A 72089-nucleotide genomic window follows, 5' to 3' on the forward strand; every position below is an offset into this window, starting at 1 on the left:
ATTTCCTGCCTCAACCAGCAGCGTAGCAAGATCATGTTGCCAGGTCTTAAGCCTCAAATGTTTTGAGTGTATCTCCGATACAATCATAAATGTAAGCCTGTTAAGATCATTAAGAAAATGAATATATGTGAATGTGTTTCAGTGTTTATAAAATAACAGACCGTCAGTTTACTGGGATGGGGTTCAACTCCCTGCAGTGTCCTGCTGACTTTCTTACATGAAAGTTAACAGAACAGTATTGTCATTTGCTTTTACTTTAACACTTTAATTTAACACTGTTTTCATTTTAAGCTCTTCTATAACTTTAGATTGTAGTGTGAAGCATTCATTGTAACATTTAACATGATTTTCGTTTAGAAGCTCTGGACAGATCATTTATACATATGCCCACTGACATGGTTTGAGAACCACTGTTGTCTAACTTTTGCTCTCCAAGCATCTTAGTTTGCACATGTTTAGATCAGAGAAGTCTTTTTCTCATGGTGTACCCATGAACCCTTTAAATAAATTCAGTGTTGGGGCTGCTGTAATTAAAGAATCCTGCTTACTTCTGTGGTTGCCAGTAGGTGGTGCTATGACTATGAGTTAATATTGGCATGCAAAAGTCCTAAAATCATGACGGTAATCAAGCATGTCAAGTTTGGGACAGTTTTGTCAAAGCACAGTTGAGTTACAACAGCTTGGTGGATGATGGCGAACCATGTCAAATGGCCGCTACACCAAGTCCATGTTGTTTGATGAAACCTCAAGCTTTTAGTAACTTTTAATCGCTACGGTCTTTAGATTGTTCTGACCAAATTCTAAGTTGATCGGATTAATTCCCTAGAAGGAGTTCGTAGTACAGCTCATGGAAATGGAAAAAAACAGGAGAAATTCATACAAAATTCAAAATGGCTGACTTCCGGTTGGGTTTAGAGCATGAACCCCTAAGACTTTTTGTTAAGTCTACATGTGATACATCTGCTTACCAAATTTTATACAGCTAGGTGAAACGTACTGCGAGGGCTGCATCGTCAAAAAATTGTAGGGGGCGCTATCGAGCCAACTTGCCACTCTGAAGCATTAAAATCACATCAGATAACTACATTCGGGATTTTAAATGTGTGTGACAAGTTTGATTTGGTTTTGAGTATTTTTAGCCCCTCAAAAACACCTTTGTTTTTCGTGGCGAAGAATGCGTCGCCACGGCAACGGCCTTTCACGAAACAACAAGCTTTGAGTAACTTTTCATCACAAACATCTTTAGATTGTACTGACCAAATTTGAAGTCGATCTGATTAATTCCCTAGGAGGAGTTCGTTAAAGTAGAGCCCCTGGAAATGTCTAAAACGACACTAGAAATTCATACAAATTTCAAAATGGCTGACTTCCGGTTGGGTTTAGGGCATGGCCCCAAGAGACTTTTATTTAAGTCCACATGTGATACATGTGCCTACCAAATTTTGTTAATCTATGTGAAACGTACTGCGAGGGCTGCTTCGTCGAAATTTTGTAGGGGGCGCTATTGAGCCGATTTAACACTCTGATTGAATAAAATCATATTATAGAACTACATTTTGGCCTTGTGATCTGTCTGTCAAGTTTGCTTGTGTTTCGAGCTTTTTTAACCTCTCCAAATGACCATCGTTTTTCACGGCGAAGACTGCGTTACCACGGCAACGGCGTTCAACGAAACATCAAAAACTTAGAGAACTGGCATTATGAACTTCTTACATTTGTGTGGAACAAATTTGATGTTGATCTGATTTTCCAACTTAGAGAAACAAGCCAAAGTATAAAGACTTTAACTTACTGTTGCCAGTAGGTGGCGCTATGACTATGATTCAAAATTGGCTTGCAGATGTGTTCAGGCCTGGAGTTTAATCAAACATGTGAAATCTGGTAAAGATCTGATGATGCGGAGTCGAGTTACATCAGTTTATTCGTTCATGGCGAAGGATCGAAATTCGCAGAGCCGCCACGTCGCCATGCTTCTACAACTTCCTGCAATTTTCACAATGAAGCATTATCAAGGTCTTAAGGCTTTTGTGACAGAATTTGAGAGGGATCCGATTAATCTGTGAGCAGTAAGGTGTCAAAGTACACAACCTATGACTTCCTGTTGCCACTAGGTGGCGCTATTACTATGATTCTAAATTGTCATATACATGTGTTCAGGGTCAGGATGTTATGACATATGAGAAATTTGGAGCAGATTAGGCAATGTACAGCCGAGTTACAACAACTTCCTGTTTCATGGCGAATGGTGTTTTTTTGCCGCCACGCCACGGACACATAGTTCGATAACTTTTTGATATTTGAGTATTGTTTCACTGCCAAGGTCTCAAGAGCATACTGACCAAATCTGAAGGCAATCGGGTTTAATCTCTAGGAGGAGTTCGTTAAAGTACGGCGCCTTGAAACGGTCCAAAAACGTCATAAAATTCAAAATGGCCGACTTCCTGTTTGGTTTAGGATATACCTCCTTTTGACTTTTTTGTGCGTCCCATCACGTTCCACATACCTACCAAATTTCATACAGCTAGGTGAAACCCAAAGTTGGGGCTACTCTGTAGGGGGCGCTATCGAGCCAAAATGTCATGCCGCAGCTGGACACCCCAATAATACTGGAATTTTCACCACGATTGAATTTTGTGCCAAATTTCAAAAGATTCCCAGTATCCCAAGCACCTCCTTTTTGCGATGAAACTGGTACGATAATAATAATAATAATAATAATAATAATAAAAAACATTAGAATAACAATAGGTCCTCCGCTCCGACTACGTCGGTGCTCGGGCCCTAATAATAATAATTAAAGCTGCAAGCAGCATTGATCGGGCCCTCGCAACGTCACATACGTCGAGGGTACTGGCAGGACTCTGGTTGATGCGGCAATGCATTTCTGTGACCATCATACACTGCATGCACAAGTTAGATGATATTTCTTGCGTCGACCAGCAGCATAGCAAGACCATGTTGCCAGGTCTTAAGCCTCAAATGTTTTGAGTGTACCTCCGATACAATCATAAATGTAAGCCTGTTAAGATCATTAAGAAAATGAACGTGTGAATGTGTTTCAGTGTTTATAAAATAACAGACCGTCAGTTTACTGGGATGGGGTTCAACTCCCTTCAGTGTCCTGCTGATTGTATTTGAACTTACATGAAAGTTAACAGAACAGTATTGTCATTTGCTTTTACTTTAACACTTTAATTTAACACTGTTTTCATTTTAAGCTCTTCTATAACTTTAGATTGTAGTGTGAAGCATTCATAGTAACATTTAACGTGATTTTCATGTAGAAGCTCTGGACAGATCATTTATACTAATGCCCACTGACATGGTTTGAGAACCACTTTTGTCTAACTTTTGCTCTCCATGCATCTTAGTTTGCACATATTTAGATCAGAGAAGTCTTTTTCTCATGGTGTGCCCACAAACCCTGTTTGGGCCGCTGTTATTATAGAATTCTGTTTACGTCCGTGGTTGCCAGTCGGTGGCGCTATGACTATGAGTTAATATTGGCATGCAGAATTCCTAAAATCACGACAGCAATCAAGCATGTCAAGTTTGGGGCAGTTTTGACAAAGTAAGGTTGAGTTACAAAAGCTTGATGGATGATGGCGAATCATGTAAAATTGCCGCGACACCAAGTCCATGTTATCCGATGAAACATCAAGCTTTTAGTAACTTTTAATCGTTAAGGTCTTTAGGTTGTTCTGACCAAATTCAAAGCTGATCGGATTTTTTCCCTAGGAGGAGTTTGTAGTGCAGCACCTGGAAAAGGAAATAAAACCACAAGAAATTCATACAAAATTCAAATTGGCTGACTTCCGGTTGGGTTTAGAGCATGGACCCCGAAGACTTTTTTTTAAATCCACATGTAATACATCTGCTTACCAAATGTTATACATCTAGGTGAAACGTACTGCGAGGGCTGCATCGTCGAAATATTGTAGGGGGCGCTATCGAGCCGAGTTGCCACTCTGAAGCATTAAAATCACATCAGATAACTACATTCAGGATTTTAAATGTGTGTGACAAGTTTGATTTTGTTTTGAGTATTTTTAGCCCCTCAAAAACACTTTTGTTTTTCATGGCGAGGAATGCATCGCCACGGCAACGGCATTTCACGAAACAACAAGCTTTGAGTAACTTTTAATCACAAAGGTCTTTAGATTGTTCTGACCAAATTGTAAGTTGATCTGATTAGGTCCCTAGGAAGAGTTTGTTAAAGTAGAGCGCCTGGAAATTGAAAAAAAGACACTAGAAATTCAGACTAAATTCAAAATGGCTGACTTCCGGTTGGGTTTAGGGCATGGCCCCAAGAGACTTTTATTTAAGTCCACATGTGATACATGTGCCTACCAAATTTTGTTAATCTATGTGAAACGTACTGCGAGGGCTGCTTCGTCGAAATTTTGTAGGGGGCGCTATTGAGCCGATTTAACACTCTGATTGAATAAAATCATATTATAGAACTACATTTTGGCCTTGTGATCTGTGTGTCAAGTTTGCTTGTGTTTCGAGCTTTTTTAACCTCTCTAAATGACCATCGTTTTTCACGGCGAAGACTGCGTTACCACGGCAACGGCGTTCGACGAAACATCAAAAGCTTAGAGAACTGGCATTATGAACTTCTTACATTTGTGTGGAACAAATTTGATGTTGATCTGATTTTCCAACTAAGAGAAACAAGCCAAAGTATAAAGACTTTAACTTACTGTTGCCAGTAGGTGGCGCTATGACTATGATTCAAAATTGGCTTGCAGATGTCTTCAGGCCTGGAGTTTAATCAAACATGTGAAATCTGGTAAAGATCTGATGATGCGGAGTCGAGTTACATCAGTTTATTCGTTCATGGCGAAGGATCGAAATTCGCAGAGCCGCCACGTCGCCACGCTTCGACAACTTCCTACAATTTTCACAATGAAGCATTATCAACGTCTTATGGCTTCTGTGACTAAATTTGAGAGGGATCCGATTAATCTGTGAGCAGTAAGGTGTCAAAGTACACAACCTATGACTTCCTTTTGCCACTAGGTGGCGCTTTTACTATGATTCTAAATTGTCATATACATGTGTTCAGGGTCAGGATGTTATGACATATGAGAAATTTGGAGCAGATTAGGCAATGTACAGCCGAGTTACAACAACTTCCTGTTTCATGGCGAATGGTGTTTTTTTGCCGCCACGCCACAGACACATAGTTCGATAACTTTTTGATCTTTGAGTATCGTTTCACTACCAAGGTCTCAAGAGCATACTGACCAAATCTGAAGGCAATCGGGTTTAATCTCTAGGAGGAGTTCGTTAAATTACGGCGCCTTGAAACGGTCCAAAAACGTCATAAAATTCAAAATGTCCGACTTCCTGTTTGGTTTAGGATATACCTCTTTTTGACTTTTTTGTACGTCCCATCACGTTCCACATACCTACCAAATTTCATACAGCTAGGTGAAACCCAAAGTTGGGGCTACTCTGTAGGGGGCGCTATCGAGCCAAAATGTCATGCCGCAGCTGGACACCCCGATAATACTGGAATTTTCACCACGATTGAATTTTGTGCCAAATTTCAAAAGATTCCCAGTATCCCAAGCACCTCCTTTTTGCGATGAAACTGGTACGATAATAATAATAATAATAATAATAATAATAATAATAATAATAAAAAACATTAGAATAACAATAGGTCCTCCGCTCCGACTACATCGGTGCTCGGGCCCTAATAAAAAACATTAGAATAACAATAGGTCCTCCGCTCCGACTACGTCGGTGCTCGGGCCCTAATAATAATTAAAGCTGCAAGCAGCGATGAACGGGCCCTCGCCTCCTCCCGCACGTCGGGGGTGCCGGCGGGACTCCAACGTATGCAGCCGAGATCGTCTGCGACAGTCGGACAACGGAGTCCGATGATGTTTTTCTGCTTGGACCGCGTGACGCAGGAAATTATGCTATGCAAATAGTCCACAGCATCCTGTATCCGCTGTGTGGTGTTACAGAGCATGCAAAAACATGTTTTATGTTGCTCTATAACAACTGTAGACAACATTGTGTAAAAGTCATGTAAATCGGATGCCAGTTGTCAAAAAACGCAGAATTACTTTGGCCAGCAGGTGGCGCTGTTAGTATTTGTGAAAATGAGCTTGTAGACATCCTCAGGCCATGAGTGTTATCAAGCATGGGAAGTTTAGGAGCGTTTGGAACAAGTCCGGATGAGTTACATCAGGTTTTTTCATGGGGAGTCACGTAACGTAGCCGCCCGCTACGGCTAAGCCATTCCGTCAAACGTAAAGCTTTTGATAACTTTTAATCACAAAGGTCTTGAGACTGTACCGACCAAATTTCAAGTGGATCCGACAAAGTGCCTAGGAGGAGTTTGTTAAAGTATAACGACTAGAAATGAGCCTAAATCCATTGAAAAATGACACAAAAATCAAAATGGCCGACTTCCGGTACGGTTTAGAGCATGTTCCCAAGAGACTTATTTGTAAGTCTCTCTGAGATACATAATCCTACCAAATTTCATACAGGTACCTCAAACGTAGCGCTGGGGCTGCTCTTTTGAAATATTGTAGGGGGCGCTATGGAGGCAATTTAAAACGGCCAAGTCAAACACCCATATAAAATATGTCCTCCCATTACCTATAACACATGTATAAAGTTCCATGAGTTTTTGAGCGACGCAAGCCACTGATCCATCAGCCTACTGTTTCATGGCGAATGATGCGTTGCCGCGGCAATGGCGTTCAACGAAAAGTCCCAATATTCATGATGGTGCATCATCAACGTGTTAAGACTATATTTACACAATTTCAGACTGATCTGGTGAACTGGCTAGGAGGAGTAAATAAAAGTATAAAATATGACATTTCCTTTTGCCAGTAGGAGGCACTATGAGTTATTGAACATTTTTCAATTGAAATGTGCTAAGAGTTGAAGTAGCATCATGCATAAGAAATTTCGTGCAGATTGAATAATGTACCTTGGAGTTATAACAACTTCTTTCTTCCCGGCCAATGAGGCAAAATGGCCGCCCCGCCACGTCAAGGTTCTTTGATGAAAACTCTAGCTTTTGATAACTTTTCATCACAAAGGTCTTAAGAGCATCCAGACCAAATTTGAAGTCGATCGCATGAATTCTCTAGGAGGAGTACAGAAATACACAGAAAAATGTGTATTTCACAAAATTCAAGATATCGAATTTCAAGTAAATCGGACATACTGGCCGAGGGGCATCGCCGGTCCGACTTGTAGGGGGCGCTAGAGAGCCATTTCTTTTCACACATATATGAAACCTATATCATACCTCTATTTTCACCAGGCCTGACAAGTCTGCAAAATTTGGTGAGTTTTCATGCATGGCAAGTATCCCAAATATGCACCCAAAGTACAAAAATAAAAATCAGAATAATAATAATAATAATAATAATACCCCATATAATTTCAATAGGGCCTTCGCTGGCCCGACGTTGTCGGTGGCTCGGGCCCTAATAATAATACCCCATACAATCTCAATAGGGCCTTCGCTGGCCCGACGTTGTCGGTGGCTCGGGCCCTAATAATACCCCATAGAATTTCAATAGGGCCTTCGCTGGCCCGACGTTGTCGGTTGCTCGGGCCCTAATAATAATAATACCCCATACAATCTCAATAGGGCCTTCGCTGGCCCGACGTTGTCGGTGGCTCGAGCCCTAATAATAATAATACCCCATACAATCTCAATAGGGCCTTCGCTGGCCTGACGTTGTCAGTGGCTCGGGCCCTAATGATAATAATAATACCCCATAGAATTTTAATAGGGCCTTCGCTGGCCCGACGTTGTCGGTGGCTCGGGCCCTAATAATTCCTACAGTTTCAATAGGGACCTCGCGGCCCGACGTTGTCGGTGCTCGGGCCCTAATAATAAACATTTGAAGAACAATAGGTCCTACGCTACCGACTACGTCGGTGCTCGGGCCCTAATAATAAAAAACATCAGAATAACAATAGGTCCTCCGCTCCGACTACGTCGGTGCTCGGGCCCTAATAAGTAAAATCACTCAGTGCGCACAAAAATGGCCCTTATGACTGATATATCACTATACATTGTTATTTAATTGTTTTATTGACACTAATGCATCAATGTATAAATAGCATTTTACCTAGGGTTGGACCTCCAAAAGGTCACAAAATGTATCGAAGGGGTCGTTAGATGATTAGTGGGACATGACAGAACAGAATTTTGTTGATCAACTTTGTAATTGTATTTTTTAGAAAATTGTCTAAATGTTTATTCCTTATGAAATATTGGACCATTTTCCGATTTTAAATGTAAATAACAACATATGGGGGAGTTTAAAGAGGAAATGTATCTTTGGTGGAACAACTGACAACACAGTATAATTTGCATAAAAACGTTCGGGTAAAGTTTAATCTTTGGGTCGATCCGATGTTGACATTCAGCGATGCAGAAATAAAATGATAGCATTGGATGCTGTTTCCATTTACAGCATGCCAGAACATGTTTCACAGAGCTTATCTCTGTTCAACAAAACACAGAGCCCTTCATTTCCATCCACATTCAGATTTGGTCATCAACACGTTAGAATGCTCTTGGCTCTGCTGAACCAGAAGAACAGGAGTATATCTACCTCCTGCATCATGGAGCCCTCCGTCGAAAAGAGCATGTATCCAGCTGTCTATTCTCTATTTTTTATTGTGGACTTTCCGGCCAACTGCCTGACTGTATGTAGCCTGGATGCTGATGAGGAATGGGAACAACATAGCGGTCTACCTCTTCAACCTGTCCATCTCTGACCTGCTCTACACAATTTCTCTACCTGTGTGGATTGATCTGGCTCTGCAGAGGTCTGTGCGTGATCTCTGCAGTTTAATGACTGTGATCATGTACAACAGCTTTTACGTCGGCTCAGGCCTCCTTTGCTGCATTTCTGTTGATTGCTATCTGGCAGTGGTCTATCCTCTCCACTTTCACTGGGTTCGAGAGGTGAGGACAGCTGCCGTTGTGTGTATTGCTGTTTGGAGTTTGGAGATTGCCATCCACATCATCTTGCTTAACCACACGGGGGTGCTGCAAGCTTTCTCCTTGAGAGACTAGTGTGATGAGCAAATTTCCCATGAAGCAAGAAGATGCCAACCTCGCCCTTACACGAGTCACTCTGGGTTTTCTTGGTCCCCATCTTCATCATGACCTTTTGTTTTCAACAGATCATGCGGCCACTCCGAAAGAGCACCTCCATCCTGACAGGGGAGCGCAGGAAGGTGGGACTGCTGTTGTCGTTCCTTCTTATAACCTACATAGTGGCCTTTATGCCCTACCAGATTGTCATGTTGCTCAGGGTCATACTGGAGCCTGGGGCCTGCGTCTGGGCCACGAGGCTCAGAGATCCGTACCTGGTCATAGTTGCCACGACCACCATCAACAGTACTCTGGATCCTATAATATACTGTTTAATCAGTGACAGTGCTCAGAAAGAGATTAAGAAAGCTCTAGAGAATTGTTACAGAGTTTTTGTGAGGAGGAAAGGGCCAGAGAGGTCTAATGGCATTCAGTTAGTTTCCTGAAAACAGATTTATTTATTTGTTTAATTTGTAACCCAGATGAAATAATAAATTGATTTGATCAATTGATGATTGATTAAGTCTGAATTGTCTTTTATGTATACATTGAACGAGCATTTGGTCTTTTTAGTACAAAATTCATTTTTTGTGCGGTTCTCAGCGACGGCAGAGGGATAGTAACACAAAAAGGACATGTGGTACTACTTTGGAAGATTCCTCATTTACTTTGTTGACAGGAGAGAGGGGGAGGGGAGTATATATATATATATATATATGTGTGTGTGTGTGTGTGTGTGCATGTGTTTAGGAGCACGTAGTCTTAACCCTAGTCATAACAACATAACTACGCTATGGAAACAATTAGTCAAACAGATATGTATTCTTTTATCAGACAATAATCAGCGTCACCTTTACCTGAGTCCATGTCTATATTGACACACCAAACATAAAGACATGCAGTCTCATATAGACTTAGTACCCAAATTAAATCTGCTTTGTGGTCCTCTAACACCGGTAGTTTGTTCTGCTATGGCCTGTCACCCAGTAAATGACATATGGTAGTCAGGGTCAACAAGGAGGCAGCTGCTGAATCTTCCTGTTTCTATAAGCTGCTGATTAAGCAGTGAAGACGAGACAACTGAATTAATTCACTCTGCATCTGTTTCAATGTTTTCATTTTGATAATAAATATTTTTATGGACATACTTTGGAGCGGAAAAATAAACTGAATAAAAAGTAAGTAGATCTTCATCTGACTTTATTTTTTTCCTTATAAAATACTTACTGAGTTAAAGCATGTTTATGGTTGATACTTGAACACTTAAAAGGACCATACCTCAGGTTTTTCATGTTTTAGAATGATGTCCTATTTTTTTCATTTCAGCAAGGTGGAAATACTTACATTTCAACTTCAAACTTGCTCTAGATAGATAATCCATCTCATATAACTGATCTGATCAACCATTGCTTTTGTTCGACCATGTTTTTGTCATGTGGTGATGCAGGATGTATTGTGTAAGAACCACCTTCCAAAGAAGTGCCACGTCAGTGGTTTTAGAAACGGCAATAGCAGACCACTCTGAGTAGACAAAAATTAAAGCAGACTAAAGTTACTCCACCCTGCAAGATGATTTTCCAAATTTACTGAAATAAACCATAAGTTTTCTGGAAGGGGGAAAAAAATCAACAGTAAGGTAAGGCAATTTGTGATTAATTTGCTAAAACGAGTGAAACTCACTGAATTCTACACTCCACTCCAGTGATTTAGTATGTCACTTCCATTAAATAGAGGGGATCACATGATACATTGTGTAATATCAAAGCAGCAGAAGCTAAGATATCCTGACTTTTAGTCTCAAGCATTGGCCAAGCTCCAAAATCACAGAATCTTACATTGCCCATGACAAAACACAATGGCATCTTTCAGTAAATTATCTCTGACTCCACACCATTTGTTGTAATCCAGACTTTATTTAATTTAAGTAACCACAGAAGACATTATTTAGGTGTTTTCACAGGCTGAATAGTATTCTCTGAAGGATAAACTGAATTCAAATTAGTTGTGTCTTTCCCTCCTAATGTCCTTCCTCGTTTCTCCATAAGGTGTGAGCATAGGAACGCCACATCTGCAATGGAAAACTTAACCCTGGGCACAAATAATTCAGAATGTTACTCCACTGACAGTTTATCCAGGAGGGGATCGTTTCTCTTTTTCTACCTGGCTATCATCATCACTGCCATCCCTTCCAACACCTTCTTCCTTTATGTGTCCTGGCAGCACATTAGACAGAAGAATGGGCTTGGTGTGTATCTATTCAATTTGGCCCTGAGTGACCTGACATTCACTATCGGCCTTTCCCTATGGCTGGACTTCCTATGGAAAGGAGTTTGGCCACACGGGGGCTACGTTTGTGTGCTATCTGTCTACTCTCTCTTCACTAACTTTTACACCAGTGATGCTCTCCTCTGCTGCATTGCTGTTGACCGCTACTTGGCAGTGGTTCACCCATTAAAGTACACTTTCCTGAGGAAAGTTGGCACTGCAGCAGTGGTCAGCATTGCCATTTGGGTGTTGGTGGTCTCTTTCAACGCCAGCACCATCACATGGGAGGACTCATACCATGAAAACAACAACTTCTCAATGTGCTTTGATATCTTCCTCCCGATGTCAGATCACTTGGCTCGGGCTAATGTAGCACGCTTCATCCTGGGCTTTATTGTTCCCTTTCTCGTTGGGGTGTTTTCCACCTGGGGGATCTGTGAGGCAGTGAAATCCAACCAGGCCACGGAGGAACAGGAACGTAAACGGATTTCAAAGCTGCTGATAGTAGTTCTGCTCTGCCTATTGTTCTGCTTCGGACCTATCCACGTCATGATGCTCCTCCGCACAGTAGTGGATGACTGCAGGAATCTTGCATGGCTCCTTTATCCATACAAGATCAGCATAGCTATCTCAAGCCTCAACTGCCTTGCAGACCCTCTCCTTTACTGCTTCATTACTAGAACGGGGAAGGCAAATGTCAATCAAGTTGTTCTCTTCTTCCAGGTAAAGAAGAGCAGAGATGGTGTAGTTTAGATTTAAATAAAGTAAAGGACTAAATAATGTAACTACCTTGTAATGAACTCAACAAGTTAAGACATTGAACAGTAGAATATGATCCTGAAGTTAACAACACAAATACAGACACTGCTTTAAATGTGAGACAGTTGTCAAATGGAAAGTTGTTAAAGGACAAAGCTTGCAGAGTTTATATGTGTTCTAACTGTCAATAAATCTCATTAAAAGACCAATATCAACAATGAGTTAGTCTGTCTCTCAAAACCTCCATATACCTTGTCGCATTCAGACCCCAACCTCACCAGTGGTGGCAGAAGTATTCAGATCCTTTACTTAAATGAGTACTAATATGACACTGTAAAAACACTCCTCATCAAGTAAGAGTCCTTTATTCAAAATCATACTCAAGTATATGAATGTAAGTATTAACAGCACAAATTATTAACAGTAAAGTATCAAAAGAGTACTCAGTAAAATTGGGCTTGACTATGATGTTTTTGGATTAATATTACTGCTGATTTCAACTACTTTATGAACTGTTTGGTAGATATATACTGCAAAGCATCTCATATCAGATCATCATATGTTTGTAGCATCGCTGTCCTGTCAGAACCACGCATCTCTAAAATGTCTTTTATTTGTGAGTTGAGAACAACAGTCCTCATTTTAGCTTTTTTTTTTTTTTTTTTAGCTTTGACGATGCATTTTCCAGAGGGTTTTTAAACCCCTCAGTTTATCGCAAACATTTTAAATCACCAAATTTGAACATAAGTGGTTTCCACTGGACAGGAAGGGTATGAAAAATAGTAATTTGGAAAGAAACTAAAGCTGTCAGACAAATGCAAAAAAAAAGTATTTGCCATAGTAAAATATTTGCCTCTGAAATGTAGTGGAGTAGAATTGTATTAACTAGTTATTAGTTAGTTAGTTAGTTAGTTAGTTAGTAGATACAGTTATTCCATATTTTGAAGTGAATTTGAAAAAAGCCTTGATATCAAACTCTGGACATTATTTTTTCTACCCCCGTATGTTTATTACATGTGTACTTTGCTTGTACTGTACATCTCTGCTATCAAGGTACTGTAAGCCCTTTATCAGCAGTGACTCATGTGGAACAGCTGTTCCATGGTTTGTCAAACATCACAGTTGTTCTGTTGTGTGAAACCTTCTCTATACAAGGACAAAGAAAATAGAGGTATTATAATTTGACACAATTCATCATTTGATTAAAGTGTGAGGAGGAAAAGAATATTTTTAACGAGCCCTGTGACTTATCAATGCGCTATACGATGACATCTGACTGTGGTTCCTCTTCAGCTTTTTGTGTCTCACTATTTGTATTTTTGATCAGACAAGTGTGATTCAGATGTCAAGGGAAGGGTGTATTTCAATTTAACAGACAAACATGATATCTGCATTTTCTTAAGTGCCATAATCCCATAATAAAATATTTTACATTGGAGGACTATTTTGGGTGATTTTTAGAACATATTATCATCTTAAATGCTGTGAATTAGTAAATAAATAACTCAAGAACCTTTTCAGTAATAACAGTGCATTTTACAAGTGCTTTTAATTGCTGGTCTAATGTGTGGCTGACTGAAAGTGGTTATCTGAAGCTCTCTAGTGGACAATCATGGAAGTGCAGAGAGCTGTTTACACTCTTTACATTTGGAATAGTTGATCATTTCAGATCAGTTAAGATTCTCTTGTTTTATTGCTTAACCTGTAGTGTTTTATTACAGCAATTAAACACAGAAAACGTTTATCTTTAGTTTGATACACAGGATCTGAGAGTTGGTCTGTAGTGTTTCTTTCTGGTATGTGCATATACACAATCCAGCAGCTCATATTCACACACATGCACACACAGACTTTGACCATTGGTCTTTAAAAAAAGATAAGATTAACCTTGAAGGGACCAGCTTTATATCCCCAGATTGGAGGGGAGTCCCAATAATGTGCTCTAAATCTGCAATCTTTATATTTATTTATTTTTATACATAATATAACAACCTCAGAGATGGGCAAACCTGCAAGAGTTTGCATCACACGTTTTTTTCTCAGGTGTGTGACATTTTGCCTTCATAACATCAAAGGCTGGCAAGGACATGTGCAGCTCCATGTGAGTCCTTGTCCTGCTTCTTTCTTCAATCTATCCATCCATGTCAGGTAATATGCTCCACTGTCCTTGGCTCTGAAACAGACCCCCTTCTTTTATATATTTAGATTTAGATTTAGAGATGGAGATAACTGAGGATCAATGGTTTTCTTCAGTGAACCCCGGCCTCACCTGGATGATGGCAGAGTTTCAGCAGTGGCACGTGTGTGTGAGGGTCTGCTCTCTCTCAGGCATGATAAATCAATGGTAATATACACTGGTGATCTGATTGTATGCACACACATGTAATAGAAACTTGATCCTTGTTGGAATAGAAAGGTTGAGTGCAAAGGGAGTTGCACTAATTTAGTTGCTTATTTGTTCAAAGTCAAAGTGTTGTTTCAGGACAAAACATCAAAGGTGAATCGGCATGTTTTGACGATGTTTCCCCAGGTATAATTAAAAAGGTCCACCTATTGCAACAAGGCTTTGGAAATTTGGCTGTAAAAAATATATAGAGATCATTTTGGCCAATCCCAGCCCTGGCAGCTGTCACCGGCACTGGGTGTTGGCAGGCCGGCTGTGGGAGCAGTCTGGGTAATGTACATACACATGCCACGAAGTGAGTTATGTGGTAACAATATCACATAAGCTATTTGTAATGTAAACCAATAATAGAATCAATGAAATTTTATTGTATTTACTACAGTAGTTATATTGTAGTTTATACAACTAGAAACTGGATTTGCAGCAAGCAGCAACAATATCTTAACTGTAATATTTCCTTCCTCATTGACTCATTAGTTTGAATTATTTTTTCTTTCTTTAATGCTGCCACTCATTTTCAAAGTGTTTTGTCTATTTAAATTATGAATTATTCTAATCTCAAACCCCCAATAAATCTGCTTTTCTCAGACATCTCTGCCCAGCTGTCTCCCAATCTATAATCCAGACTTTCACACTGTCCTTCACTTGTTTCTTTCCCACTTGCCAGACGTGCGCAGTCAAATAATAACAGTTATCTTTAGTCATTGGAGAGCAGAGATGCAGAGAGCTCAGTTTCACTGTGACTCATTTCCAAGTATTTGAATTTATAATAGATTATTATTTTATACAACATAATTCAGGAAATGTGAGCATTTTATTTTCCTACAAGGGCATCAAGTCATATTCAAGTCTAAAAGGACATTGATTGCATTGGTTTTCATAGAATAATTTAAATAATTCTTTCTTTTACTACAAACTGGATTATTGAAATACATGTTTCTATTCCCATCAAGAAAAGTCCTGTTGAAGAAATGAATATACTATACACATCAATATGTTCAATCTTAATTAATTAAACATGATATTTCTGGCAGAATTCAAGACCATTGTAAACTCTATGGTGAATGCCTTTTAGTGTTGTGTTGTTTTTGCATTTTTATCCGTTGTCTGATTTTGGGTTGCTTTGTATGCAACTTTTAATGCAGCTGTCTTGTCCAGGTCTCCCTTGCAAAAGATGTTTTCAACCTCAATAGGACGTACCTGATTAAAGCTGGGGTAGGCAGGTTCTTTTTTTTGTTGGGGGGGAACTAAAATATGGGCTTGCAGATCAAATTAACCTAAATTCATAACTGATGCTCACTGTTCAGCTTAAAAAAGTTTAACCACAACTGAAAGATCAGCAGAGTCTGCGATAAATGCGAGATGGAGGCCTTGTTGTGTTTTAGTAGCCTATGATCTAGCTCTGGAGTGATCAGCGAGGTGTATAGAAAATATATATAGTTTGTGTGTGTGTGTGTGTGTGTGTGTGTGTGTGTGTGTGTGTGTGTGTGTGTGTGTGTGTGTGTGTGTGTGTGTGTGTGAGAGAGCTCAACTTTTACTGTGGGGAAAAAAGATCAGCATATGAGGTTTGATTGTAAAAAAAAATGTTTAAGTCAAACCCACTTCACCAACAGGAAGCTGAATGATCTTGAACCTGAACATTTGAAGCACATGTGTTAATTAATTTAAAGCTTTCTTTTGAAATTAAATGAAGAACTTTTTTGTCACTTGCTTATTCCGGCAAGACCATGGTCCAGGTATAACCAGGATCCACGGGAACCTGCGAGGCAAGAAAGCAGAGACTCTGGTGAAGAAGCAAAGTCAGTAATGTGCAATTAATGGTATAGGTAAAATAAAATAGTAATGTGAGTAATAATAAAAGTGATATTAGCAGTGGGAGTCAGCAGGGCCATGGCCGGAGGAAGGACCAGGGTCCAGATATAACCACGATCCGTGGAACCTGTGAGGAGAGAAAGCACAAAGACTCTGGGGAAGAAGCAAAGTCAGTAATGTGCATTAGGTCAATCCCACCTACAGTTGCGGTGAGTCACGCTACGTCAAAGTTCAGCAAAGTAGACCTCTGTAAAAGAAGAATGCTTTAAGATCTCAGTTATACTAACAAGAGGGAGCCATGTCTAATTGCTGTCCAAGAAGAGCTGTGGTTTTGGGTGCATAATTGCCTGTTACTTCAAAGCTTTATGCATGACTAAATATGTGAAAACATAGGAAATGAGTTAACCCCTGCAGAGGCCTTCCTTGTGGCTGATTCATGGCCATTTTGAACACATTTAAAAGTAAGTGGAAGTTGGAAGATTCACTATTACAGTCCCTCTACTTGTTCTATTTGCAACAGTGTGGATTTTTTTCATGTCCTACATACTTAAAAAAAAAAAGAAAAAAGAAATTGAAGTGATTTTTTTATGTTGAAGCTATGGCTGCTTTCACTGCGATTGTCTTTATTTAAGAGCACTTGTAGACTAGGTAAGATAGGTAGGATGTATGCATGCAGGGCCATCCTCTGGGTGAAACACAAAAGCCTTTTTTCTCATACACACTCAAATAATTCTTGATAGATGAATTTGTGATTCTGCAGCAGCCCTCTGGATAAATTGCACAATGGCTTTATAAAAATCAGTAGAGCTACAACACTCTGATAGTTGACATCAGTTAATGTTTCTTTAACGGTCAGTGTGCCAGAAAAATAATTGGAGCCATAAAAGATGCTTTTTGGCATCAGAGAAGTTGTAAGAAAGGAATGTTCAGTTACTCTCAGTCGAGCAAACGGAGATTTATGAAGGCCAGATGGATGAAAATACTTTGTCACAGTCTCAAATGAATAAATGTGTTTTTTTCTGTTGCATACAAATGGCAACTCAACATCTCATAAAATCTGCAATTTAATCTAAACTGCACATAAAATTGCATGTGCCAATGAGACAGATGCAGTCTTTCACACAAGGAAGTTATGGAGGTAATGAATAGAAAACATGCCATCAAGGTCAAACACTTCCTTCTCACTTTTAACCGTGACCAGTTATAAAAGGAGGCCTTTAGCTGCAATCAGTTGTGAGTACAGCCACCTATTACGGTTCCTTTCTCCCCGTACTGGTTGTAAAATAACACAGTTGATATGGAAGGTTCAGCACGAAGCACACACAACGAAAATATATTATGGGAGGAAGCAGAGCGAGAGAATGTGTAGTAAAGTAGTTTTTATTTGTTCAAAAGGAGGCAAGGAAATGAAGGAAGTGAGAAAAAGCTAAGACAGATAAACAGTGAAGGGAAGGAGACCTGTCAGATGAGTGAGAGAAAATTAGGTATGAGAGAAGCAGATGTATGTAATTGTTTATACATGTCTATAAGTACATTGCTTTGTATGACCATAGACTGTATAAAAACATAGACGTAGTGTCTGTGACTTCACCCATGGGTTTCTGAAGAGCCATGGTTAAGCTCAAAGTTAGCGGCTCTGGCCGTTGCCATCTTGGCAGTGACGACTCTCCTGGCTAATCCAGAAATGGGTAAAGAGGTGGATCAGCTACAGGGACGTGCGGTCAGCCTCACCTGTCATCATGAAAAGTAAAAAACAAATAATGATAAAATAAAACAAAAATTAATATGTATCTACTGATCAGTGCTATAAATGTAATTTCTGTATGATTCCAATCATTTCAAGCATTTTTATAATCAAAATTGCTGAATTGGCGCATGTCCTGTTTAAACAGAGGAGACACGTGAGGTGAGGCAGCAACGAGCTGTGCCTCACCTTGGATTGTGCAATCCCTCACAAACTGGGTTGAGAGCATGTCTTTTGCTTTCTCATTGTTTGTCACCACTGTAATATTTGTAGACACTTTAATTATATGTCCTTTCTTTCCGTAGAATATGTACTGTATTTCACGTATGTGTTGAACATTTTTAGTGTTGCTGATCTGACAGAAACCGCAGTTAAAAAGCACAGAGGGGAGGCAAACACTACCTGTGCCTCAAAAAAGAGGGGGCGCGAGAGCCTACGGGTCGGGTTTATGCTTGTGCTGAACAAGCTCTTCTTCTACACTTCTCTTTTTCGTGTTATATTTAGCGTTGACCGCAAACATGGACGAATCTATAGCTAAGCTTAAACGTTTTTCAAAACTGGACTATCATTCGAAACTTGAAGTGATACATGATGGGAGACCAACGCCAGAGCTGAAAGGTTTGCTTCAAACGACGGGACGGAAGATAACTTGCTCTTTTCAAACAGAGTGGTACAGCCGAAAAGACTGGCTGTGTGGCTGTGCTACAAGAAACCGCCTTTACTGCTTTCCCTGTCTTTTGTTCTCAACGTGTGACAATGTCTGGACTAAATCAGGATTTGGTGACTTGAAAAATCTACCAAGAAGCCTCAGCAAGCATGAAAGATCAACTACTCACATTCAAAGCCAAATTGCTTTGAAAACTTTTGGAACCTCAAGAATAGATTTGGCTTTGGCCGAACAGCGGAGACTAAATGTTAGCGTCCACAATACTAAGGTAAAGGAAAACAGAGAGATTTTAAAAGACCTCATTAATGCAACCTGCTTCCTAGCCAAACAGGAACTGGCATTTCGTGGTAACGATGAGAGTTCAACCTCTTCTAATCGTGGCAACTATGTAGAACTGTTACATGCTTTTGCTGAGAAAGATGAAATATTAGCTAGACATTTGGAGACATCCACTGTGTTTTCTGGCATGTCAAACAGAATACAGAATGATTTAATTGAAGCAGTTGGTGAGGTGATTAGAAATGATATCAAAAAGGAGATTAATGCAGCCTCATTTGTTGCTGTAGAAGTAGACGAGACAACAGATGTCACAAGCAAAGCCCAGATCTCTGTCATTTTGCGTTATGTGGCTAAAATTGAGGTGGCCTGTAAAGTGAGGGAGGCGTTTTTGGGATTTGATGATGTGATGACAGACGAGTCCCTGCTATAGCAGAGTATGTCTTCGGAGTGTTGGAGAAATACAAGTGTGTCGAAAAGCTGGTAGCTCAGACTTATGACGGAGCAGCTGTGATCAAAGAAAAGGTGCCTGAGGCCATGTTTACTCACTGCTACGCACACAAATTGAACCTGGTGCTCTTGCATTCAGCAAAATGCGGTGGCTGTCAAAAGCATCGACATGCTTTTTCATTATGGCATATTTTATGCTGCAAAACAAAGTAATGGACATTGGATTTTGTTGTGGACGGATCCGCGACACAATTGGATTTGTGGAACACCAGAGACAGGAGTTTAACAGTTTCTATGCCGACCCCTGTACTACTGTAACGTGTTTATTTCTGCTGTAAAGTTGGGCGTTTCAACATGGGGGTCTGTAAGGATTGTCTTGCTTTTGGAGCCAGCCTCAAGCGGCCATTTGAGGAACTGCAGTGTTTGGCACTTCCTCGTTGGCTTCATTTCTCAGCAATGGAGGTTGCCGCATGTGTTTGACTACAGAGCAACAACAGGGATGTGCGGTCAGGGGAGGCCTCACCTGTCATCATGACAAGTTAAAAACAAATAATGCTAAAATAAAATAAATAGTAATATTTCTCTACTGATCTGTGCTATAAATGTAATTTCTGTATGATTCCAATCATTTCAAGCATTTTTATAATCAAAATCGCTGAATTGGCGCATGCCCTGTTTAAACAGAGGAGACACGTGAGGTGAGGCAGCGACAAGCTCTGCCTCACCTCAGATTGCACAATCCCTCACAAACTAGGTTGAGTGCATGCCTTTTGCTTTCTCATTGTTTGTCACCACTGTAATATTTGTAGACACTTTTATTATATGTCCTTTCTTTACATAGAATAGGTACTGTATTTTATGTATGTGTAGAACATATTTAGTGTTGCTGATCTGACAGAAACCACAGTGAAAAAGCACAGAGGGGAGGCAAACACTACTCTGCCTCAAAGAAGATGGCGTGCGAGAGCCCACGGGTCGGGTTTATGCTTGTTCTGACGTTGCTCTTCTTCTACACTTTTCTTTTTCTTTATATTTTGCTTTGACCACAAAAATGTAAGATTCTATATCCAAGCTTAAAAATGTCTCAAAAAACAAGGAAATATGAACAAATCAACAGCAATTCAAAGTTGGTAACAAAGTAACCTTTTATGTGTTTGTTGTTCTCTTTATACATCCGTGGTTGTTACACAGATTATCGCGGAATCTCACGATTTTCGCGGGTGGTGCCCGTGAGCGCTCCGCTTCTGAAACGCTCTCGGTGGGGCAGGTCGGCGGGGCAGATCGGCGGGGCAGATTGCTGCGCACACGCTCCCGGTGGAATCAAATATGTACCTTACCTATGTGTGTGTAAATAATGCTGATATGAAAAACAACCAGTAGTCAATGTGCAAGCTGCCAATTGAATGGTGATTTAAGTTACTCTATTGGGTTCATGTATTTGTAAATCTGACTTATGTAGTGTCAGTGCCTCACCAGCCACGAACCTCACCGCACGTCACTGAGCAACAATGATGATGTGTCAACTCATCCACTCACTTGAGGCTGCAAATGTTAAATCGTAGTTCATGAACATATACAGAAAAATGTAATTCCTCTTCAGCAATCTTTAGAAATTCATGCACATTTTTGTAATTTTAGTTAATTTGAACTAAAGGTGTCAAGTAATCATAAATCACTTTCACTTTTCTGGCACTGTGCTACATAAGTTTGTGAAAGTGTACTCCTCCTATCCCAAAATGCAACATTATACCCACTTCAGCTCCTTTGAAATCATCAGTAACATCCCAGCATATGATAAAAAAAGACCTTGTGTTGCCAAGGCTTAGAGCAATGATATAAAGTAGATTTACCAGTTAATTAAACACACCTGTGTGATCAAATGCAACAGACTTTTAGTTTTTACTGACACTATTGTTAGTGAGGTGTTGATTCTGTCTATATTTAGTGGCGGTGTTATATGGAATTCCATTATATTGAAAAATGTTTGAAATTCCATTTTCATCCCCATTTACTATAAACACTGTACATGGTGTAGATACTTTAGATGATAATTGTTTTCAGAAACATTTTCATTTAGGTATAATTCTTCAGTTTTAGGTTATATGTAAATATTACTGTCATTGATGTGGTCCAAAACCTACTCAACCAGCCTCTTCTATATGATTCTGATTGACTGTCTTAGGACATGAGTAAATAGACGAATGAACCACACACAAATAGAAAATGTTATATATTTCAATTAATAAAAAACTGTGGTGGATTCATCTTGCGTGGGGAAGAAACAGAGATAAAGAAAAATAATAAGGGACAGACAAGAGAGAGAGAGAGAGAGAGAGAGAGAGAGAGGAGCTGGTCGAGGTCATTTCCACCTTGAAGGGAAAATCTCCACAAACACACACACACACATACATACATACATACATACATACATACATACATACATACATACATACATACACACACGCCCCTTCTATTACATGCAATTTATAGCCCTGCCTCTACTCTCCTGATTAATTTCTTTTGTGGGGCTGTCAGCTGGGTCTTTTTTTTTCTTGGTGCCAAACACACATTATGACACACGTGACTGTGGCACTGAGCTAAGCACGGACGGAGACCTTGGGCTCCAGCATCCTCAGTTACATAATAATGGATTCTGTCGTTTAATTACCCAAACGCTGCATCAAAGCAAATTCATACCATGTTTTTTTTATGGTTAGGCTAAAGTTTTGATATATTGTTTGAATAAACTCAGTAAATCGAGAGCATTTGCCGTGTCTTTGTGTGATATCTATTGTCATTCATTCCTTATATTTTTTGGAATAAGATTTTTTAGAATAGACATGCTAAATATCATGTTTTGGCTGAGGAGTGCTACTTCACGAACACTGTATCAAAAAACAGGTGCTCTTTGAATCCAACATATGGTTCCAGAAAAGAGAATGGTTGGACTTGTACTTAGCTTTGGGATCTATAAGTCATAACCAAACATAATACCAAAGCACATTGCTTTGCAAAAATTACAGATCCATAAAACAAATGGGCTTTGCGTTTGAACTCACAGTCTTTTTCATGGCATATACAAACAAGTGACAGCACAGAGGCTGCTTCAGCTGCAGTCAATTGCAATCAGGATTGCACTGGGTATTTGAGACAGGTGCAATCAAGCAGGTATATGTGTACATGATTAGGTTAATTCTACAAGGCATCAATATCTTTAAGGTTAACAAGCCCAGCATAAATAATCAATAAGATTTGATATTCATTGACATTCATACATAGACAAATAATAGACAAATAATGTGGAGAAATACCTATATTTAAAGAAGAAATATATTACAAGTCATATATACAACATATTGTTGATGATTTGCTTTAATCTATTTGCTCTAGCGTCACAAAGCTTATGTTGTTCTCCAGGTTACTTTTGTTTTTGTTGCAGGAGATCTTGACTCAGTTTCTTAGCTTTAGTATAGGCCTAGCTAATAGTGTTGGTTTTGTAGCCTGTTAGGAAACCTTTTCTGCATTTCTTTTTTCTGGCTCGTGATCACTTATCCTTTTAGAAAAAAAATAAAAGTCTGAAACATTTTGGGTCTTCAAGCTAAGGGCTGAATAAGGAACTGGACACATGTTCCATATCAGTAAATATATTCACGGGGGTATATTTCTATGTATGAATGTCTTTGAATATGTTATTGATTATTTATTTTATTAACCTAATTATTTACGTACCTACCTGCTTGACTGCACCTGTGTAAATTATCCAGGGCTACCCTTGGTCTATCTGTGAGCTGTCACTTGTTATTTACATGCCCTGAAGAGGAGTGGAAACTCTTGTAAGCTCACTTATTATAGACTTTTTATTTTTTGCAAAACTCAATAACATCAGAAATTTCCAGTTAAAGACTGTACATGTTTAACAAGGAAAGATGTTGCGTTTAGGCCCCAAAATAATATTAATACAGCTGAAACAGTTTTATAAATACACGTTTATCTCAAAACTGCTCATTTTATATGTGCGAAATATTTTGTGGATTTGAAAAAAAACTAAAAATAACACAGGCTGGAACCCGTGCCCTCTAAAAGCAGGTTGCATACTGGCCACATACACATTAGTCTCTCTAATTCAACATTTATTCCACCCAGCCAGCAAATATAGCGGTTCCTCTAGGTGTGCGGCTCGACAAAGTTACATGGTTCTTTCTTTGCATTGTGTAGTACAGCCTCTGAGGCTAGTACATTAGCTTCAATGATGATAACGTGTAGCATCTCCTTCGTCCACCACTCAGCAAATCTTTATAAACACGGTTCATGATAGTGATAATCAAATTAATACTGGCTAAATCCCATTTAGTTGCTCCAGTTTAAGGGTCCTGTTACTGTGCATGCTGGTACGCTTATGGCTCACTGGTGAACGAAGCAATCAATAATGATGTTAGTTACACCTGTGCTTTTTCTAGTCTGACACGTTATACTGTCAGCTGTGAAAAAGGCCTATGCTATAATATAATTTTGTAGCAATGGCCTAGAAAAGGCAATACTCTTAATATACCCCGCCAGCGCAATAGCAATTACCACCTTTTTAAATTTCTTTTGTCATGTTTATTATCTGGAAAAAGGCACTCACTACATTTAATGTGATCTGTTCATTAAAAAAAAAACTGTACACAACAAACTTGTCGAGTCATGAAAAGGATATCAGATAAAACAGGTTACAAGTACAACCAGTGTGTGTATAATTCACCTTTAATTTTTAATAATTCTTTAAAAATGTAAAGAAGGCATCGGGTAGTAGTGTCAGGGCCTGTTTGTAAAAAGCAAATAAAGTTGAAATGTGTCAAATATTTCAATGAGTCAACCTCTAGGAACTACAAGAAAACACTTTTCAGTGTGAAGATAATTGAAGCCACAAGGTTTGACCGTGTTTCAGAAAAGAAAAATACCAAAAAAAAAACATTACATGTTTAGTTCATACTTTACAGTTCAATGGAAAATTTAACTTAAGTGCTTGGCTGATATAAAAAGGAGTAAACACGGATGCAAACATGCTTGATGAGTACAAAATTAACAGCATCACATTCATTAATTAAAAAGTCTGAAAATATTTGTAATAAAAGTGAATGTCAATTACAAAAAAGTGTTTTCAACATGACAATCTGTTGGCCAAAGGTGATTAAATGTGTCTGTCAGGTGAAGCTCGGTGTTCATCCACAATGGTGGTAATCATTACTGAAATACATTTTTTTTTTTTACAAAATGTGAAAGAAAGCAGTACATTTAATTTTATTTAAACAAAAACAAACATTATTACTGCTGTCATTTCAAGCTTTCAAGTAAGTCAGTTAACTGCTATGGTTTTGTTTTAATAACCATGCACAATCTAGGTGATAGTTTGTTTTTATGAGCTCTTAGTATGTTGCAGAGTTTATACCCTTAGGCTGCATTTCCAAAGTCACATACCAGGAGTAATTGTATATGTCAGCCAGGTAAGTGTTGGTATTGTCTATTGATCCAGCAGAAACAAAACCTCCCACCCGCCATTCATTTAACATTCTAGTCCATTGGTAGCTGAGCTAAAAATAGCCACCACGGTATGAGTTGACAAAGCGGAGAGCCGTTATGTTTCAGAAGATGGATGAGCTGAAGCCTCTGCATGTCCTAACCACATTGCCAGAAAATAAGATTCAAAATTAACAGACAGCCTTTGCCCAAGTGTCTCTTGAGCGTCAAGAGTCAAGGCTGAAAGACAACGAAGCTAGAAAGATTCTTAAGTTGCCCATCCTACAGTAACATCCTATATGAGGTATTTTAACTACAGCCTTTTCTGTCTCTTCAATTTTTTGGCAACACATTTTCTTTCCATGGCTATGGCATGATGACTGAATTTCCTGGGAGCAGTTCCAATCTAAGCATAGGAAACAGAAAGGCACATTTACTGACATCTCAAAGGTCCATGCACTCTTGTTCTGTGTTTGTCTTTCACACTGTTTCTCTTTCTTTCTCTGAGGCACTCTTCCATTCAATACTTAGTAGTTCGCTATCTTTGGCCTGCAGTGGTGTGAACTCATTCAACTTGCTGCGCTCCATTGAATTTTGTGACAGGTTTGTCAGACTGCTGTTTCCCTCTTTTCTTTCTCCGTTTTCTTCATCTGGCTCCCCATCTTCTTCTTCCGTCCTCTCCTCACCCAGCATGGCACTGCCATTGTTTACACCTACACTAGCCCGTCGCACATCTTCATTAATGTTCCTCCGCAGCTCGCGGTTCTTGTTGCGTCTGGCCAGCTTGGTGAGGGATCCGCAGCGCAGGTTGAAGAGATTTTCCTCAGAGGAAGACGCCGTCTGTGGCGTTTGCTCACTCCCTTGATGGTCGTATGGCTCACAGGCCCCCTTCAGCCTCAGGTTATTGAGCTTGGTGTCAATGCTCTCCTGGGAGGAAGTCTTGAAGCGGCCGGCATCCAAGCTGGCGAACAAGGCCCGCTTCTCTGGAGACAGCATGTCCAGGGAGTGAGCTCGCTGCTCCAGGCCGAGCTGTCGGCGCTCCATGCTGCGGATGGTGGCAGCCCGCTGGAGCTTGTCATGGATCTCAACACTCAGGCGCCGCCGCGTTTCACGGAACTCTGCTCGAACATTTGCCTTCCATTCAGCTGCATGAGCTTTAATCTCCCCAACCTGTGACGGCAGGAGTAAGAGAAGGATGAGGAACAGATCTTGAAAGCACATGGGGTCATAATCTGCAGCTACAAAGACATTTGCTGTGTTTCCAGTCAAGCTAATTTTAAGCAACTTTTTTTTTTTTTTTAAATGTCGCAGAAAAAAGAAATTCAAACCAGGAGCATTTCCATTAACTGGTTTGGAGCGAATTAACTCTGCAAAGGAGTTAGGGTCAGATGATAGCGTAATAGGCTTGCGCGGCTGTCAACTGCCAGTAAACATAATAGAAGAAGTAGGAAACAAGACAAGTCTGCGTGACCATCTACGACAAAAAATGGATGGAGGTCTTTCAGGAATTTGCTTTTAGTGCTAATTTAGTCCTAATTGTTCTTTCATGTCTGCTGGTATTGGTCTTGTTTCATGTTGTCCAGAGACAAAGACAAGCATTCGCAAGTAATGGGAATATCAGTCATGTGAGTTTAATGTTCCATAATTATTTAGTGCGTCAACCCTTTTTCGACAAAGGCAAAAGGTTTTGTTTTTTATTTTTGTCGTTTCCATACAACCTTTCGAACGTGATACTTCAAAATGTGCATAACAATATGTAAATGGCAACACGTCTTGTGTCATTGTTCTTGAAGGCCCTGAAAACCAATATCTCAGTCATCTTCTTAGTATAAGTGATGGGGTCCTAAATAATAATAAAATCTGGGAACAGTTTGGGTTATTTCACATGTTAGATTTCTGATTTTCTCACTGGTTTGAAGTGGCCAGGGATCAGTTTGATAAAGGTGACATCACATACTTGTATGCACCATGCAGTCTTTAGCAACATTTGAATCAAAGTCCATCAAATGTGATCAAAACACAGCCACACAGTCCTCATGGACAAAAGCCAAACGTTAACTTTGATTGGTGCTTATTTGATCCTGAATATATGATGCTAAAAAGAAATACTAAACCAAGTTTTCAGGGACTTATGCGATTGAAGCTTTTGACAAAGGCTATCTTGTTTATGCGAGCCCTGCACATATTTTCCTCTTCTGTGTCTTCTGTCTAGAAACAGAACATTTTGGCAAAATGTAAGCAGCAATTAATAGCCAAATAAGACAGCAGACACAGAGGAGGAAGTAACTCAGGGACCTTCAATTTTCTGCCACTCTAATTTAATACTGAGCAGTGTAATTGAAGGAACTTCACCTCTTCTTTGGTCTTTTTAGACAGTACTCGAAGCCAGTCTCCAATCATGCTGAGGACAGCCGCAAAGTACGCCAAACCCACCAAGATCCAGAACCATACCAGAGGCTTGTACCACTTCATATAGTCGATCCTGCTATCACCACCTGCAGGGGACGGAAAAGTACCAAAGATAAGTCAAGATAGTTCGACAAAACAATAATCTACATCATGACAGAAACACCAGTCCCTTGCATAGATCTACCTGCCACATAGTCTCCTATTCCCACTGTGGAGAGTGTTATCACAACAAAGTAGATGGCCTCCAGTGCGGTCCAGCCCTCAATGTGTTTAAAGATGACAGCAGGGATGGTGACAAAAACAATGCAGCCAGCCAGAATGAACAGGATGGTGGACGTCACTCTGATCTTAGTCTGGCTGATCTGTTTGTGTTTTTGCTGAGAAAATGAAACAGGAGATGATATTAGAACAATGCAAGCAACGGTTTAAAAAAAAAAGATCTAAGAGGGATAGTGTGCCCAAAGGAACTAATACCAGACTCTCAATGAAACAAATCTGAAAGGGCTAAACATACCATTGAAAAAAAGGCAAATATGAATAAAAGAGAATTAGAAACTAGCTTAGACTTGCAACTCACCCTGAACATCTTCTCAACCCTCAAGATGCTTTTCACAAAGATGGTGCCCAGCTGGTCCCCAATCCCCGCCAACAAGAAGCCAAAGAGAGGGATGCCAAATATGGCATAAAGGATGCAGAAGATTTTTCCGCCCTCCGTGCTTGGAGCTATGTTTCCATAACCTGTCACAAACAAGGAAAACATGAGGAAGAGCAGAGGAAAAAAAAAACTGTGAAGAAACATGGCAGAGAAGATGTGGTGAAGAGGAGGCGGAAGAGGATGAGGAGTGTTAAGAGTAAGATGACAATCAAGACTTTCTTATGCAACATAATCAATTGAAGTCAATATGTTATACTTCTTAGTTGCTGTTGCAGGGGTCTGCAGCAAATAAGCTCCTAGAGAAACAATAATTAGGTTCCCCTTGGAGAAAATTGCATTAATTATGGCCCTACAGTGACAAGGATACAATAAAGAGTCCTTGGAGAAAAAACGGTTATGTAACTTGAAGCCGGAGGTTTTAGTTCATGTTTTCCAGCTTCTGATATCAAAAATAATATCTGAACAGAGAAGTAAATGTAGCCACTTAAAGCATCTGCACCGCAATGTATTAGCAAATGCCATAGTTATTTGAATCTCTGGATTGCACCATAATCATAGGTCAGGGGCATTGTGTTGTTAAACCAGTCACTTAAATGAAGGAACATGCAGCTAATAGAGAGCACATCATTGCCCCTAAATGGAACTAAATCTATTGTAAATGCATAAAGACTTCAAGGCACCCAGAGTCACTTCCCTTTCATTTAAAAATAGTTTTGATCACAAATTGTTTATGACTTGTGTAGGTGACTATTAGCAACTTTCAATTAGTCACCGAGAGGCTAAGTAGGGGAGACTAAACTTGCGGACGCGCTGGCTGTAAATGATATGGATCCAATGGCTGAGTTCTGAGTGTTTATTTGTGGACGACAAACAAACAGCAACGTCAAACTATGTAATGTGAAATTAGCGTGTAAAAAACGGTCGACTAAAATATAAGGCTCCCTGTCTCACCCCCACTCCTTCCATTCCTCCAACTAAACTAACGTTACTGAACAGCTGATATCCCCATTGTGGCTATCCCCAACACCACGTGACTCGTGTACCGGAAGTGTACAAAAAAGGGTATACGAAATGACACAGGCCATACCTGGCTCCTACAACTTGTTTGTCTTGGAAAGGAGAAAAAGTACGAAGACAGACATTGACATAAAGTAAATCGGCATTGTCTATGTCAGCAGTGTCTGTTTTGTCAGCATCCTTGATAATGTTGAACTTCACAGGATGTTAAATTCCACAATATCACAATTAAAATACAAAGTGAAATATTATCCCATAATTTCTATTTCCAGGTCTAATAATTTAGATTTTGAAATAAAAATGTATATAACAAAATAAATAATGATATGCAATTAAACTCTTATTAAAAAATCACAATGATGAAATTGTATTTCATATATATAAGTTGATTTTTAATTATTTCACAAATTGATGGTTCATTTATATCTATTACATGGTTTGTATATTGAATTACTGATATCATAATGTATTTTTGTATTTATTTAAAATTGAACACTTTGGGCTTCCACAGTTTCTGGCCACGTGGGTAATCTTTGTGCAGTTTATGATAATTTACCATTTTCGTGATTTTTGCCATCAACATTAGACTACAGTCTAATGAATCGGTCACACCTCTGTGATAATACCTTATGCAACATACCAAAGAGTGGATTATTTAAAGGTCTACCTATGGTTGTGATGACAGTTCCAGCGAAGAAGAAGGCACTGCCCAGGTCCCAATAACTGGAATTGTATGATGTGTCTCCAATAGGACTCACTCCAGCACTCACAGCATCTATGGCATGCTGGAAAGAGAAACATGTATAAATTACAATATTAATGCGGGAGAGACAAATAAATTTGATTAATCCTACACCTGTGTCACAAAACTAGATTACAAGTAGAGCCAAGTGGATGCGGTCACAATTGATTAGATCTGTCCAATATTATTACATTTTGCATATGCGCACATAGTTTCCACCATATTTCACAGCTCTAGATAACCAGAGTAGTGTTCTCAACCTTTTGGCTTGTGACCCCTTAAAATTAAGTTTCTAGATACATATGTCAGAGGGCAGAGGGTTGTGACCAGTTCAACTATAAATAGATTTTCCTTGCTTTATCTTGTGATTCACGAGAAAAAAGCAAGTTTTGCAGCGGAAATGTGTTTTCTTGCTACCCCTCAGTCCAAACCCACATGTTGGCAACCACTGTCCTCGAGTATGGTCTTTTGTATTTGTTTATGAAAATATCCGCTGTTTGAAATAAAAAATATGTGGAAGAAGTTTTAGTGTTCTGCAATACACCGTCACTGTTTAATTATGCGCACAAACAAATTAACCACTTTAATGTTAACCAAAACATTCCTCCTGTGGACATGCAGTAGGTACAGTATATGCATGAACGAGATGTGTTCACATTATTCAGTGGCTTGCTCTCCACTTGGAGCCGTTTCTCCACTCTGCATTCTTACCCACTTTGCATGTCTTTACAGTTCACGCTGACTAAATCTACATAGACTTTCACTTACAGCAGAAAACCCTTTATCGCACTTTTCCTCTGTGTCAGCCTTTTTCTTTAGTCCGTAAGCTTTTTTTTTTATCCCCAGCTTTTCAAGCGAAAACACTAAGAAGCCGCAATGCTCGTTTACTGCATCATTGTTCTCAATGATCTCCTTCTGAGCTCCATAATGTAGCAATGAAAAGTTAATCTACTATCTTGTGTTCTTGCTGAATTCCCTGTTTATGGGCATTTTATCTTTGTGGAAAAGAATAGTTAGAATTTTACCTCTGGGCTCAAATAAACATCCCTTTTGCTGAAATGAAAGTGAGGGATGCCTTTGGGAAATAGCTTCGGTGCATTTACCAACATTCCTGGTCTTCATCTTCATTCAGGGCAACCCCCCAATCTATCCCTGCAAGCTGTTAGTGAGATGTACGTCCATCTAATAAAATATGTATCAACTCTCGTGACATATATTTCGAAGCAGACAGAGTGGAGGACTACTTCCACACACATCGTTGCACATACTCTTAATCCTGCATGTGCTTACCTCACCTCCATCAGTTCAGCCTCCCTTAACGGAACATATTTTGGTATCTAAAATTAGCCAATTACAGTAATGCTTTTTCACGGGTTTTAGTAGATTCAGCTACTTTGTGGGGTAATATCAAAGCGGTAATTATATCATAAACCCCAAATAGCCTAAATCTGGAGTCAAGGGAGAGCTAAAAATAGCCTCATAATGCATCTGAATACTTCAAACGAAGGTCTATTTCTGTCTCACCTCATTTTCACAGCCAAGTTCACACTGCATTAGAGATGTGGAAAGTCCTCCTCCACAGACACGTTTGAGGCATGGGGATGCTGACTTTGATTTGTGTTTCAGAGTGTTAATTAGGATGACATCTGGTGTTTTCGTTTCACAGGGGCTTTCCTTCATTTTGATTGCACAGAAGAATAAGCACACAGACATTGTTGAAAACACACAATCACCACCAAATGTTGGCTAATGTGTGTTTTCATTTTCGACACTTCAGGATCAATAGAGAGCCAGCTAACTCTCTACCAATCTTCATCCTCTCAGTGTCTTTCTGCCCCACAGCAGGTGACAACAGTGATCCAGCCAGCATGGTGCCAAGCACTCTCCTCTACAGCACACTCACCATCACTAATGCCTGAACCACCTTGAAGCATTAAAGCCGCACAAATGACTGCCAAATAGGACGATTCTGGTCCATCACAGATAAGGCTGATTTGAATTGATCAGAACGGTTTGTGAAGTGAGCAGAAGAAAAACAAAATCAGACTATCCCAGTGGACAAATACTCCATTATACTACATAAAGTCTTACTTAAGGACAAGAAGCACAGAAACATTACCAGAAAACTCACCACATTTTAACTACTTTATACATTGTTAGGGTTTATTTGTATGAAAAACCCATAGTCAAATACATGTAGCGGAGTAAATAAAAGCTCTGAAATGTAGAGGTGGAATGTTACATAGCATAAAATGGAAATCAAGTACTTTAAATTCTCAGTTAAATGAGTAAATGCACTATATTACATTCTACACATGTTGTGGTAAGCCATTTAAAGACATAAGGGTGTATAATGTACACCTGTCCGTACATTTTTAGTGCACATTGTGAAGACCTCTGAGGAGCTGAATCCACATTACTTACCACATTAGGACATTGGTTGCGTGTCCTGACGTGGATTTACTGCAGGTAGCTCAGTGTTTGTAAAAGTATATTTCTAGATAAGTGAGTCATCAATAAATGAGGCTTGACTGGTGTCAATAACAGCGCGGCTTCACATTGCGCCAAAGTGTGAGTCATCCCGGGGGCGCAGGAAAAGCCAATTAGGTCTGCTGCCTTTGTGGGCAAGCAGTGGGTAGGTGGACAGCACAGATACTGAAGCAGACACAAGGAGGTCAACAGACGTGCATGCACCCACATACACATCGTCAACACACGCTGTGTAGCAAAGCTTTACTATATCGTTTTCTGCCACCTCACGCACACACACGTTGTACACACACACGCTTCCCAAACTTGCCTTTTTTTTGTCAACTCCTCCGCTAAACAGTTTGAAAGTGAGTCACCACTGCTGTGTCGCCACAGAGGATCTTTGTCTGAGTGACAGGCTTGACACAGCACGAACAGACCGATAACAGAACATAACAACAAAACAGATCAGACAAACTATTTGATGGACTACTTGTGAAGATGCATGTCCTGAAGGCCTTTTCTTGAGGCCCTTTGTTAGTTTGAGTTTCACACATGGCATGATAATCGTTATATATTTTTTCAAATAGTTTGACATTTTGGGAAATGCACTTTCTTGCAAAGAGTTAACTGAGAATACAACTTTCAAGCTAGTTAGCTTAGCATAGCACAAAGACTGGAAACAGAGGGAAACAGCTAGCCTACCTCGGTAACAAAATATGCCTACCAGCACCTCTAAAGCTTTTAAACTATTGTATATCATTAGTTTAATCTGTACACAAACAGAAATGTAAAAACAACAAGTTGGGGTTTAACAGGAGGTTAAGTCACTGTTCCCGGCTCAAAAATAGTCTGGCACATAAACCACAACCTGTCATTTTCACACTTTGGTTTTTGTAAAAAAAAAAATTATATTCGTACAATTTTTTATAGGTGCCAGTTGGCAGGTTTATTGTGTTTAGACAGGGCCAGGCTAGCTATTTACTTGTGCTTTCAGTCTTGGTAGCTTTACATACTGTATAGACATTAAATTGGCATTGATGCGCTCATCTAACTCTTTGCAGAAAAGTGTATATTGCAACATGACATTTTTAATTATTTATCAGATGAAATATTGTAAATTAGTTCTGGCAAAACGTGGTGAGACAAGCCATGATACGTTATGTCTTGTGTCTGAATCGTATCATTTATGTGGGAGACAGTCTTGTCTATGATTCAGCTGCTGCTACTAGTGCTGCTGCTTCAAGCAGCAGGAGGTCTGTGACTGCTGGCCTGTGCAATGAATAATTGATTCCCTCAGGACCACAGGCACACCATGCTAAAGGTTTTATTTCCGCACGTCTCCTTAGGAAATACTGTCATTGATTTATTTATTTTTTCAAACTCATGATAGCACTTTTGTGGTTCAAAGGTGAGTGCTGCAAGGGAAAAAGAAGAAGAAGAAATGATGCTCCTCTGAGAAAGAATAATGGAACAAACGTGGGTGTGGAGAAGGTGAGAGAGGCAATCCAATATTCACTGGAGTGGTGTTGAAGAAGCTACCGTCGAATGGAGCCATTCTAGCTGAAAGTGGAGCGCACTATGCCATGGGGTCGGTTCTCTTTGGGGTTATTTCAAGCTCAAGATAATAGGAAGGGTCCACTGTGGCACTAATGCGAATCTTGTATTTACTATTCTCAAACTACAAAAACATGGAAAGCACATATTTTAAAAAGGCTTTTTTTGATCTCTTCTTTTCTGCAAGATACTGCTAATTGGGTACTACAGTTGGTAAAAGGGATTTGCCCTTTGATCTGTGTGTCGCAAACCGTTACTTTCCAAAGAAAATAACAGATGTTGTTGCAGAATACTCCTCTCTTTTCTTTAAACATCTTCTGCAAAGGAGTGTTTGACTGATCTCATTCCTGCTGTCTTCTATCACGCATTCCTTCACAAATCAAACTTTCCACTCAACAAACTGCACGCCGGCTGGCACGTCTCAAATTATTTTTCAATCCCGCTTCCAGTTGCACATGTCAGCGCGACGTAGTGACCTTAAATCACCACCTATAATTCTATGTGTGATATCAGAGAGCAGCCGCATTCCCTGTGTGACAAAACAGCTGACACCATAAAAAGACATGCGCAGTAAAGTCATGATGGGATGGGAATGATTTTTTTTTACAATCTGCTTGTTATCTGGTCCAGTTCAGGTATTGGTTGGTATGTTGGTAACATGTGAAACAAAAACAGCATGCTTCAGGTCAGCTTGAATTAATAACCACAGTTTAAGGGTTGTCAGTTATGTTTTTAGCTGAGATCGAAATTAATCATTCTTATTTATAAATGCAATATTTCATTTTTTAGTATCAGGGTCTTTCAGCTGCTAAAATAGTCCTTGGTTTTTCAAACCTCCAAGTTTGACTAAATTTCTTGTAAAAATAGAAGATACAACACACACAGTTATGGTAAAAGACATAAAGAAACTTGTCTTCAAACGTTTCTTACATTAAAGACAACAGTGCTCTTGTGGTAGGGAGCAAGTTTCCTTATTTAAAACATGTGGGTGTTGTTAAAGCCTCCCTATGGAATTCCATGTACCAATACATTTATTATGGAGGGTACAAGGCATTCAGATATAGTTCTCAATAAAGAGACCAATGAAAAACTAAGGGGTTGTTTTGACAGACTGGGATTTGTTTTTTAATAATTGTGGTGGTGATCTTAATTTCCTGAACGATGCAATAACCTTTTATGTTTATTACTGTGAGGACACTGTCTCTCCCACCAAACAAATAACTCTTCATCCAAACAACAATAAATGGATCACCAAGGACATGTAAATCTACCTGATTCAGAAGAAGGAGACAAGCTCATTGTGAAGGAATTAAGAGAGAGTTCAGACTGAAGGCCAAGTTGGCAAAAGACGAGTTGGAGTGGAAACTAATGTCTGGAAATGCAAAGGAGGCATGACAGGGGTGAAACATTAAGATGGGTAGAGCTCCCAACACTGCCCACAAGGCAAAATGTGCGGCAAAGGATTCAAGTCTGACTCTTTTAGGCCATGTCCATACTACTCAGGTTTCTAAAATGATATCCGTCCACACGGCGTTTCAGCCATCGTTTTCAAAATGATCTCCGTCCAGACTACACACCTGAAAACGAATATCAAGTGACTCTTCACATACACTGGGCATGCGCCGATATAAACAGGAAGTAGATTGTCATATTTTTTGTAACTAAGCAACCAGAGTAATAAAGTAGTCTTTAATGATCTTAAGTACATGTTTGATACTTAAGATCTTCTCTAAAATCTACCTCTATAAACTCAAACAGATACAGCTTTGACAGGACAGGCAACAACAGGCGCTTGTAAAAAGTTTTGTAGTTGATTTTAAACACAGGGCTCCCCTTTAGTGTTTTATCCCTTATTCTTTTCTCTGTTTACACTACCAACATCTCCTGCTCCAGTGAAGGAAAGCACACCCATGACATGGCACTACTGGTCCACCCGACCGGCACCAATGCTCTCTCTGAGTACCATCAGGGAGACATTTCAGGAAAGCTCCCTCGAGTGCAACATCACCAAGACAAGGGAGCTGTGCTGTGGGAGCCGAGAGAAACCAGACTCACAACAACAACCTCTTTTCCAACCCCTCTGTATCGAAGGCCAGCTGCTACAACAAATACCATAATTTCAATACCTTGGGACGGAGATAGACACCTCCTTCTCCTTTTCCCAGGACACCGACTCTGTGTACTAGAAAGCCCAGCAGTGTCTCCACCTGCTGAGAAAACTAAGGATTGTGGCAGTAAGATCATTCTAACCCTGGTTTACAGGACACTAATTGAATCCAATCAATCTATCCATCCATCTATCCATCCAAAACAACTGACTATCATGCTATTGTAATACATAATGTAGGTTTGCATATGAATTGAAGACACTATTCTCAACTCTCCAGTCTGCAGTTGTGATACAGCTTAAAGCTCTCGCTGACTGACCTTTTTCTTTAAGGATAAACATCAAGGCAGGTTTTTGCCCTTTCCTTCAATATTACTTTACCGTCCTGTTATGTAACATAAAACCGCATGTGCTAGTATGTACTGTACAGTGTGTTTGCCAACAGATGTGAAGTGACACTGAGAATTATGGGCATCTCTGTGGTGACCCTGAAGGTATTAATGTGCTTCCTGCTGAAGGAGGGTCCTGCCTCTAAGTCTGCTCTTGACATTTACCCATCAACTGTCCTCATCCAGGGTGGGAGAGAGTAGTATCTTATGATGGTGCTTTAGTCACTATACACATACTATATATAATGTCTATAAATCAGCATTATTAGTGCAATGACAACATTCTTTTAGTGAAGAAGTTCACTGTAACCCCTAAAACTAGAAAAAAATTAAGAAGTGCAATCCAGAGTACTGGGAGCTGACAATCATTTCTAAAGTTTGCAACAGACTTGAAAACTGAAGTGAACAGGTACAACCACTCCTCTGTAACAAACAGTTCAGTTCAGTTTTTCACGATTACATAATCTGCAATAATGATGCCTGAAGCCATGAATATACATTTTTGAGAAAAAAACTAGTCACCATCAAGGTTAATTCTTAACCTTTAGGCCTTGGTCTAGACTCAAAGGTTGACTTACTAGCTTTTTCTGAGCTTTCAACTGCATGTCATAATCTTCTTTAATGAATGGAACAGACATAGGTGTCATCATCAGCGCTTATTATCATGTGGCTGACGTTCCACACTACGGTGATATGATGAACCCTGAGCTGTAACTGATTTGTTTTACCACTTGTGGGCAGCGGAAACTCGTTGTGAACACAACATTGACATAGCAGTTAAGGAGCAACATTATTATTCATTTGGACAATTGTTTTCTCATTGATATTTCATAAATTGTTCTTATGAAAATATCAATTAGAGCCAATTCAGGTCAAGACTAGTTTATCATAGATAGAATAGAAATAATCTTTGAAATCAAAACAGTTCTAAATGAGTCCACTAAAGAGTCCCAATGCTTCACTCAGCATTTGTTGTGTATTAAAACAAACTTGACAGATGTTGTTTGCATAGCAGGTTTGATATGGACGTGAGCTATTATTCTGTAAAATTCTGCAGCAGTTGATGAAGGCTTGATTTCCTGAAGGACAATCTGGACATAAAAAGAAGTAGCATTCAAGCTTTTGAAGATCATGTGACAAGCTAATGAAACCAGAATTAATTAGCCTGAGAACCTCTAATTACCCCTGATCACTATCACCAGCTAGAAAACTGCCGCTACAAAAGGTAATTTGTCTGACTTTCTACTTTTTATCTACCAATCAAATTGAATGACACACTTGAATTATTCATCATATCATTTTCATTAATTTCATCTTATCTTCCTATCCTGTTATAAATATATCTGGTCAATGATGAAAAGATTGAACAAATGCAATGTACTATTCCAGGGATGTCTGAGCAGCTGGACAGAGAAAGGTCTGTTGAATGGGAATACCATGGCTCACTTTATCTAAAAACTCCAAAAGCTAATCTCCACCTCCAATCACTCACCTTGATGAGTGCCTCCAGCTCGTCAGGAGTAACACAGTGGTGTCTCTTCAAGAACAAAGCCTTCTCCAGAGTGATACTGTTCTTCTGGTGGCTCTCAAACGGCTGCTCCAGTGCCCTGAATGCCAGACCTCCACAAACCAGGTAGAGAACGACCATGATGAACACCGCCAGCACTGTCTTCCACTTCATCACTGAGTGGAGCGCTGCGGCCACGCCGTCACAGCTGGCGTCCATGCTGGCCACCACGCTGGCAGAGCGGGAGGAGATGGACAGGCGTGGCAGTGGACAATGACCATTGGTCTTAGGGTCACAGCCCATGGGGTTCTGCATGGTGGCCACAGTGGCCTGGACTAGACTCGACTTCGCCATGCCAGACTGGACCTTTTTGGGAGGGACCAAGTTGGTCTGGACCGCCACTAGGAAAGAGTCAGAGGAAAAAGAAAACTAGAATAATTGATGTTTTGTTTAGCTTCATGTTGGAGGATCTTCTGGAGTGATTCTAATGATTTTCAGCAAGTGAAAATTAACAGACCATTCTTGGCTGAAGGCCATGAATCTGTTTCACTAGATATGAAAAATGTGTGAAGACTGATTGAGTGTTGAGAAAAATTGTTCTGAGATGTTGTTTTGTCAGAAGTCTTTGAGGTTTTTTAAGTGAGTCTGAAATTATTACACAATGTTTATTCGTTTACAAAGCCATATATATTTGTCAAATAATTTGTGCAATAACTAGAAAAACGAATGCATGGAATGGGGGCAGAATGGGGGCAGAAAACACTGTAGTTAACTACAGTGTTTTCTGCCCCCATTTAAGCTTTCAGCAAAGGGACATTTGTTAATGAAAGATTAACAACAAAAAAGTACAACTATACAACTTTTCCATGTTACGAACCCAAAGCATCAGGCACTGAGGTATCAAAATTGTATAAATAATTCCTTCTATTACTCTGAGCTAATAAAGGGCTCTTCACAAAGCCAACACTCAAAGCTATCAGTTAAAAGGCCTGTTATCTGGCCAACAGCTGTGTCAATGCTGCCATCTCAACATCTTCACATGCTGACAATTTTTGGGTTCTAGCTATAATTCCTGTTAAATGAAGCCTCATTGTAATGAATTAAAAACCTGAAAAAAACGGAATAAGGGTGAATAATCAAATGACTGTACATATATTACATGCATGTACATGCACAATAAGGCAAAATAAAAAAAAAACAATATTTAAAAAACACACCATTTGAAACAAAACCATTCCAGTATTGCTAGGTAGAGGTGAAAATTGAGTTATCCTTTTACTGAGAAGCAGGATTCAATTGTTCTAATAGACTGTAAGAGAGGAAGGGATAAGAGCCACTTTCAGTCATTGGCTTCTGGATTGGTTTTAAAATAAATGCACAGGTGCTAAAGCAGGTCAACCAAGTGGCAAGCAGCATCGAGGAGGCAGCCAAATCTAGATTCCTTTAATGTGTATAAAGCATTGTATGAGCTATTCAGAGCTTCGGCCTTCACCCATGATGCCCCCTTCTCTCTCAGACTGGAGAGCATGGCGTGCCTCAGAGCCATGGGTGGAGCCTGTTGTTTACCATGATGCAACTCTCGTATAATACAAAATGGATATGTTCTCGAGAGGCTCTTTTTTGTTTATTGGGATAGGATCACTTATGGGATATGCTAAGTAAATTGTATGCACATGTCCCACCCTGATGAGTCAGTGGCATCCAGGAAGTGTTTCACTGTCTGATCCAAGAGCTATGAATCTTGTTAATGCCCGAGTGAGAATCATGAGTGAATTAATAACAGCAAAGTGATGGAAACAGCCCAGGAAGGAGCAAAACTGCCACTTTCAATTCATGGTACATTACTTTAAGTGTGGTGGCTGGCTAATTTTAGAGCATGGGATGAATTTGCAGCAGAAAGAATATAACCCTACATCAATATCACCGTCTGTATTTGGTGCAGTCATGTTGACGGATGCAGTCTACTGATAAATTAATTCCAAATTGAACCAAGTCCATAAGTCTTACTGAGACATTAATTGCCTTTCATCTCATCTTGTGCGTGAGGGAAATTTAATAAATCAGCTCTAGCAGGGCAGCTGCAGATACACACTGTGAGATAGTTCAGAAAGCTGGATTTCATTGACAGATATGTGCAAAAAAACTACAATTCTTACAATCATAAATAAAAGAATATGTGCATATCTAAGTTTCAAACCATAGGTAAAATCAAAATTGTGATCAACATAATTTGCGCTGTATTTCATATTTTTGAGGCTGTGTGGCATTCATTTAAAATCCTTTTCCGACTGCTGAATTTGCTTTATATTGATTTTGGCAAATTAAATAAGGCCTGAGTGGGAAGCAGCTCTCTCTCTCTCTCTCTCTCTCTCTCTCTCTCTCTCTCTCTCTCTCTCTCTCTCTCTCTCCCCCCCCCCCCCCCATGTGCCACCAGAGACTCAGGTCCATAACAGAATGGAAACCAAATATGTGGATGCTAATGAGTATTTAGATGACGGTAATAAAGTGTTGCATTAAGCATTTACGACACTGTTAAGTGGTGGTGTACTGGAAACACTCAGTTTGTCAACATTTCAGCATGTCCGCTGCATATTGTGTGTATAGAGCATTGTTTACCCACTGCTGAACAACATATGAAACTAGACATAATGATAAACATGAGGGCAGATTTTGGTTTGGCTCAGGTTGGTTCTTGGGCCCTATGGTACTAGACAGATATAGTAGGTATTTAATTAACTCACCAGCTGAGACTCAAAAAAGTGTCAAGCTAACCTGAGTCACACATAAAGGCCCCATTCCGGAAAAGACAAATTTCAAAATAAAACGTTTAATGAGGACGTTTCAAGTAGCCTCTGTCGATTAATCTGATTGAACAATTAATTGAAATAGAAATAAACACGTAAAAAATACCCATCTTTGTAATATTAGGGAGCACAACTGAAGGGTCATAGCCTATTTGCTGTGTAATTAATTTTGTATAAACCACGTGAGTGACCAGCCACGTCTCCGAAAAAAAAAACGTGTCTGGCAGTCCCAATCTCTGGAACAATTTTACGTGCTTTTATTTTAGATAGATTTCCCGGTTTTGGCCTGGTTATTCCTGCCAACTTGGAGCGGTTGAAGCTCTGCTTCCAGCAGCGTTGCTCTGCACAACTGACAGAGAATGGATAATAAAGAAATAACCTCCAACCGCTTTGTCTCCTTTTTGCAGAAACATAGAATAAAAGTAAACACAAAGTCAAATTAACAAAATAATGAATAAAAACATGTGCAAAACTGTGCAAGCCTGGGAATAATGCAGCATCTTGTAATTTAGTGTGCCTCATGTAGACTACATCCATATAGTAGCGTTATAGTGATGGTGCTGAGATTAGGAGTAGTCAATTAAATGACACAGCCTATCCAAAATTATCAGACAGTATATAAGAAAGCAGTATTCACCAACCTTGTTCAGGGTCCCAGTTAACTTGTTTCCTCGGGTTTTCTATTGGAAATTTCATCTTTATTTTTGTTCTCAATCAAATCGTAAGAAAATGTTTGTTCAATCCAATATTAAAAATAAAGAAAATTAGCCAAATTACGAGGAATCCTCCCACAGCTTCTTGACAACATGATATCGTGCATGTGGGCGTAAATTGTACGGAGGAATAAACGCATCGCAGAACCGCATTGTCTGCCTCTGCTGTCCCCCCTCCTTTTTTTCCCTCCACCTCGCTTGGACGCGCGGTGTTTGTCTTAAAGATACTCGAGACACATTTCACTGTCGCACCGCTCGGAGGACCAACCCACATCAAGTCTCATACCCAAACGCACACACAAAACACCGGTGGTCCGGTCCACAAACACCAGCCCGTACGTCCAAAAAATAAGCAACTTTACCCATGCGTTACACCGGCATCAAGAACAACAGGGAAGGATGCTCTCCCCCCTTTCATTCCCCAAAGCGCTCCACGCCACCTGCATTTTAATGGAACCATCTGGAGGAAATTTGCCTCTAGCTTTGCATCATCTTTGCATCATCCATTTCAACACATTTTTATAATCCGTTTTTGAATACTCACTCTTTTATTTATCCCCCAAAACAGAATTATCCTCTCATCGTTTAGCAACCGGCGACGCAGCACATGGCGCAGGGCGTTAAGTGAGAGTTGTACGCCAAATCAGCAGTAGACTTAAACCATGACATCATGCACATGTAGCAGTGCATTATGTATGACCTTCTCTATAGAATAAGTCACCTCCTCCATCCCGTCAGACCCCCTGTACTAACTCACATGATGAGACTGACCATTTTAGGAAGCAATTTATAAGCAGCTACACATTGTTTTCAGGATACAGTTCGGAGTGACACTATAGGCTTGTTGCCTTTAACTCAAAACTTGTCATTTTTGATTTGATCATGTAGCCAAAACGTTCTATAGGTGTTGCATGTTTTCAAGTCTAGATTTAAGTATTATTTGAAGAACCATGCTATTGTTTTGCATGTTTTTGTCTTTTTCAAGCAGTACTTTATACATTTAATGTAATGCATTTTCTACCCAACTCCGCAGGCAGCCATTGGTGTCGATTTATTTCGATTGACTGGATTCGAAAACATGCTTGAGAACTGCTTTTGTCAGAGTTATGTTATTGTAGCTGTAATACAAGTAAGGGATAGCAGTGCTGTATTTGTGATGTAAAGAAGACACTCAGCATACAGAAACATTGCAGGGGACATGTATCCAGGGGGTACATGTGGCGTTAAACTAAACGTGAATAGGATTTTTTTTCACTACAGACAGCTTTAAACAGGTGTAACTGATAACATTCATTTGTCCTACTGCATTGCATTGCTATAATTGCTGCAATGGAGCCATAATTCATGTTATTTGTTCCACCTGTGCTTTTCCTGTTATGACAAGCTGTGAAAAAGCTCCTTCAATCCGATTCATTTGGGAACAATACAGAAAGATCAAGGATCAGGGTATAACATTTATTCAGACAGTAAAATGGCATGAAATTGCTTTGGAGAAAAGGTGTGCAGTTTACAAACTGTAATTTGGTGTCAATTTAACATATACTGTCAAAGCCAACGATTTTCTCAGCTCATCATAATCAAAAATAGGCTATAGTCCTGTTTTACTCATAGGATAAGGTCACTGGGGTCTACAGGTCCTTCACAGCATGAGAAACCATTGCAGCATGGGATAATAATAGACATTATTTATGTATTTACCTTACATTCATTTGTACCTTTTAAAGCTAATAAAATCTAACTCTTAAACACTGACCAAAACAAGCATGAATTGATTTGTGGTTAAGGCTAACTGCTGTTCAAAGAGTGTTTCACACTACAATTGAGTAAGTCACAATCTTTTGTTGGTGAATGACGTTAGGGGTTAAAAGGTTTATCAAACAATACAAGGAACATGGCAGAATTAACAATATGCTGCTGACAGAATGTTCCCACGATGGACATACTTGAATCAGAATTTATATTTGTTGTACTCAGTGTCATTCAAAGTGGTCAGTTTTTCACACACACACATTATTGCTTTAATTTTTTGTTTTTCAGCAGGCTAGGTGATGGGTTACTTCAAACTGTCCTAACAGCCCACCAGTAATAAACAAGTTATACAGTAGGTACCAGAATATATTTGGGACCCTGAGAAGCATGGATGGCACACAACTAGTATGGATACATTTTACTGTTCCAGAGACCTTGAAATCTATTTTCAGCCTAAATGTATAGCTGCGGTCTCATCACCTCCTCTGAAAACTTAAATAATTGCTCTATTAGGAAGACGATTGTACAAAATTCAGGGCAGGTAAAGCCTGTGTAACCCTGCTCTTAAATGGCAGTCACAGGGGCTCCAGTAGCACATGCCACCTTGTGTCATGACCATTTTCCTGCACTTTATGGGCTTCACACTGGCTCCACTTTTCTTACCCGGTTATATTATCCTAATATTCAAAAAGGTGGCTCCAAAAACATCAAGTCCATATCCAGACATATCACAATGTTGAAATACAATTGTTGCGGGGAATGTTAGTAATTTTGTCTACTATTCTTTCTGCTGTTTTAAAGACACATGCTTCATGTATATCAAGAAGTATTTAATCGCTCTTTCAACTGTTTTAATCCGGACTGGAACAAGGCGTGTTCCGTTCTCCGTGTTCCGTTCCGTGTTTGTTATGTGTTCTGTGTATGTTGTGTGTTCTGTGTTCTGTGTGTGTTCTGTGTTGTGTGTTCCGTGTTCTGTTCATTGTTTCGTTCTGTGTTCCGTGTTCTTTTCCATGTTCTGTTCTATGTGTTGTGTTCTGTGTGTTCCGTGTTCCGTTCCATGTTCCGTGTGTGTTTTGTGTTCTGTTTTCTGTGTTCTGTGTGCGTGTTCTGTGTAGGATGGACTTTGTCTTGAAGAGCAGCTTTGGTAAGTGAACTGCTTTTGTTTTTACATCTGCAGTAAAAACAAAAGCAGATGTACAACTGTGTTAATTTTTCTATTGTGTCATTTTTATGATATGGTTGATATTGTTCCCTCTGATGTGAATAATATTTGAATGGTGCCCTTGAGTGTGTGAAGGAATGCGTGTTTTAGCGTCGCATTGCTGGAATGTGCAGAGGCCTGTTGAATCATGTTATTTGGGTTTTATGTTATTCTACCTGCTTTGTTGTCATATAAATATATGTGACTGTTTTTTGTGAGTTTGTTATTGTCATTGTGTTAATTACATCGATTTTGAGTGTATGCATTGCCTGTTAATGACATCTCGTCATGCTGGTGTCATAATGAGGTTATTAGGAGGTGGTTCAATTGTAGTAGGACAGCACTGAAGGCCCAGGTATAAAATGCATGGCCCACCACTGGTTTTAAGCATATGTGCTGTTGCCTGTGGGATTAAAATAAAGCCAAACGTGAAAATGAAAAAAAATGTTCGATAATCATTCATCTTTTGGATTTTTATTAAACTTATTGAATTATTGAAATTGTTATTTCAGTTCACTTTTCCCGGTCAAGTGACAGGTGCGTGTATGTGACTATGGTATGGGGACTGCGGTCAAGTGAGCCGGCATCCGCAGAAAGTCGGTCACGTCAGCCGGCGTTTGAAATGTAATGCTCGTCTATTAGTGGTACTACGGTACGGGTGCTTTGATAGCCCTAAAGGACCGGAAATAGACCTATATTTGATCAATCATTTGCCCAATTTGTTAAAAAACAACCTAATTTTGTACCTTATATGAAATCCAACAATAATAAAATCTGAAGTTACACTACTGTACTATCTTAAATTGAAAAAGGGTTCGAAAATTATATTACATTGTTATATTGCTGTTCATGAGGTCTCCTACTATGTCCATGTCTAATTTCATGAGATTTTACTGTACAGTCTTTGAGAAAATGAAAGGCAAAGTTAGCTGAAATGACATTTTGATAATAATCTCCCCATATTTGACAGGTTATAAAATCAAATCCATAAGAGGTTATATTACACTTTCACGGCAGTGTTGTTCATGAGGTCCTCTACTATGCCCATGTCTAATTTCATGAAATTTTACTGTACAATCTTTGAGATAATTTAAGGCAAAATCAGCTGAAATGACATTTTGATATTAATAATGTCCCCATATTTTAACTGTTAAATAAACAGTTCCTAAAGAGGTTATATTACAGTTTCAATAGATTCTTGTTCATGATCACTCCGATTATGTCCATTAATGTAATTTTACTGTAATGTTTCGATTGTCTATATTGAAAATCTAGACATTAAGCTTAGTAAAAGCCTTGGTCTTTTGTGTCATTTTTGGACATATATAGCTCTACCTCCCTCCTTAGTGTAGTGGTGTTTAAAGGCATTACATTTGACATGGACATATATGGGGTCATCATGAACAGAACTCCAATGGAAATTTTAGCTAACCAATGAAGGAAATGTTTTTATTACAGATCAAAAATGATTATTAGGTAATATTATAATTTTCGAACCCTTTTTCAATTAAAGACAGTACAGTAGTGTAACTTCAGATTTTATTATTGTTGGATTTCACATAATGTACAAAATGGTTGTTTAACAAATTGGGCAAATTATTGATAAAATATAGGTCTATTTCTGGGCTTTTTGGGCTATCTAAGCACCCGTACCGTAGCGCCACGAATAGACGAGCATTACATTTCAAACGCCGGCTGACGTGACCGACTTTCCGCGGATGCCGGCTCACTTGACCGCAGTGTATGGGGGTGGGGGGGTGTTCAGGCGTTTTCCTTACGCAAGAGCGTGATGACGTAGGGAATCATAGCAACCAGCATGGCGACGGAGAAGCTTTGCTCCGCTGCTCATCTGTTTATAAGCTAGTTTGAGGCTGTTACCTTTACGTTACTTGTTTATTACGTTACGTTAACATGTTTACAGTTAAGTACACTATTGTTTCTGGGTGTGTCCAAGCTCTGCCGTCTCTGCCCCAGAGTATTTCTGTGGAAAATGGGATACGATGAGTATAACATCACCATGGAATCGAGAATAGGTGTGCAACTATTATTAGCATTAAGCTTGCGAGCTAACCGTTAAGCAGCAGCAGGAAGCACATTCAAATTGTGCTGAGGCAGTTAGTCATGATAAACTCATGGTGACTTTGTATATACTCACTAATGTGGCTTCCATTTTATGTTGACAATGATCCGCCTTTTAAATGACTCATTCTGCTTGTTCTTAAGACTGTTAAATCCATAACCAAGACAGTAATGTTAGTAGCTAACGCTAGCTTGTATCATGATGCTTCAGTTGAGGTAGCTCAAGTTAAGTTACTTTATTTAGGTAACGTTACAATAAGATATAAACGACATTTGGCCGTGTCTACTATTGTCACGAAGGAATTCATTTTAGTAAATTAACCAAATTACCATTTATTACTGTGAGCACGAACAAAAAATAGATATATAATTGTATTACTTCACTCTGGGAGTCAACATGTCCACATCTATCTATGTTTATTTTAGGGAGTGTATCATCTGGATTGGGTTGCAGCCTTGGTGTGAGAGGACAGAATGCAAAAAGTAGCCGTAAGTATTAGTTTGTGCTGATATTATAATCAGAATTAAGTCAAGTGAGTAATTTGTAAGATAAGAGCTTAAATGTTACGGTATAACGTTACTGTTTGTTGTTCTCTGTGTCGCAATTTTAGCTTTCTGCACTCGCTCCTCCACCAAATTGACACAGTCCATCATTAAAGACCACATGGTGTCTCATTACAAAAAGGTTTACTCAGCTAAAGGTGAGTTACATGGCAGGGATACATTATGATTCTTACATTGACATTTAGTAGAACAAACTAATTCATTTCATGCATATATAATATTATATCTTGTGGTTAAAACATGCATGTCTATTGCATATTAGTTAGATTAGAAATCCGTTGTGATTTTACGACTTTGCCTTGTTCCACAGCTGCCATTGATGCCTCAGTACCCAAAAGCTTGATACACAGTGTAAAGTGTAAGTACCCAGTCATCAAATATTAAATTATTAATTCAACTCAAAACACTTAAGGATGAGGACATACCTTACATTTCTGGGAATTTTTTTTCTGAGTGATACATTTCTCATTTTAGCACACCCCCAATGGTTTTTAATAGCATTAGAATTAGTTTAAATGCTTTCTATGTAACCACTAACAGTTAGGTATTGGTGTCTCAGTGGTAATCAGAGTCAACTCACCACTTTGCCCCACCATAGTTAAGGTAGACAATCATAGTACAGGCAGAGGCCAATTGCTGCACGGACAGTAGTAATAAACCACTCATCACTTTTGAGGACAGGATGCAACTCATCCTCATATTTAATCTCTTCTTATGCCTGTGCTATCACAATTACTCTCTTGTATCTTTCATACCTTGTAGATAAGTGCAGTGAGTGTTTGCCTATTACAGACTATTTTCTGTGTCTATTCTTTATCATTGCCTCTTTACAGACAACGACCAGATCAGACAGGAGCGGTTGAGGAAAGGTGGTCGTCCTCAGTCGGCCCATTCTCTCTCGCAGAGGAATAGCAGAGCTTCCTGCTCTTCAGCCCAGGTAAGAAATCAAGGCAGAATCACTGATGTGCTTCTCATTGCCTTATATGATGCCAGCTTATCTTATACAGAAACCATGGCATTGCCTGACTAGGAAACTTGATTATTTCAATACATGTTTGCTTTTCAGAGTAGATTATCTGTGCAATATGATGACAGGCCCTACCTCTGCTCAAGGAGTTCCACGGTCTCCAGCCCAAGGTTCAACTCCTCTTTCCATGCCAAGGAGATCGTTTATCCATCATTTAAAGTTGGTTCTCACCACATTCGCACAGCATCAGAAATACAATACCATAGCCCGGAGGCAACATCGCGCAGAAAGCAGTCAGCGTGTTCACTGGGAACCTCGGCAGATCAGAGTTACTACAAGACTTTCCAGGACCCTGTCCAGAAGACGTACAGCGGAGACTTGCTCCAGAAACATTCACAGCACTTTACCCACGAAAAACCTTTCACCCCTAAGACCTTGAAATCAGAAAAGAGTTCATACCTGTCGCAATATCGCTACTACAGAGCACCACAGAGGAAACCTACTCAGGATGGCACCAACTCAAGATTGATGCGACAGGAGACGTATCATGGAAGGTACGTACCAAACATCTCAGTGAGGCTCCCAAGGACAGCAATAGATAAAACAATTCTCTTCACATGTACAACATGTGTTCTAATGTGTTTTTTTTATTTTTTTTATGCAGCACAAAAACCGAGGAATGCACACAGGACATTTTTGAGCCATCTCAGGTAATTTTGAGGATTTAATTTGATTATTCAGATATACTTTTTAATTTGTCTAACAATAGCAGGGTCAATATCACTATAAAGTGCCTTTGGTGTCCTCATCAGAATCACTCAGTCATCATGAAAATGTAGCAGAATAATGAAACTCTGAGGTCTTATTATAAATGGCCAAACATTTACACACATATCAGTACAATGATAAGTCTCTTGAAATGTGTTTCCTTCATTTTATACAGTTTTTTTTCATTGGATGTACGTGATTTTGGCATGTCCCACACACTGCTCTGCTAACTACAGTTTGCGTAATAAGTGGTTAAATGATACTAAATCCCCCAAAAATGTATATGGTTTTATTGTCCAAAACAAGTTATTTGATAAAACGAGTCATTTTGATCATGTATATTCTATTTTCATAATCATATTGAACATTTTGCATGTGTCCCTGAAATTGCTGTCCACCCTGTCATTATGGGGTAATTGCCCCTTTAAGAAACCCTCTGATGTTTTCAGTTACATTACTACCACCATTTTGTCTTTCTTCATTGGAGGCTGAAACAGTGGCTAGTTGCAGAGTAAGTATTTACACTTATATTTCGTAATTTTCATCATATTATGTGTGTAGTTGGATGTTGTCAAGCTTAACATGTCCACTCTGTCGTAGTGAAATATCAATTAATATAAAAACCTTTCAGAAATTCGAAAGATATTTGTTAAACAGTACACAGTCACCTTGCTAATTGAATCATGTTGCTAACTGAAGGTCCACCATGTGCTCATTAAATGCTAACATTAGCCAAAAATGTCCACCCTGTCATTGTCCACCCTATCATCAAGCCTTCCATGACAGGGTGAACATGGTTCGTGACAGGAAGGACATGTGCGTAGTTTATGCCACAAGCTGATAATGTTACACATATTACAACAGTTATTACACACATTTTATAACAGTACATGCTATACATAGTAGGAGTGGACAATATGGACTTTTTTGGCGATATCGGTATCAGCAACCCTAGTTTGATAAGGCAAGCCTAGTTAACCTGGACCGCCAATTAGTGTGTAAGGGAACATTTTGAATTGTCTTTTTCAAGGAATGAGCTCAAAAGGAGCTGAGATAGCAAGGAGATATCGGGAACGTCGTGATGCTGACCCGGACAGAAGAAGAAAGTACCTTGAGAGAGAGAGGGACAAATGGAATAAAGACAGAGAGACTGGAAAGAAGAAGGGTGTCAATGAGCTCAGTGAGAAAGAGAAGAGGGCAAAAAGAAAGAAATGGAGAGAGGCAAAGAGTCAAGCCAGAGCCAGAAACAGGGCCAGTGCTTTGCTACAGTCAGAGACACCACCCAACTCCCCTGCAGCTCCTGAAAATCCTGAAAATCAGCCTGAGCCAGGGCCCTCCAGGTTAGATTATTGGAAGATTAGCTAATAAGACTTATTAGAAAGTTTAGATTTATTTGAAGGACAATTATCAACTGTTTATGTCCCCATAAAATGACGTATTGATAACTAACTCGCTAAAATCTTACTAAAAATCCTTACAAGTATTTTGTGTTTCAGGCAACGGCGCCAAGGGGAAAGCATTCGAAGAAGTTCGAAGAGGAAACTGAAAAATCAGATAGAAATATTGGAGGCACAGCTCGCAAAAGAGAAAACTAAAACTGAGAAATATAAGAAGAGGTTCCATAGGGCCAAGAAAGAAAGTGCGTCCAAATCACCACGTGCAAAAGTCAATGCTCTGTTGGGACGTCTAAAAGTGAATTCACCCATCAAAAGAGCTCTTCTTTTCCATACATCCATGATTGAAGATATTAGAAGAAAATATGAAAATGCAAAAACAAACAGAGAGAAGCAGTTGATAGCAAAAGTGGTCTGTGGAAACATTCTGAAGAAGTACAAGCTCCAAAAGCATGCCCAGACTGCTTTTGGCTGCTCTAAAAAGAGAGCAAAGTATCCTGTGGATCTTACCTACTGTGGGAGGAGGTGCGTCAGTCGAAATGAGATTAAGAAGAACGTTACATCGTTTTTTTTTCGAGATGATGTTAGTCGAATGACGACTGGCCGCAAACAAACAGTCACACGGCTGAAGAAAAAGATGCAGAAGAGGTTGCTTACTGATACAATGAAGAACTTGCATAGGAGGTTTCTCTCTGAGCACATTGGCCATGTGTCATACACCTCCTTTTGCCGTCTCAGACCCTTTTGGGTGGTAACCCCCTCTTCCTCTGACCGTGACACATGTCTCTGCAAAAAACATGAGAACTTGCAATTCATGGCCAATGCCTTGCAGAGCCAAGGGTTGCTGTCCTCAAAAAACATTGAGGAAATGTCTGAAGCAACCATGTGTGACCCGAAAGCCAAGGTCTGTGCTTACGGTGAGTGCAGTGAATGCCTCCTAACTTGTCACCCGATGCTGAAAACTCCTGGGGAAGAGAACATTTGTTTATCGCAGTGGATGACAGAGAAGATCACGAAGGATGAGAAGGTGTCAACAATCACAGTGAAAAGGAAGATAACAACAACGGAGCATGACCTTAACGCAGATTTCCAGGAGAGGCTTCTCCATTTTAGGCGCCATGTCTTCAACATTAAATGGCAGTTTGATGCCTACAAGGAGCTCAGGAGGAGCCTGACGCACAACGAGTCTATCTTGCATATAGATTTTAGCGAAAATTACTCATGCAAGTACAGCAAAGAAATACAATCTGTGCATTTTGGAGGCTCACACCAGCAGGCCAGTCTGCACACTGGAGTGCTCTACACCGCTGGTGAACAAGCGCCGCACACCTTCTGCTCCATATCACCCTCCAGAAGACACGACCCTGTGGCCATCTGGGCCCACCTTGATCCAGTTCTGAAGGTAGTGAGAGAGCGACACCCTCAAGTCAGCATACTTCATTTTTTCAGCGACGGGCCTGCAACGCAGTATCGACAAAAGGGAAATTTCTTCTACCTCTCAACGGAACCCTACAAGTATGGCTTCAAAGAAATAACGTGGAATTTCTTTGAGGCTAGTCATGGGAAGGGGGCACCAGACGGTGTGGGTGGGGCCCTCAAGAGGTCAGCAGACCGGATTGTGGCCCATGGAGGAGACATCCCTGATGCCCAGAGCTTGTATGACAAGCTGAAAAGTCTGGACACATCTGTCGAGCTGTTCTTCATCCCAGAGAGAGATATTGAATCAAAGACTGAGGTACCTGCAATAGCTGCCGTAAAAGGCACTATGAGAATCCACCAAGCTATCAGTCTGACACCCGGCCAGATGAAATACCGAGACATTTCATGTCTGTGTAAAAGGGAGGAAGGTGTTTTGGACTGCCCCTGCTTTAACCTTCAAGAGGTCACTCTAGCTGATGTTCCTGTTTCATCTGATGAGCCCCCAACATGTGGAAAGACACCAGATAACCCTTGGAGACCAGAAATGATTGAGGTAAAGCACATTGGAGAGTGGTGCGTCGTTAATTACGACAATGAAGCATACCCAGGTGTCATCGTGGATGCAGAAGGGCACAGTGTGAAAGTTAAGTGTATGCATCGCAATGGCATTAACAAGTTCCATTGGCCAAGTCTCCGGGAGGACATCTGTTGGTACCATGACTGGAAGATACTTTGCCTAATACCAGAACCACAGGCTCTGAACAAGCGCTCTGTACAGATTGAAGCGTCTGCTTGGAAGTATGTGGAACAGCAACTGCAGAATTGAGCCATGTCTCTGCAGAAAGGGAGAGACCGTTTGGAGAGGCGTCTAAGTGATCTCTCTGTAACATGCTGTTTTTTTTATATCAACCGTTCTCCACTTTCTTCTTGTTCTACAGTTTGAATTTTACTGTGCATAATGATGTAGAGTTTAACACTAGATTAATGGTTAATTTTGTGCATCTTTATTCAGTGGCCGCATGCAGGTAGAGTGGATCAAAACCAGTCTATTAAACTGGTAATTTCCCCCTACATGGGAAAAGGACCTCTGACTTTTTTTTTTACATAATTTCCTTTAGATCTATTGCATTTATTAGGCCATTCAATGACATTTCACAACGTGTCCACCCTGTCATGCCCAAGGTCCACCCTGTCATGTCATTGTCCACCCTGTAATTTTCATGTTTTATGAAAATAAACTAATTATTTTCACAAGTTAGCAAAACCCTTTGTGTGATTTCTTTATAAACAAATGAGGGCCAAATAAGATTGTTTGAAAGTTTGACCAGATATCTTTGTTGTTAGATTTTATTTAGAAAAGAAAGTGCAACTCTTGCAGATTTTATAGAGAAACAAATAGTTTGCCATAATTTCATTATTATCCAAATACTTTTCCCATTAACTAAAATATATTGTTGAGAAAGGGACTAAATAGCTTTCTGAAAATGTACATTTTATAATCACTACGTAATTACAATGTATTTACTCTACTTTGAATTTGTCCATGACAGGGTGGACATATTTTGCTGTTTGCATGTACATTATCTGCTTGCAGTTAATTTATAAAAAGTGTTGGAGCTTGACCAACATGCATTTCTAACAGCATAACATTTACTTAATACAATGAATATGAAGTTCAATGGAAAATCTCAGGTTTTTTTTTGGAAATGGGGAAGTCTCAAAGGCACCTTATGGTGATATTGACTCAGCAATACAGTGTAAACACTTTGCTGCTTAATTGATTAGTCCATTTATTGACTAACCTTTTTTAATCTTGTTAAAGTGGTTGGATACAATTTGTTGCTGATAAATAAATAATCATGGCTTAAGACACTTAAGATATACTGTATGTGATATGGTTTATACCAGGCTTAAACACTGATCCATATCTTAGGTGTTGTCACATAATAATTTCAGTGAAGATGAGTGCAACAAGTTTATTCTTACCCACACTGACTGAACCTGATGACAATCTGTGGCACAGCATCAGCCACATTAAACATTTGATCACGAGACAGCCTTGACAATATCAAATATGTATATGTTAATATCTCATTTTGCTGTCCTTTTGTTTTACAGGGATTTAATACAGAGCATGAGTGGTCTGAAGATGAGTTCAATGGCACATCTTTCTCAGCGCCTAGACAACGGAGTCGAGCAAACAAGAGCAGAGAACATGATTTATTTGACTCCTCGTCCAGGTAAAATCATGAAGGGGAAATACCAAGTTGCATTTAAAGCATAATGTATAAATAACATGTAAAAATAATTGAAGTCTAATTTTTTTTTAGGTTCTCACCAGAAGGCGGGAAATCTCCCATTATGAAGAGTGCATCTGCAGAGTAAGTTCTCTTTGTTAATGTTAAATCCCTATACAGCTTTCAATTTATATAGTACAACGCTATGCGTTTAAGGATTTGACAGTACTCTAGATCAGGGGTTCTTAACCTTTTTGACCTCGGGGCCCAACTTTTCAAATACAAAGTGGCCCGGGGCCCATTCAAATATTAACACTGTATTGGTTTAACTAATTGATCTCACTCTTGGTTTGATTTGTATTCAATAACAAAATCAAATTCACTTACAGTTTAACAAGCAAAAACCTTGTCAAATAAATTACATGATACAATGTGATCATCACATTTATTTATCATGTGTATGTAAACCTGCATACAACAAGACGCCCAACAGGCTAACAATTCATGGAACAAATCAATGTAATACAAGAACAAATTTAAAGGCTCAAGTCAGGCTTATTAAACACAAAAATAACTAATAATTAGATTTTACTACAGAAAAAAAGGAGGGACTCTCAAAAAGAGAGTGAAAAAAAATGGAAATTTGATAAATATGTGGTAATAAAATACATTCAAAATAATAAGTTTCAAATTAAATAAACTGTAAATAGAATTGAAATAAAGTGCAAATGAAAATATAGCCTTATAATATGCGAATTATATGCTTCAGTAGTCTTCATTTTTGCATGGCAGAACCAGAGGTTGTTCTTCATATCTCTGACAAATGAACAATAACAACAGTCACAACAGTCCACACACTGGGCTCTCGGCTCTGCCTCTCCGTTCACAAAGCTGTACTTAATGAAGTCAGGATTGTAAATTTATACTTTTCGGGGGGTTTGGCACCACGTCGTCATTTTTTTGTTTAAAATTAGTGCTGGACAACGATTACAATTTTTAATCGCAATTAATCTCATGATTTTCTGCAATTAATCGCATTGTTATGCGCAATGTTCAATAAGGAATTCAAAAGTAGTGTATTGTGCACTTTTATTTTAAAAGTACTGCTATATGAACAAAAGTACAACAACATTTGGTTTGCACACTTTAAACAAATCAGGTTATTTTTAACAGCAGTATTCCTTTACACAGTAGTTGTAAGGAAGAGACGCCACACAAACACATACACACACACACACGAACAGCTGTTCACCGCTTGCTGCCCGGTTCTTGTGTTAAAAGTGCCCGCTTAATAATAATAAAAAAACTGCGTAAATGCGCGATAAAATAATTGTCGGCGTTACTTGATAAATGCGATAACGCGTTAACTTGCCCAGCACTATTTTAAATACTTCGCCATAACTTTCGCTACAGGTTAGCGGCTACCTGTGAGTCTTCTGCTTATTGGAGCTTGTTAAACAACTGACTGACGCATTACCGGTATCAAGTGGTGGGAAGCTATATTGTAACTGAGCGTCTCATGGATAACAGTAGTATCTCTGGTGTCTTCAATTGATAACCTATGCGGTCCCGTGGCCCTCGCGGCCCACAGGTGCAAAACTGAAAGTTTTCTGTGGCCCTCTAGATGGCGCTCGCGGCCCAATCGTGCTCTAGATGCTTCTAGGAACTTTAACCCAGTAAAATATTATCCCCCTGAATTTAATAATTCTCATCTGCCGTTCAACAGGGAGGAAGAATTAATGTACCTTGAATTCATTTCTGCTGTGACAGAGGATATATTGTCCAGGGGACACATCTCTGACAGGTTTGTTTGACTGTTTTTTACACTCTGACTATGAACGACAAGACTGTGCTTTATGTTAGCGTTCAAATATTTACAACACACGTGCTGAATCGATGCCACTTTCCTAATAGCTATATGCGTCTCATAATTGAGTAGATGCTTAAATAGTTGCTAGTGTCATTGTCTGTGTTTTTGTCCTCTGCAAGGTTCCTAGACCGGGTGATAAAGCATCATATCGACATGAATCGGCATCAGCTTGATGTGGTGAGTAGCCAATATATGTCAAGCAAGTCTTGTTTAAGTGTTAGGGTCACAGCTTTAAGTAAAAAGATTTGAAAACATTTAAAAAGGGTGCAAGGCCGAGATCCTCCTTGTGGCACTGGCACCGCAGTGGCTAGTCTGTGGCAAGCGCCAGTCAGGCGTCAGGACTGTGGCACCTCAGTGACTAGTCAGTGGCACTTCAGCGGCAAGCGGCAGTCAGGTGCCACAACTGTGGCAAGCGATGGACACTCATTCGGCACCCGGCCGTCAATAAGCTGCCGAGCTGAGCCACATTTCCTGATAACACCCATTGTTGTTACGATAGGTCAGCTGCCATAAATCAGTTTTATCATCATAGTAGATTCTAATTAACTGGAGACAAAAAAATTGTTTTCTAACACGTAGATTGTAAACCCCTAAATATAAACAGCACCCATTGAAATCGGATGGGAAATGTAACTCAGTAACGGTCCGAATAAGTCAATCTATGTAGCTGGTTTAAAACGGCATGCCTGTGAGCAACCAGGTTCAACTTTTACTTTATTGAAATACTTCCACCATCAACGTCATGATTTAGGCCGTTTTGAAACAAATATACAATCTTTACTGATTATTAGGCCTTAATAGCCAAATATTATCAGCTGCAATAATCAATAACTACTACGTTTTTCACTCTTTTTTGTTTGTTTTTCACTTTTTTGTGACATCCAAGCATCTACAGAGTGCCAGGTGACCCTGACAAGTGGTTATGCCTAAATGTTTAAATACTTTAAAAAAAAAAAAATGTAATATCTTCACTCTTCCTCTGCTTATATGTAGGTGTTATTAGGTACCACAAGCTGCCAGTGCCAACAGTTGTCACAGGAGTGCCACCACTAGTCACAGGAGTGTCGCCAGTAGTCAGAGTAGTGCCACTCGGCGTCAGCCGGGTGCCACTACTAGTCAGGGCAGTGCCACTAGGCGTCAGCCGGGTGCCACTAGTCGTCAGATGGGTGCCACTAGGCGTCAGATAGAAAATAAGACAGGTAGTCCGGAAGTAAAAAAAATGGTTCAATAAAAGTAAAATCAATAGAATGACTGTATGCAAGACAAATGTTAGTATATGGTGCAAGCACATACCAGGGTAACATCAGAAGACAAATAAATAAATATAAATAAATAAACGTGGGCCGATGGGAGTATGTTAGCAACAATAGTTGACTACATGCGATTTAATATTCATTTATCCATGTACACAGCAATAATCAACTTTTCGATTAATCTGTGGATTTTTTTATGCAATACAGTTTGTAATAATATAGTTTAATCAAAGTCCTATCGTGACAACAATGGGTGTTCTCAGGAAATGTGGCTCTACCCGCTCAGCTCGGCAGCTTATTGACGGGTGCCGAACGAATGCCGCTTGCTTGCCTCAGTTGTGGCACCTGATTGCCGCTTGCCGCTGAAGTGCCACTGAGGTGCCAGTGCCACAAGGAGGATCTCGCTGTCTCTCTAAAAAGGTTGTCACAAAGGACTCTTCAATTTCTTCTCATGCATCCGATTGCATCGTTTTTGGTTTTAGGGTAAAATGCGCCACCTTTTGGAAGTGCTGCGTAAAGACTTTGAAGAGCCAACCAACACATCCACCTCTAGAACAGAGCTTGAAAAAAATGAGAATGATCTACTTGATTCATTCCTACCACAAGTGAAGACTAAAAAGGACAGTGACCTGTTCCCTTATGCATCAATAATTAAACACTGCGATTCGCCAGATTATGCTGATTCCCTATTAGTGTCTACACCTTTATGCTTTCCTGAATTGACTGCTGCCTCACCAATTAAAGCAAAAGAAGAGGAAGGAGTAGAGGACAATCAGGGGATTGTCTCTCCTTGGCTCGGTGACCACATTTCTGATAATACAGGAATCGGTGAAGAGGACCATCAAAATCAAATCAGCACAGCTGAGACAAGCAAAGAAGTCAGCAATGAAAACCATGAATACAACACCATAATCAGTGAAGAAGGATTTCATCAAGACCAAGCTGAAGTCAGTTATGATGGACAATCTAAAGAGCTTGAGGATCTGGGGAGAAGTTTGTCGGAGTCGCTTCAATTGTCCAGCAATCAACACTGCATCAATGTGGAGACGGCCACTGAGCAACATACAAATACCGTCGCCTCTGTCAGTAATGATAAATTCTGAGCTTTGCTGTATTCAGAGATTAAAAAGGTCCTTTCATGTTTTTGTTACCAAGTGAGTATTTTTCTAGAGAGAGATGAAAGTGTAGTTTTGTAAATGTGATTTAACACTAGTTGTGTTTTCCATGTTTTAAAAGCCCCACCAATATGGTGTTGTAGTTGTATTCTGCTTTGTTATATTTTTACATAAGCACAATGAACATTTCATACCAGCAAACAGGGCTTTTGCAAGTACACCAGAGACACTTACTGACCATAGTGGTTGAGCTCTAATTGACCCATAGAGTAATGCTCCACATATTTTCTAAATTATGGTAACTAGTATGATTATCAACTTCGCAAAGGATAGGCCACAGCACTACGCTAACGTCAGACGGTGCAATTAATGGTGTCCTTTAGTTTGAGTATACCCAGTCAGTTTCAAGTATGGTGCAGCTGCTGTTTACATTTCCAGATTTCTAGAAAAAAAAAAAAAAAACACTTAAGGAAACGTCCACATTTTTTCAGTGTGTTCTACTTGACATAATGCCTCTGAGATGTAGCAACTAGGAGTCGAGTCACCAGAAAGTGTCTTTACAATTGCAATAAAGCTTATATTCTTGTGATTTGTGTATCTGATTCTGTAACAAACTGATTATTATTATTTAACCTGCAGCCAGCAGCAAAGCGGACATTATTAGCATTACAGGAATGTCACTTAAGCCATTTTGCAATCAATTAGGGACGAGAGAGAGAGAGAGAGAGAGAGAGAGAGAGAGAGAGAGAGAGAGAGAGAGAGAGAGAGAGAGAGAGAGAGAGAGAGAGAGAGAGAGAGATTAACCCTAACCCTGTTTTTTCCCACCCCTACCTTCACCTAATTGGACCTCATGCCCCACCATAACCATCCATTGGCTGCGCTGCATGCATTACAAAAGTGACTCACATAATATTAACTTGGCAAATGCATTGTCGACGGAAGAAGTGGATGTAGAACTTTCCTCTAGAACAGGGGTGCCCAATACGTCGGAGGTAGTGCGGGTAGATCGCATGCCATTAAAAAAAAATGAGATGTCCTCATGGCATTTGCCACTTGATTGAACTACATGGCAGCCAGTCTGAGATCACGTCTTTTCTAACACACGGGTCACCACATATGCGCGGTCAACCTCAAAACTCCGGCGTGCTAATTAGTTAGCCTCCCAATTTATTTCTACTTGCTTAAGCTAAAGCTGCAGCGCCGTGATTTGGGGAACTTCCAAAACCTCGCGTCTGAGCTGGAGACGCAACGGAAGCCGTGTGCGCAACTTGACAGTGCGCGCTACACAGAGCAGATTGACACGTGTCTGTCAGAGTTTGACAAACGCCTTCAAGACTTTGCTTTACTCGAGCCAGTCGCTACATTTATGTGCTGCACATTTCGGAAAGATATTGAGGTTGATTCAAAAATTACAACGCTGTTTCACTTGAACTCGTCTGGAGTAGAGGATGATGTTTTGACACTATTGCCTGACATTCAGCTCAAGTCCAGGGCTCATGGACAGTTTTGGAACTTACTCACAGAGGAAAAGTACCCCAACATGAGGAAATGTGCTACCTTCTTGACTGCATTATTCGGCTCTACGTATTTATGAGAGTCAGCCTTTTTCCACATAATGAATATTAAGTCTAAATACTGTTCCACCATGACTGATGATCATTTGAAGTCTGCTTGAGGCTGGCTACCAGCAGCTGCTGTCTGGACTATGCAACCCTGGTTGATTCCATTCAGTGCAAGTCATCAGAGTGTAAGGTATGACCAAAAATGTACAGAATTGTATTGTGCCATAAGGATTCATGGAGTTATGCAAGGTACGCCAACATATATTGTAAATATAAAGTATACTCAGTATATATAAATAAATAGATATTTAGCACTTGGAGTGTAGGTAGATCATTTTGACTTGGTCATTTTAAAAGTAGCTCGCAAGCCAGAAAAGTGTGGGCACCCCTGCTCTAGAATATATGCAATACATGTGCATACCTCATATATAGTATGAATATGTATAAATTACATGAAAATGATCTCATGACTCTCAGGTCATCCCTTATTGGTGAAAGTGGTTCTGTTACAACCATCCCAGGTCTCCCCTGCACATTTTTGTATATGTGGCGCCCCCTATGGGTTCTGCTCCAAATGCTTTGGTAGGCTTATTCCCAAGGAATGTCTGAAGATATTTACCAAGATTTATGAAGATTGGACAAAGCATTAATGATTTATTTCCAATTTCCTGCTAAGCCTGTTATATTTTAAACTATATTGCTAAATCCTTCTAAATGTTACTTACACCTTGTTGCATCAGTATCAACAACCCAATAGATCAGTTACAGTGAAGATTTTCTTCAGAATGTGTACTTTGATAGTATATTTTACTGATAATATATCTGTACTGTTACTTAAGCAACAATCTTAACACATTAATGTCCCCAATTTCTCTATTATCTGCTCCAATGTCAGTATGCGCAGACACCTAGTTTTTTTCCCCCAACCCTGCAATGTTTTATTCTATTCAGATCTGCACACAATTTCACAAACATTTCAATTTTAATCAGATTAATGGCTTTTCTTCCCTGTCTCTAAATCGTCTCTTCACAGTTTTGCTATCTTTGGAGTGATACACAAATGTGCAAAAGAAAGCAGTAGCATATAGTAGCCTCATAGCAAGCAGATTAATTGTCATGAATTGGAAATATCTAAAAAACAACCCTCCTTCAACATATAGATACCTGGATTGATATGTGTCTATTTACTTTTGTTGTACTATTTAAGTATAGCACTTCAATTTACTTTTTTAATATTACAATAAACAGTGCACACATCTCATTATTTTTATACTTACACTCTGCTCTGAGGTTATGTTGTTTGTTTCGTGACATTAATTTGTGTTTCGGGTTTCCTATCTTGCTACCTATCTCTCCTCTCATTTCAGATCCCTTCATTTCCTGCGTTTGTGTGTTTTCCCACCAGTTTTGTCTGCCCCACCCTGATTAGTTTCATCTGTCCCTCGTTAGCACTGCAGTCACGAGACCTCCTGCTCACCTCTTCCCACCTCCCCAAAAATCACTCTCCATTTAAGCCCAGTTCCTTTGTTGGTTCATCTTTTGTTGCTGCATGGAGCTTTGTTTGCATGTTACCTGACCTGCCTGCATCTTGAAATCTCAGTTTTTAAGCATTTTGTTTAATAAATTGCTTATGTGCACTGTGAGGTACATTGTGGCAGTTGTGTATGAAATACAATTAAGAGATAATAGTGATTTGTAGATGTGATGTGTAGTAAAGGAACAAACTGAGTAACATTTGAGTTTCCATAAATTTCATCAGCTGAATCACACAGTGCTACCACCGCCTTGCTACTCTCTACTGCCTACAGACAGAGAAAAGCTCTGTGAAGATGGTACATGTCAGAAGCCATGTTATTAGGAATAAAATGTTATATAAATCAGTCTATGAATGATATATGAACAAACCCCAATGTAAGAACCTTCAGAATATAGATAGAAATTGATTTAGTAAAGTAGAGATTTCTGGCTCAGTTTATGGGTTTTGTTTTCTTTCCACTACTCTGACACAGAAGACATGTTATAGTAGCCCACAGCCCAATACTTCAAAATTACTCAATCCATGAAAAACAATTTTTTTGCCTGAAGTGTCTCCCCTTAAAGGATGATTTACATTTTTTTAGGGGGATATGAATTGAGCATGCCTCTATGAAAAAGGTACAAACATCAAGATACATTTTAAAGAAGCATATATTAAACATCAAAGAAAGAGACAAATATATATCACGAATCATATAAAATACAATTATGAACTACTATATGGAAAAATATATAGCGAAAGAAGAAAAACAGAAAAATAGCAACTATTAGCAATATATTGCTATCCTTGCTAAGCACAGGAAGAACACATGAACAAAATTCCTCCTATCCATACTGTCTTGAAGTTTGTTTTTTTTAATGTTCAGCTTAGCCAAATCGGTTATCTTCATTCTGGTTAATGTGTGTAGACTTATTGCTGGTATTGCCGGAGGGCTGGCGAATCGACGGTGTGATGTCCCGTGGCTCGACACCAGAGGCAGGCAGATTTTCCGCTACTCTATACCCGTAGCAGAGATGAGAGCGATTAGGGTCTGGACTAGACAATGGGAACTTACGTAACTGCGGTAGCGAAATACCGAGGCAGAAGACGGTACGGACTGACAACCCAGGCCTGCAAGACCAGGGTAGATATACTGCCAGGCGGTGATTAGTGGGATCAAGACCCAGTGTGTCCAACTGCAGGTGGTAACGAGCCAGATTGTCCGCAGCTGTGCACCGATAAGGGGGTGTGACCATGGGAGGTGTCTGGAGGCAGGCCCGAGAAAACAAACACAGAGCACATGGCACACAATAACAAACAGGGGAATGACAGACACATGAGGAGAGGACATCGGGGGGGAGAACAGAGGTTAACAGAGCACTGGTGGACACCGGTTTGATCTGTGACGCGTGGAATGTTGGGTGGATCCTCATGGACGAGGGAAGTTTCAGATGACTGCGGAAGGATTGATAATGGCCTGGATCTCAAATGGGCCGATAAACCCGGGGGACATCTTCCGGGATTCGGTCCTTAGCGGGATGTCCTTGGCAGAGAGCCACAACTTTTGACCAACCTCGTACTGTGGAGCAGGGACGCGGCGGCGATCCGCCAAGCGTTTGTTTTGCTCTACCGTACGGAGAAGAGCGGCCCGGGTCTCCCTCCACACCCTCCTACAGCGACGGAGGTGGAGCTGAACTGAGGGAACGGCTATCTCCACCTCCTGAGCGGGGAACAGAGGTGGTTGGTACCCCAGGGAGACCTCGAATGGAGTGTGACCAGTAGCCGATGAGGTATGGGAGTTGTGGGCATATTCCACCCAGGCCAGGTGAGTACTCTAGCTGGAAGGATTCGATGTGGCCTCAGTTGTGAAGTGCTTTCTGAGTTTCTGCTTGTTTGAAACTGCTTGTTTGAGCAAGCCTTGATTGCTGATTGCAAAGGCGGCGCTTCCACCTCTCAAGGATATAAGTAATCCAGTTTGAGTTTTAACTTCAGTGTATCCATCTCCTGGGGGAACAGCTGAACTTCTAAACTCACCTGCATTTGATAAGTATCTTGTTCTTGCTTTAAACTAAAGTGTCTTGATAGCTGTACTTAGGCCTGCTTTAAACTAACTTGCTTTAAACTGTCTCGATAGCTGTACTTAGGCCTGTCTCAGTGGCCTCAGTTGTGAAGTGCTTTCTGAGTTTCTGCCGTCAGCTTTCAAGCGTCTGGCAAACGAAGGCAACAGGCCGACTTTTTCAAGCCCGACTTCGTCAAGCTAAGACTTCTCGAGCGTGTAGTGCTTGCATCCTATTTCTGTCCGTTCCTCTGCCCGGCGGTCACGTAGACTTTGGGCAGCTTTCAGGAGCCGTGACCCCACTAACCTCATCTAGCCTACTCTCTCAGCTCGGGGCGAGCAAGTGTTGGCAGGGGGGCTCTGGAACTGCCAGTCGGCAGTGCCGAAAGCTGAGTTCATCTCAGGTTACGCTTCCTTGCTCTCCCTTAACTTTCTTGCTCTAACTGAGACCTGGATCACACCAGAAAACACCACCACACCCGCAGCTCTGTCAAATGTGTACTCTTTCTCTCACACTCCCAGAGCTGCGAGGTGGGGTGGTGATACTGGCCTGCTAATTTCCCCAAAATGGAAATACTCTCTTGTCTCTGTTCCTCAGTTCTCCCCGTCCTCTTTCGAATTTCATGCTGTTACTGTCACTTATCCAGTCAAGCTCACCATTGCTGTTGTGTATCGCCCACCAGGGCCTCTTGGTGAGTTCCTGGAGGAGCTCGACACATTAGTCTCGCACTTCCATGACGATGGCTCGGCACTCATCCTGCTCGGTGACTTCAACATCCAGACCAATAAGCTTGAACCTCTTCTTTCCTTCCTCTCCTCCTTCGACCTTCACCACTCCTCTTCTCCTCCTACCCACAAGGCCGGCAACCAGCTGGATCTTATCCTCACTAGGCACTGTTCTACTGCTAACCTCTCTGTCACTCTTCTCCAGCTCTCTGACCACTATTTTATGTCCTACTCCCTATCCTCTCCCCCATCACTTCCTCCACCTACCCACATGGTTTCTACCCGGAGTCATCTCCACTCCCTCTCCCCTGCTGATCTTTCCTCTTCTGTCACCTCTGCTCTCCCTGACCCTGAATCCTTCTCTCTCCTATCCCCTGATACTGCTACTGATCTTCTCCTCTCCACCCTTACTTCTTCTTTGGACTGTCGCTTCACCTCCAGGCCTGCACGGCTAACTCCACCTGCCCTGTGGCTGTCAGACTCAGTGCGTACTGATAGACGGAGCCTAAGAGAGGCTGAGCGTAAATGGAGAAAAGGCAAACTCCCGGAGGATCTTCTTAACTTCCAAGCTCTTCTTTCCAATTTTTCCTCCTCTCTATCTACTGCTAAAGCTGCATTCTTCCGCTCTAAAATCCTAACCTCTGTTTCCAATCCTAAAAAACTCTTTGAAACTTTCACTTCACTCCTCCAAACCCCACCCCCTTCTCCTACTTCCTCCCTTCTCCCTGATGATTTTGCCAATTTCTTTGACAAGAAGGTAAACGATATCAGATTCTCCTTCTCTCAGCCCCTCTCTCCCTGTCCACCCTGTCCAACCCTGCCCCCACAGCTCTCCCTCCCATCTCCACGCCCCATCCTACCCTATCTGGCTCCTCTCTCCCCTAACAACGTCCTCAACCTTGTTACGTCTAACTGCCCCACCACGTGCTCCCTAGACCCGATCCCTTCCCCTCTTCTTCAGTCCATTGCGACTGAACTCCTTCCTTTCCTCACCCACCTCATCAACACATCTCTTGTTTCAGGATGCTTTCCCACGGCCTTCAAGACTGCCAGAGTCACCCCCCTTCTGAAGAAACCATCACTTGACCCCTCTGATGTCAAGAACTTCAGACCGGTTTCTCTTCTACCCTTTCTATCCAAAACACTAGAACATGCTGTCTTTAACCAACTGTCTTCCTATCTCCACTAGAACAGCCTTTTGGACCCCGACCAGTCCGGGTTCAAAGTGGGTCACTCGACAGAGACGGCCCTCCTTGCGGTGACAGAGTCGCTTCACGCCACGAGAGCTAACTCTCTCTCCTCTGTCCTGATTCTCCTGGACCTGTCTGCAGCGTTTGACACTGTGAACCATCAAATCCTTCTCTCCACCCTCGAGGGGATGGGCGTCTTAGGCTCTGCACTCTCCCTGTTTGCATCCTACCTGACAGGTCGATCCTACCAGGTGACCTGGAGGGGGGCCGTGTCGGAACCACGCATGCTGACTACGGGGGTTCCGCAAGGTTCAGTCCTGGGCCCCCTTCTCTTTTCGCTCTACACAACATCTCTGGGTTCTGTTATTCGCTTGCATGACTTCTCCTACCATTGTTATGCCGATGGCACCCAGCTGGTCTTGTCATTTCCCCCCGGTGACACCCAAGTGGAGACGCGCATTGCTGCGTGCTTGGCTGACATCTCGAAGTGGATGACGACACACCACCTCAAGCTCAACCTAGACAAAACCGAGCTACTGTTCCTCCCGGGGAAGGGTTGCCCGCACCGGGATTTGTCCATCACCATTGATGATACCGTGGTGACGCCAACTCAGACTGCGAGGAACCTGGGTGTGACCCTGGATGACCAACTGTCATTCTCAGCAAACATTTCATCCGTTACACACTTCGCTCTGCTGCCTCGGGGCGATTGGTTGCCTTGTCGCTCAGAGGTCCTGGCGGCCGATCGACCCGGTCACCGCTGTTTTCTGTCCTGGCCCCACAGTGGTGGAATGAACTTCCCACTGACGTCAGGACAGCGGAGTCGCTGCTCATCTTTCGGCGCAGGCTGAAAACCCACCTCTTCAGGAAGTGCTACCCTGAGCCTTCCACTTAGCACTTATTGTATTCATACTAGCTTGTTGCACTTATTGTATTCGTATTACTTATAGCACTTATTGTATTCGTATTACTTATAGCACTAACTGTTTTTCTTGTTTCTGCACTGTACTTTGGCTCTGAGTTATGCTCTGCTTCATGCTCTTAGATGCTTGTTTGGAAAAGGAAATGTACTTATGACTTCTGGTGACTAGTAGTTCTTTTGATTACCAATGTTGAATGCACTTACTGTAAGTCGCTTTGGATAAAAGCGTGTGCTAAATGACTGTAATGTAATGTAATGATGCTGCCACACAGCGGAGGGAGGCCTCAAGCTCCTGATTTAGTCTCTCTGTTTGCCCGTTAGATTGGGGGTGGAACCCGGAGGACAGACTGATGGTCGCGTCGAGGGCCCGGCCAAAGGCTCACCAGACCTGGGAGATGAACTGCGGGCCGCGATCAGAGACAATGTCCACTGGAATCCCATGTAGACGGAACACCTGGCTGACCATAATGTCAGCCGTCTCCTGAGCTGAGGGGAGCTTGGGCAGAGCGAGGAAGTGAGCCGCCTTTGAGAAGCGGTCAACCACCGTAACGATGACCATGTTCCCTTGTGAGGGAGGCAGACCTGTGATGAAGTCCAGGGCGATATGGGACCAGGGACGATGTGGCACCGGAAGGGGTTGCAGCAAGCTGGCGGGAGGTCGGTGTGATGTCTTATTGCGGGCACAGGTTGAGCAGGCGAGGACAAACGCTCTTGTGTCCGCTTCCAGCGACGTCCACCAAAAGGTTCTCCGAAGCAGGTTAATGGTGCTTCTGACGCCAGGGTGACAGGAGAACCGGGAGGTGTGCGCCCACTGGAGTACTTGGGAGCGTGCGGACAGGGGGACAAAGAGGCGGCCGGGGGGCCCGTCTCCGGGGTCTGGCTGGGTCCGGAGAGCATCCTGCACCACAGATTCGATCTCCCAGGTGAGAGAGGCTGCCACACAAGTTGCGGGGAGGATGGTTCCTGGACTTGAGGAGTGACCCTCGGGAGAGAACTGGCGAGAGAGAGCGTCTGGTTTGGTATTCTTGTGTCCTGGACGGTAGGAGATGGAAAAGTCAAAACGCCCGAAGAACAGTGACCACCGAGCCTGGCGAGAGTTTAACCTCTTGGCGGTCTGAATGTACTCCAGGTTCTTATGTTCCGTCCAGACCACGATTGGATGGGCAGCCCCCTCCAGCCAGTGTCTCCATTCCTCGAGAGCCAGCTTGATTGCCAGTAATTCTCGATTTACAACGTCGTAGTTTCTCTCTGCCGGGTTCAACCGGCGGGAATAGTAAGCGCAGGGACGGAGCTAAAGAGTCCGAGCATTATGACAGGATGGCCCCCACGCCTGTGTCAGAGGCATCTACCTCAACAAAGAACTGACGGGTGTCGTCGGGCTGAATCAGGATTGGGGCAGAGGAGAACCACTCCTTGAGGAGTTGGAACGCCTGACCGGCCTCTGGCGTCCATGCGAACATGGTCTTCGAGGACGTGAGTCTAGTGAGGGGGGCAGCTACCTTGCTGTTGTTCCTGATGAATCGGCGGTAGAAGTTGGCAAACCCCAGAAACTGTTGGAGCTGTTTCCGAGAGGAGGGGGTCGGTCATCCATTCACAGCCTTAATCTTTTCCGGGTCTGTCCTCACTTGACCCCTCTCTATGATGAATCCCAGGAACTGAACTGAGGTCACATGGAACTCGCATTTCTCCGCCTTCACAAACAGTTTATTCTCCAGTAGGCGCTGGAGGACCATCCTGACGTGACGCTGATGCTCCTGAGGGTCCGCGGAATAGATGAGGATGTCACCTAAGTAAACAAATGTGAAACGATTCAGGAAATCCCAGAGTACGTCATTTACCAATGCCTGGAATACTGCGGGGGCATTGGTTAGTCCAAAAGGCATGACTAGGTACTCAAAGTGACCGAGGGGGATGTTGAAACCTGTCTTCCACTCATCCCCTGCTCGGATCCGCACCAGGTGGTAAGCGTTGCAAAGGTCAAGCTTGGTGAAGATCGTGGCTCCAGAGAGAGGTTCAAATGCAGAATTAATCAGTGACAGAGGGTACTTGTTTCGGGTGGTGATGTTGTTCAGACCCCGATAGTTGATGCAGGGCCAGAGGCTCTTATCTTTCTTGGTGACAAAGAAGAATCCGGCTCAGAGTGGTGACGAGGATGGCCGAATAATTCCAGCTTTTAGAGACTGTGAGATGTACTCCTCCATGGACGCCTTCTCTGGTCTGGACAGGTTATACAACCGACTGGATGGGAATGAAGCACCAGGGTGGAGGTCAATAGTGCAGTCATAGGGGCAGTGAGGTGGTAGGGAGAGAGCCCGAGCCTTGCTAAACACCTCCCCGATGTCATGGTAGGCGTCGGGAATGGAGGCGAGATCTGGCGAAGGAACGGGTAATCTCTGGGGATGACCTCCAGGGGGCAGCGCAGACCTTAGGCAGTTAGCATGACAGTAGGGGCTCCATGCGGCGATCCTCACTGCCGCCCAGTCAATCTGAGGATTATGAGTGGTGAGCCAAGGGTGGCCCAACACTAGAGGGGTCTTAGGAGAAGGAAAAACATAAAATTGGAGTCTCTCTCTGTGATTGCTGGACAGGATGAGCCAGAGCGGCTGGGTCCGGTGAGTGATTCTGGCCAGGAAGCTGCCATCTAGGGCCTGGACCACTAGCGGACACTCAAGAACCTCTAAGGGAATCTGAGCTCTGGCTATAAATTCTGTGTCCATGAAATTTTGTTCTGCTCCAGAGTCTACCAGTGCAGAGAGAGCGAGAGTGCAGGGAGAGAGACACAGGCAACAACAGTCTTGGTAGGGGATGGAGAGAGTGCTTGGGTCCGCTCGCCAATATCCCAACCATTACTGGCGAGCGCCCCCATTTGGCCGAGCTGGACAGGAGGAAACTGAATGTCCCAGGCGGCCACAGTACAGGCACTCGCCCGCTCTGATCCGCCTCTCTCTCTCTCCTGTGGTGACAGATGAGCACAGCCGAGCTGCATTGGCTCCACCTCTGAGGTGAAGGAAAGGGGCGGACTTGGAGCCCGAGGATTTGTCCACTCGCCCCGATAGGCTGATGCAGTAGCACGAGGGCGGAAGCTGGAAGAGGATGATGTCACGTGCGATGCCCCCCGGGTCCTGTAGTTCCTCTCACGTCGCCTCTCTCGCATCCGGTTATCCAGCCCGATCGTGAGCTTAATCAGCTCATCCAATGAACCGGCCTTGTCACAGGTGGCCAGTTCATCTTTTATGGCTTCCGATGGTCCGTGAAGGAACACTCCCCTGAGCGCCGTCTCTCCCCACCCGGACTCGGCTGTGAGAATGCGGAAATCCACCGAATGTTCCGCTACACTCGCCTGGCCCTGTCTTAGGTGGAGAAGGCGCTGTGCTGCGTCCTCGGAGTCCACCGGGTGGTCGAAAACCCTCCGCAGATCCTCCTCAAAGTCCACGTAACACACGGAATTAGGCCGGTCAATGCTCGATGTATTCGTGGCCCAGTCCAAAGCGCATCCCCGCAGTAATCCGACCACGTAAGAAACTTTGGCCCTGTCCGAGGCAAAAATCTGAAGCTGACGGTCGAATACCTGCCGGCATTGAAACAGGAAACCCTGGCACCTCCCCAGCGTACCGGAGACAGCACGGGGGACTCCCGAACCAGCGGGGCGAGGAGCGGAGAGGATGGTGCCGGTGCTGGAGCCGGTGGAGGCTGGACTGTCCGAGCTAGTTTTTGCATCATGCAGCCAATCTGGGAAACCTCAGATGCGATGGACCTCTGTGTTTCCCTCATGTCCTTGAGCATCTGCCGGTGTTCCTCAAGCTGCATGCTATGGTCAGCCAGCGTAGCTGCTCCTGTGGTAGCTGGATCCATTGGTCAGTCCGTTCTGTCACGGGAGTTCAGGATCTGGACCCAATAGCAACCACAGGACACAGAATACGGTACAAATCTATTTATTTTCTACCGGAGAGACAGGAATGCCTGTGTGGAGCCCGTGGTCCGACACAGGATGGCTGGCGAATCGACGGTGTGATGTCCCGTGGCTCGACACCGGAGGGCTGGCGAATCAACGGTGTGATGTCCCGTGGCTCGACACCGGAGGCAGGCAGATTTTTCGCTGCTCTATACCCATAGCAGAGAGGAGAGCGATTAGGGTCTGGACTAGACAATGGGAACTTACGTAACTGCGGTAGCGAAATACCGAGGCAGAAGACGGTACGGACTGACAACCCAGGCCTGCAAGACCAGGGTAGATATACTGCCAGGCGGTGATTAGTGGGATCAAGACCCAGTGTGTCCAACTGCAGGTGGTAACGAGCCAGATTGTCCGCATCTGTGCACCGATCAGGGGGCATGACCATAGGAGGTGTCTGGAGGCAGGCCCGAGAAAACAAACACAGAGCACATGGCACACAATAACAAACAGGGGAATGACAGACACATGAGGAGAGGAGATCGGGGGGAGAACAGAGGTTCAGAAAGGGTCACACACAAAGGGTCAGACAGGGATCCTGACAAAATGTTGTTTGACTCCACACACATCTTTCAAACATATTCCCTCTCTTTATCACTATTCATTCTGGTCCTGAAGTGGCTGTGTGATGCAGAAGAGAGGGATTCGGTCATGTATATATATATATTTATATATATATATATATATATATATATATATATATATACGTATATATATATATATATATATATATATATATATATATAAATATGGGGCGTGCGGTTGGCGGATCACCACTGTTATATCTGTAGACACTTGTTATATGTCCTTTCTTTACATAGAATAGGTACTGTATTTCATGTATGTGTAGAACCTATTTAGTCTTGCTGATCTGACAGAAACCACAGTGAAAAAGCACAGAGGGGAGGCAAACACTACTCTGCCTCAAAGAAGAGGGCGTGCGCATGAGCCCCTATGTCGGGTTTATGCTTGTTCTGTCGTTGCTCTTCTTCTACACTTCTCTTCTTCTTCTTATATTTTGCTTTGACCACAAAAATGTAAGATTCTATATCCAAGCTTAAACGTGTCTCCGAAAACAAGGAAATATGACCAAATCAACAGCAATTCAACGTCGGACAGGTAAAGTAACCTTTTATGTGTTTGTTATTCTCTTTATACATCCGTGGTTGTTACACAGATTATCGCGGATCTCACGATTTTCGCGGGTGGCACCTGCTAGCACACCGGTTCTGAAACACTCCCAGTGGAATCAATATGTACCTTACCTATGTGTGTGTAAAGAATGCTGATATGAAATATAAAAAACAACCAGTAGTCAATGTGCAAGCTGCCAATTGAATGGTGATGTAAGCTACTCTATTGGGTTAATATATGTGTAAATCTGACTTATGGAGTGTCAGTGCCTCACCAGCCACGAACCTCACTGCACGTCACTGATAGATAAATATATATATATATATATATATATATATATATATATATATATATATATATATATATATATATATATATATATATATATATATATATATATATATATATATATATATATATATATATATGACTCAGTGGTAGATATGTGTTGTGAATGTCTTTAGTTCTCATCTTCTCTGGCCAGATGCAGCAGCTGTGGAACTGAAAACCCTGTCAGGACATCCACCATCAGGAGGGAAGAGAAGCATACTGGAACTACATTATCGTTGTGAAGACCTATTTAATATTAACTATGGATTCACAGTCTATTCCATTTAGTCCCTTTAATTTTGTTTTTAATGTTTTTTCAACCACATCAGGCTATATTAATTAAATGGATACATTTAAACCCAAAATACAGTCTCATTTGAAAACACAGACGTGAGACCGTGTTGTATAAAAATAAGATACAGAGCATAACTCATTAGTCATTGCATAATATTCTGTGTTTGCGATTACAGCTGTCAGTCGATATAAAAGGTAAAAAGACAGGTCAGCGACCAGCAGCTCCAGGGCAGCTGTCCCATTTCTGGCATTTTCACCGCTCGGCATTCCAGCTGTCTGATGTCATTGGCTCTGAAAACCTCCATGTATTCCTCCGCCACGGCGGCACTATACTGCATTTCGATTCTTATGCACAAAAAAAGTAGTGGAAACCATACGTTTTGTTTGCAGTAATTTAAAAGCTAGAGTGCATTCCAATATAATTTAGTGATTTGTCAATTGCTGAA

The 72089-nt window shown here is 41.1% G+C and overlaps 4 protein-coding genes and 1 pseudogene across 8 annotated transcripts in view; 4 read left to right on the forward strand and 1 right to left on the reverse strand.

Annotated features, from left to right (window-relative positions):
* Nucleotides 1–8475: 8475 nt before the first annotated feature.
* On the forward strand, nucleotides 8476–9549 carry LOC137877963 (ovarian cancer G-protein coupled receptor 1-like; annotated as a pseudogene).
* Nucleotides 9550–10945: 1396 nt separating this feature from the next.
* Nucleotides 10946–12323, forward strand: gpr65 (G protein-coupled receptor 65). Its single transcript, XM_068718147.1, has 2 exons — nucleotides 10946–10971; nucleotides 11149–12323. Exons 1-2 carry the CDS (start codon nucleotides 10946–10948, stop codon nucleotides 12119–12121), a joined length of 999 nt encoding a protein of 332 aa, XP_068574248.1. The 3' UTR covers nucleotides 12122–12323.
* Nucleotides 12324–24205: 11882 nt separating this feature from the next.
* kcnk10b (potassium channel, subfamily K, member 10b) lies at nucleotides 24206–41951 on the reverse strand. Of its 2 annotated transcripts, none has more exons than XM_068718115.1 (7): nucleotides 41890–41951; nucleotides 37814–38229; nucleotides 29725–29842; nucleotides 27963–28123; nucleotides 27570–27762; nucleotides 27329–27471; nucleotides 24206–26146 (listed from the first exon to the last, which is right to left on the reverse strand). In XM_068718115.1, coding segments are annotated over exons 1-7 (1722 nt in total). In that variant the 5' UTR covers nucleotides 41891–41951; the 3' UTR covers nucleotides 24206–25456. The 2 variants fall into 2 exon arrangements, with proteins under 2 accessions (XP_068574216.1, XP_068574215.1); XM_068718114.1 differs by lacking the exon at nucleotides 41890–41951 and adding an exon at nucleotides 41274–41511.
* Nucleotides 41952–44058: 2107 nt separating this feature from the next.
* Nucleotides 44059–58546, forward strand: spata7 (spermatogenesis associated 7). Of its 4 annotated transcripts, none has more exons than XM_068718069.1 (13): nucleotides 44059–44238; nucleotides 46801–46863; nucleotides 46986–47075; nucleotides 47249–47296; nucleotides 47772–47875; nucleotides 48005–48459; nucleotides 48570–48615; nucleotides 49161–49184; nucleotides 53605–53726; nucleotides 53817–53867; nucleotides 55450–55527; nucleotides 55713–55770; nucleotides 57329–58546. In XM_068718069.1, exons 1-13 carry the CDS (start codon nucleotides 44211–44213, stop codon nucleotides 57947–57949), a joined length of 1788 nt encoding a protein of 595 aa, XP_068574170.1. In that variant the 5' UTR covers nucleotides 44059–44210; the 3' UTR covers nucleotides 57950–58546. The 4 variants fall into 4 exon arrangements, with proteins under 4 accessions (XP_068574170.1, XP_068574169.1, XP_068574171.1 ...); XM_068718068.1 differs by lacking the exon at nucleotides 44059–44238 and adding an exon at nucleotides 46150–46328; XM_068718070.1 differs by lacking the exons at nucleotides 44059–44238; nucleotides 49161–49184 and adding an exon at nucleotides 46150–46328.
* Nucleotides 58547–71978: 13432 nt separating this feature from the next.
* Nucleotides 71979–72089, forward strand: part of ptpn21 (protein tyrosine phosphatase non-receptor type 21) — a 15306-nt gene continuing 15195 nt past the window's right edge. Inside the window, exon 1 of the mRNA XM_068717843.1 lies at nucleotides 71979–72089. This exon is cut by the window's right edge and continues 68 nt beyond it. The gene's annotated coding sequence lies outside the window, so the exon portion shown is untranslated.

Source organism: Cebidichthys violaceus, unplaced genomic scaffold (genome assembly GCF_023349555.1).
Source record: "Cebidichthys violaceus isolate CVI_PGR_0920_01 unplaced genomic scaffold, fCebVio1.0.p SCAF_22, whole genome shotgun sequence".
NCBI lineage: Eukaryota > Metazoa > Chordata > Actinopteri > Perciformes > Stichaeidae > Cebidichthys > Cebidichthys violaceus.

Bases quoted from the DNA above. Each gene is read 5' to 3' on its own strand.
- spata7 (XM_068718066.1), top strand. The intron at 48,616-49,160 runs GTAATTTTGAGG...TCTTCATTGGAG, and splicing joins ACATTTTTGAGCCATCTCAG to GCTGAAACAGTGGCTAGTTG. The intron at 49,185-50,169 runs GTAAGTATTTAC...TTTGTGTTTCAG, and splicing joins AAACAGTGGCTAGTTGCAGA to GCAACGGCGCCAAGGGGAAA.
- gpr65 (XM_068718147.1), top strand. From the start codon at position 10,946: ATGACAAAACACAATGGCATCTTTCA. The intron at 10,972-11,148 runs GTAAATTATCTC...TTTCTCCATAAG, and splicing joins AAACACAATGGCATCTTTCA to GTGTGAGCATAGGAACGCCA.
- kcnk10b (XM_068718114.1), bottom strand. From the start codon at position 41,328: ATGAAATTTCCAATAGAAAACCCGAGGAAACAAGTTAACTGGGACCCT. The intron at 27,763-27,962 runs GTGAGTTGCAAG...TCATTTTCTCAG, and splicing joins GGGTTGAGAAGATGTTCAGG to CAAAAACACAAACAGATCAG. The intron at 27,472-27,569 runs GTAGATCTATGC...CGTCCCCTGCAG, and splicing joins AATAGGAGACTATGTGGCAG to GTGGTGATAGCAGGATCGAC.